General features: G+C 38.0%; 1 protein-coding gene, 1 long non-coding RNA gene and 2 pseudogenes across 2 annotated transcripts in view; 1 reads left to right on the forward strand and 3 right to left on the reverse strand.

Moving 5' to 3' along the window:
* The window catches only part of LOC119790955, a 14450-nt gene extending 11111 nt beyond the window's left edge, over positions 1-3339 (forward strand). The window contains exon 2 of the mRNA XM_038296734.1: positions 1-3339. This exon is cut by the window's left edge and continues 2002 nt beyond it. Within this exon, the coding sequence (XP_038152662.1) occupies positions 1-187 (187 nt within the window). The 3' untranslated portion in view covers positions 188-3339.
* Positions 3340-18842: 15503 nt separating this feature from the next.
* LOC119790969 lies at positions 18843-45965 on the reverse strand. The gene is made up of 4 exons (XR_005281793.1): positions 45636-45965; positions 45421-45476; positions 20382-20507; positions 18843-20006 (listed from the first exon to the last, which is right to left on the reverse strand). It is a non-coding gene; the product is annotated as an uncharacterized LOC119790969 (long non-coding RNA).
* An 11802-nt stretch (positions 45966-57767) lies between these two features.
* Positions 57768-59488, reverse strand: LOC119790953 (annotated as a pseudogene).
* A 2867-nt stretch (positions 59489-62355) lies between these two features.
* Positions 62356-71645, reverse strand: LOC119790960 (annotated as a pseudogene).
* Between the last annotated feature and the right edge of the window lie 444 nt (positions 71646-72089).

A 72089-nucleotide genomic window follows, 5' to 3' on the forward strand; every position in this document is an offset into this window, starting at 1 on the left:
GACCTCTCCGCCATCTGCTACCCCACCTCCTTTGCCTCAGCACCCCTACCTTTCCCTCTCGCCTTTGGAGAACATTAAGCAAGAGCGTCCAAGCGGAGCTTGCAAACTTGTAGCATCAGAAGGGGGGCCAAAGAAGGACAGTGGCAAAAAGGAAAGTGGTGGGAGACGGAACAAGAGGCGAGATTAGGAGGCAAGTTCTCCTCTAAGACTGCTCTGCCATCATGCCTTTGCCCTACCATTAAATGCCCTTCTGAAGCATCTGGGACATGATTCCAGGCTTCCCTATCCCTCGTCCCTCAGATTTGAGAGAAAAAAACGGACACATTGTAGGGCTGTGTATCATATTTGTATATGTTGTACAGATTTTGTCATTTCTTACATCCTCTCCATACTGAAGCATGTTGTCTATAGGGTGAGGAGAAATGAAACTCCCTGTTTTTTCTACTTTCTCATTCAGCAGCATCCAGCAGAATACACCGGCTAAAGCACATTTTTGATAGTATACGAAAAGGAATGTAAAAAGAAAAAAATCCACTTACCACAAATTTGATACATGTTCAGATGTAGATAAACATACAAATGTATGGGGTCTCTGCCTTAACTACAATCAAATGCAAATGAACACCTCCGACCAAAGAAGCACCAATACAACAACTATTAGTTTTCTTACCTCTTCCCTTGCCCTACCTCTGCCAACCCCTCTCCCTCTTAGCCATCTGCATTATTCCACGAAAGGTCACATCACAGTTATTTTTGAAGCACTTGTTTTGTACATAAATTTGATGTAAATGAATACATGTATCTATTTTCTGCATCTATTTAAAAAAATGAATACACATTCAGTAGACATGCAGCAGAAATGATGTATCTGAAAATGACTGTTCTCTGACAAATCACAACTATCGCACAGTGGGGGTGCAACGAGATCTCGTGGCACGAGATTTTTTTAAGGGCCTGATCCAATTGGAAATATAACATGACATTGAAGTGACATTTTTACAGATTCAAACAAGTTGAGACTCTTTATCCGAAGGTTGAAATCTAAAAACTCTTCGGTAATAACATTTTTAAATCATATTGGACACATCTTCCTAAAGCCCACTCTGCCTAGGACGGTTCTGATGCTGTGAGACGATAAACCTGTTAACCGGCCACACCAAATCGCCAAGAACACCTGGGAAAAAAAGCTTAAAATAAATCAGCTGCTTTTCTTTAACCCCTAGGAGTGTCTACCAGCCATATAAAACCACTGCGGTGTGACGGCGGAGAGCCGCCTTATTGCTTATTATATGTTGCTACAAAATTGGAAGGACCACATGACTCATAGATGGGATGTAGTATTTAACAGGTTAGTAGAGAATGGGTAGGGTTGTACTTAGTTTCTTATATCAGCAACATGTGTGACCTAAAACCAGACTTCAATGATTGTAGAGTGAGCATTAGCTTTCAACAAGGCTAAAGTTAGCATCTCCATCGGTGCTTCCAAATACAGAAATAAAAATTAGGTAAAATGATAAATTCTACAACTGGATTATTCTAAGACACATTTTTGAAATTTCAAAAATATTAATGCTATTTTAAGAAAAAACTAGAAGGAAAGAGCGAAACTGAAAGCGTGGACAAATCAAACCTGGACTTAAATGTTATATACAGACTCCAGAGATATATATGTAAAAGAACTGGCAATTTTTTGTATGTTTGCTTAAAAAGAGATAATATGGACCCCCCCTAATTCTTGTTAATGGTAATCCTGTAACCCCAAATGTATCATATTTGATACATGAGGTTTTTAAAAACCTCTACATCATCAGTGTGATTTCCTGATAAACCTGATGAACACAATCAAACACGTGTAGTGAACAGAAATAATACAAATCAAACCTCCTATATGTAGATTGACATTTTACTTGTCAGAAGACCCCAGTAAAAAATAACAACTTTTTTTCTGAAAATGATGTCATGTTTCTATTGTTGAGGATCTTGCCTGATAACTGGATCTATTTCTCGTGTCACGAGTTGCATTGTTACACCCCTACTGCACAGCCGTGCTGTTAATGGTTGCTACAGGATACATTCAGATTAAACATCTCTCTTCTGTAAGCTTTTGGGATTAATCAGTAATAAAATGTCTTGTTTACAGAGAAATGGTCATCCAGTTCGGAGAGCCAGGAGCACTGAAAGGAAAATACGTTTTCTCCCTGAGGGGGTGGCCTCATTAAAACATTAGAATTAATAAACCTTTAACCAGCCTTTAAATATTTGGTGGGAATCACCGGCTGCAGGCTTTAAGCCTTTAGTTTCTTTAAGCTTTATCAACCGTATCTTGTTACCATTCGTTCACTGGCCCCACTGTATTTATTTCCGTCTTCATCAAAATGCCATTCACTGTAAAAAATAATAATAAAAAAAAGAATAAAAAAAAAAAAAACAACAGACAGAGAATGTGTACAGAACCTTTTAGATGCATATCAGCCTAAAAGTAGAACTTTTTGTAGTGGAGAAGGAGGAGAGGCAAAAGGAGTTATGACATGTAAAAAATAAAAAAAAAAAAACACTGCAGTGCACTGAGACTTAACTTCAATCATGAATACCTACTGTTTACTTTTTCTGTCATGGATCACGGTTCTGTAGTGTGACCAAATATGACCACAAAGCCCTATGACACACATTGAAGAAAAAAAAAATAAGGTTGTAGCCGAGTTGCTTAATTCCAAAGCCAAACTCTGCTTATCATCAAACTGGAGTAAATTTCTGATTTAGAGCTTTAATTGAAAGTAGAGTTGGCTCTCCCTTATTTCCTGTTTGCCTCCATTATGCATTTCAGGGGGTTGCAAATCCCCTTTTTTTTCGTGGTAGTTCTGCATCTGGATTGTGACACATTGCCTTCACTGGATTCTAGTTTATTATCTATGTATCTGTTTGGCTTTTTTGGTGCTTGTGTATAAATGTAAAGGTTCACAAACACTGTAATGTTTGTTTTATTGGTTTCCTATCTTCTTTTGAGTCCGGGTGTTGTTTTTTTTTCTCTATGCCGTGTCTTTGCTCCTACTGACTGTGATTACATGTATTTGCCTCATTCCTCTTCGTCCCCCACTTTTTTTTTATTTCTTTTTTTTTTTTGGTGTGTATTAAATGGTAAAGTTTGTGATTTTGATGATGGTTTTTATGAAAATGAAATGGACGAGACAAGGCAAAACTTTGGTGTGGTGTGTAGAGATGGGTGGCAGTTGGTCTGGTTTATCATAACCATGTAAAGACACTAATGTTCATTGTTGAAAGACGGGAGCATTTCAAGAAAAAATAAAAAATAATGTTGCCCTGCCAACATATCAATGAAAATTTCTGTTTCCGAGTCTTTTTTTATCCTTCCTGCTTCATTTACCTCTCAGGTTCTGCTGAATTTCGACACAACAGGCAGGTTAGTTGGTCATCCAATCATTATAAACGCTAAGCTATTAATAATTTACCAGAATCACCAGTTAGGCCATACATTTACAATTGCTTTGCACAAGAAAATTATTCATCATTACTAAGGAAAGAAAATATCTGAGCAATAGTCACAGTTTCTTGGAACTCTGCAAAACTATGCAATTTAATTAACCTGGGTGTTTTCCAGGAAAATATAGACATAACTGTAAAGATGACCACCTTTTATTTATTGTTTTCATTTTACCTTTATTTAATCTGGAGACAGCTCCCCAGCAGCAAGCAAACAGGTTTCAATTTCTAATGTTAAAGCATACAATAAAAGCAGAAACACATCTTATATCCATCTGAAATGAGAGGTCCTAAGAGATTTGGATTCCAGGCAAAAGGAGCCAATTTATAAGCAGGCATCTTCCCCTCATCATTTTGGACATTCTGGGATATTATTCCTACATCTAATGACACTTTACTTTTTATCTCATGCTTGTTTCTTTTTTTTTTCTCTATTTCTTATGTTCTATATTTCTTATTTGCCTTTGTCCTATCTTTTCTTCCTCTCTTTTCCTTATCTCTTTATATGCCCTTACCTTAATCCTGTTTTTCTCTTTTTTGTCCTGCTGTCTTCCTCACTTCCGTTCCTCCTCAGATCACACCTCCCTTCCTAACAACCTTCTTACCTTGCCTCCTTACATTCTTTTCTTCCCACCTATAGTTTATTCTTCCTTCTTTCTTTTACTGTCTTTCCATCCTATTCCTTTTGCATCCTTTTTTCTACTTTCTTCTTTTTCTCTGCTCCCAAATGTAAAATCTAGCCGTCAACACATATCTGGCCCAAATCCATGGTAACTATTTCTATTTTACATCTTGCTGTAGATGAATAAGCAGTCTGGAAAGCAAAGCCTGAAGAAATCTGAAATTCTTTTTACCTTTCTATTCTTTTTTTTTTCATATTAGAGATTTACCAATGAAATGCAGGATACTAGGAGGAGGTGATTTTCCTTTAATTGTCTCTGAATGAACCCTTCTATTTTTATTCATCTGTTAAGTTCTTCAAAGCTAAGAATTCTAACCATTTATTAGTCTAAAATGCATCAGCTAACAGAATTTACCCTGAAGCACTTTTTCAGCTTGATAAACATCAGGCACATGTGCTTTAGTGTATAAAAATAATAATCTAATTCCTGCATTTAATATGTTGTTCTTGGGATCCAAATTACTCACTTCTATGTAAAAACCTGAAGAACTTCTTTTCCTCTTTCTTTGTTTCAATTGTTTAGGGAAGAAAAATCCTAATAATATCAGAAATGACCTTCGGTCAGGGAAAGTACAATCGGTGAATTTCTTTGTAGAGGTTTGCTGGTTTTTTTGTTATTCCCACTGGAATTACTTAGAAATTAACAAGAAAACAGATTTTTGGCTAACAGTGTTCCATTAATACAGTCTTTTTTTTCTTCCTAGTTTCTCTACTTTACATCTCTACGATAATTCTCAGGGAAAACGGTTCAACGTTTAACCGGAGGAGGGTCAATAATTAATCGGCTCTATCATTAACAGTTGGCAGCTTTCTCTAATAGGCAACTTTAACCAGTCTGCAATGAGAAAAGTGCAGCGGCGACATACTGACACACTTTGCCAGAAAACACAAAGTAGAGCTTGTGTGATGTAACACTGGCCTACTTCTACCAGCTCACTGTATGAGGATGTCATTAAATCCAGCACTGGCATTAACACTGAAAATCCATAAAAGATGAGCTTTCATTGTTTCAGCCTCAGCATTTAACTCTCCAGAATAACTTAGAGACTAAGTAAAGATGGGACAAGAAAAAACTAGTGCGGTCCAGACGTGAAGCACAAAGTTGATTCATGGACATTCATAATACATGGAATGTAACATTACAGCAGGTCTGAAATGCAATGTTTCTCCCATGGCTTCATTTTTGTCACTTTGGCTTTTCACAAAAAAATCTCTGAATGTATCTTTGTAAAATATTTGTGTAAAATTTCAAACAAAGTAACTTAAAGTAGTCTAATAAACCAAACTAAATGTGAGATTAAATGTGTAATTTAGTCTGGCCCCGATGATTGAGACATCGGAAGATCGTTGATGAGAACAACCCGTTGTTTTTCATACCATGTCTGTGCCTATTGGCCAACGCTCTGACCAATGAGCGCAACTGACTGTAAGCGCAAAAAGCTCGTGGAGGAGTGCAAACAAACAGCCTGATTCCAAAGCTGAGTCAAATGAGAAATGTTCAATAGTTGTTTCCATCTTCCTTGTTGTGCTTTCTCAGGCGTCGCGCAGCTTTGTCGTCACACCCTCAAAACCCCACCTTCTTTGCATCCAGAAATTCAAAACACATCTCCGCGTTGTGATTGGCCCGCCAGTTCTAGGGCCTGGGGCATTGATCGAGGCTAGACCTAGTCGCAGGCAAAAAGGATTTGGGCCGCTGTTGGGTGGGGCTAGATTACTTGGCTAAACTTAAAGTTCTTCAAAAGACACAGTGCTTATTGATGCAGCGTCTCTAGCAGCTCTTTACACCTTAGACTTAGACAACTTTCGTTTTGTACAGCTTTCATGACATTCCATTTCTTAAAGTGCAGCAGTGCTCAAATGTAAATAGTGTGGGAGAAAAAATACGGTGCAAAAGAACACAATGATATGGAAGTTCAAAGCATTAATATATATGATGCATTTATGCAGTATGTTGGTTTGGTGTTATCAGTGTGATGCAGAGTCTGGGAAATGATTTAGAGTTTTTTTCCACAGTTCAGCTGTCTGATGGCAGTGGGGATGAAGTTGTTTCGGAATTTGCTGTACCTGAATTGAATGCTTCGAAGCTTCTTTCCAGAGGGCAGCAGGGAGAACAGTCCATGGTGGGGGTGTGAGGGGTCACTGATAATGTTACAGGCTGGGGACACGCAGCACTAGGATGAAATACCTTTTATGGAGGGAAGAGGAGCCCCGAATATGTTTTCTGCAGTTCTGGGCTCTCCTCATCTTTTGCAGGAAGTACATACGCTTTTCTGTCCTTGAGACCAATGAGGTGGTGTTTACAGTCCAGTCTAGATTGGATTGACCTTTTTTACCTTTGCACAAAGCTCAAGTTCAGTCAGAATGGGGAACAACTAATAATTTGTTCCTTTGACTAGACAAGGGGTTCCCTAACAAAATAATTAACAATGATCAGACTGTATACCCCGTGAATACATATATATATATATATATACTTCATTCTGATTATAAACATTAAAGGCATAGTGGAGGATTTTCTTTTTTCGGGTGGATCATTAAAATAAGTTGTTCTCCCAATTGTCAATCATTCTGGTGATATGTTTACGTAAGGCCGTCCTACGTGCTCGTCCCCATTTTCACTTAACGGTGGTAAGTTCGTAAGGTGGTAAGTTTTTCCTACTATGTTGGACATTTTCACTTACCAGTGGTAAATGAAAATGTCCAACATAGTAGGAAAAATGAAAATCTTCTTTTGGACAGTAAGCTTTTATGAGTGCTGCAAAAGCAACTTTTAAACAAAGCGTGCACGAGGAGAAATGGGCTATGAGCCCATCCCTCTTGGGTACAAGGTTCTGCATGTGCATGTGGAGAGGGTGAGTTGAGAAAATCCTCCACTACACCTTTAAATGAACAAATTTTATTAATTGTAAATAAATTTACGTTTATCTAATGACATTTATACATTTTAAATGATTAATTTGAGCTTTTTTATAATTTAGCAGCTTATTTAATATTTAACTTAATGTATAAGATAAAAAAATGTAATTAAACAAATATGTTTTACAACTTCTTACAGCATGGCATATTTATTTGGTTTAACTGGCTACAAATTTTTTTTTACTTCACAATATTTTTTGACTCTCCCTGCACCTGAGGGGTCACAGAACAAATGTGAAAACCATCTTGCGATCCCCATTTGGTGTCACTTTGGCAACACCTGGATTAGGGCATTCTAACACATAAAAATTTACTTCTGCTTGAAATCACCTTCCATTCACGGTGACCGGGTCGTGGGGGGCAGCAGTGTCTTAGACTTCCATCTCCCGGACCCCTCCTCCAGCTCCTCTGGGGGAAGCCTGAGGTGCTCCAAGGCCAGCCTCCAGTGTGTCTTTGCCTGTCCTCTGGATCTTCTTAGAAAATGATCTGACATAAATAAATGTCTCTCTGGCTTTATGAAGTGTTCTGCCCTCTATTTAGATACATCCAAATTTTGGCTGCTGAAGACCTGATGGTGTGTTCATGGTTATGATCATAATCTAATAATCTAATCTGAAAATAATCTATGATTAAAATGATTGAAAAAAAATAACTTCACCATCTTAATTCAAGTGCTTCATATCTAATCCTCTTGTTTTTAGGCCAAATTACACTTTCCATTGTCAGAGCAGTTCATTTACCTATTTACATTGAGGGTAAATGCACTTATTTTAAGAAATTATTTGATTTAAGAAATCAATTATTATTTTCAAATCCATTTTTGCAGCACAGGGGTTAAATACATCTAAATGCATGCCACACTATGCTGTATTCTGTTTCACAGTTATGTAAAACTCTGTGTTGGTTAAACACCCAATATCCCAAATCTTCTAATTGATGTTCTAATGTGAACTAAATTTTATACAGTTGAAAGAAGATAAGGTTTGTGAGTTCCTATACATCTCTGCATGTTCAGTATGGCCTTTCTGTTTACAGGGGCCAAAAGGGGCAAATGCTGGATCAGGGCCTCAACAGTAGTACTGTAGGTTGCTTTATGGTTCTCTTTATGTATTGGATGATAAACGTTTGCTCTGTGTTTATTTTTTGGGAGGGTTTGTTTTACTATCCTTTTTGCTCTGTGCCCCCATGAAAAAAACCACTGGCCCCACCCTGGTGAAATCCATCTAGAACCACCACTGTTCACTTCTGTCACCTGATGCAGACAAATAGCTAAAATGCAAGGGAGGAGAAAAGAAAGGGCATAAATCGGCTTTAGAGTTATGCTGGTCAAAGCCTGTCTGAGCCTTTGGTTTTAATAAGTTTTTCTCCTGTTATAAATCTTACATTTACTATCTTTCTACCTTTTCATCCATAATCAAATCTCAACTTAACATAAGCACGTTGTATGCACTTTGACAAAACATTGTTGCAGAGTAGAAAATTGCATTTAGTCTCTTTATATTAAATTGGACATGATGGATATAACGTATATCTGTTTAATTAGATTTTTAATGTTTTATTTAGCTGTCTTTTAAATTTAGTTTCCATGGGCATTAAGAGCTAGTGAATACAATACAAGAGTGGTAGGTGAGTGTGAGTTTAGTACTCCTTCCCTTAGGTAAACAAATAAGACAATCTAGTTAAAAATCTTAAAATACATAGAAGTCAGTTTAGTTAGACTGCTCCACCTATTCCACATAAGGAATTCTTTGCAGCATAGGAGATTTTTGTGAATAAAAAAAAAATATAGAGTATATATTTATTTTTTGCTTCAAATCCATAGAAACTTAGATTAAAGCAAGCAATTATTTTAATCTAGAGTACAAAAAAAAAATAGTTAAGATCTTTTCCCTTATTTCTCGGAAGATCAGGGTTTCTGCCAAAAGAACACAAAGAATAATTTCAGTGATCCTGGTTGGATGCACAACAATCACATTTTTCCCTAATATTTTACACAATGGTGACATTAGACATCTATTAGCTGTATTATAGAGCACAGCAATGCAGTGAACTTGGAAAATGTTTTTTTCTTTGCCTCATGTCCACCAAAAAACAGAAGGAAGTCATTTTCATAACAGCATAAAGGGCAAAAGGAGGGGCGGGGTGGAGGATATGAGAGGGGGCGGAAGTTAACCCAGCACACTAACTTCATCTTAGCCTGCAAACAAATGCCTTCTTTGAGATGGACACATCAGTGCCCTTTACAATGCTCTCACTGACACACATGCATTTGCAAACACATCCACATTCCCACATGGATGCAAGCGGAGCAAGAAAATAAAACAAAGCAAACTGTTATAGAGGCTTTGCTCATTTAGTGTTGCTTCTTTCTGGTTATAAGAACAAGGTGACACCAAGTGAAATCACAGCCGACCTCAGGCCACAGTTTTGCTGCGCTCCTTGTTTTCCTGATTTGACTTACTGCTGCGGCGGCGCTTGCATAAACAGGTCATGAGGAAAGTAGGTCACTGTGCGCGAGACTGGAGCAGAGGCTGAAAGGAGAACTAATATGAGGCAGAGAGGCAGGGAGGGGACCGACGAAGGCCTTGATTTGATTTGTCTTTGGCAAATAGCGATCCTCTGTACAGAGGAGACAGTCAGTTCTCACATTACCTGGTTCCACCTCATAGACAGGGTAAGGGGTAGGAGGTAGGAATTTAAGGAGCACAAAGCAGGTGAGGCAAATCCTGTTGTTTTCCAGGATCAAACATAAGGCATCTGACAGATGTTTTGTTTTTGTAGCTATCTGATCAGATTCAGGTAAAAAGATGAGAAAGATTCTCATCTGAACTTTAACGCTCATCTGCAAACACAATGAAAAACACATAACCTGCAGTCTGGCAATGTGAGAAAATAATGATGCGTATGAATAAAAATAGTTGATCTATCGTTTTGATGAAGTCACTGTCTCTGCCAAGAACATCAACACAAAGTACTGGTTATTAAATTCCCTTGCCTGTCAAGCTGACACGCTTTGGTTTTTAAAGATCATCAAGTTTACGCCACAGCTGCTAGAACATGCAATCACCTGATGTTGATCCAAAACCCTTCTGAAGAAAAAAAAGACATAAATCAAATCCTTCCTGCCATGAAGACATTTTCCTCCAATGATAACGCTTAAGTTATGTATATATACATATAAATAAAATTAGTTTTCTATATTTTAATGCCTATAACAATTAAAGGCACTAAAGGCATCAAAATATGTACATATATCAGACAGCCATTATTCAAGGAACGCTGTTTGTTTTACTGATGAAAGGAAAGTTTACTTTTTATATTTGGACAATATAATAATACCTACTAGCTGACATTAAAACAAAAAGGGAGGGAGTAAAGAGACTAAAAAGATCTGCCCTGGTCTTTTGATCCACTCTTTGCCTACATGTCGGGCACAGAGCCATGCAGCTAACAGATGCAAAATAGAGAAGAAAATCTGAAAAATGTGGTCGATCAATGGAACATACTGGCAACCCTCTGAAAATACATATAATTACTTTACTCTATATTTATCAATATTCATTCACAAATATTAAGTGAACCACTTTATTTATTGAATAAAAATAGTTGATCTAAACTATCGTTTTTGATTAAGTCACTGCCTCGGCCAAGAACATCAACACAAAGTGCTGGTTATTAAATTCCTTTGCCTGTCAAGCGGACATGCTTTGGTTTTTAAGGATCAATGTTACACCACAGCTGCTAGAACATGCAATCACCTGATGTTGATCCAAAATCCTTCTGAAGAAAAAATGACTTAAATCAAAGGATATAAATCCTAACCAGAATCCTGTCCTTTCTACGATATCCATCTTTCACGATTGAAGAAGTTTGGGACCACCAGGACTAGTTGTAGAATGGCTTCAGTCAAGGTGGGGACCAAGAACTCTGCAGTCCCTCTTTCAGAGCATCAGCATTCCTCTGTGAAGACAGAACGTTCAAGAACGGCAACCATCTCTGCATAGATCCACCGGCAGCCCTGTTTGGTAAAGTGAGCTGATGAAAGCCACTATTTAAAATGGAACACAAACCCCAGAAGGACTCTCACAGACTTAGACAAACTTTACTGTCATGTTTTATACACAGAGTATGCAAAAAGAAACTTCGATGCATTCAGCTTTTCAACAATAAAATAAGTAGCTTAAAACCAGAGATGGGAAGTAACGAAGTACAAATACTTCGTTACTGTACTCAAGTAGATTTTTCTGATATTTTTACTTTACTTTACTACTTATTTTTATGGCGACTTTTTAATTCAACTCCTTACATTTTTACACAAATATCTGTACTTTCTACTCCTTACATTTTAAAAAATTGGCTCATTACTTTAGTTTTGAATCATTTCAATGGAGTTACCGTGATTATTTTTCACGTCATCAATACCAAATTTAATCTAATTGGATGGGAATCTACGTTGCATTTGACGCACCACTACAAGATGAATCGACAGATTCAGCGGTATTCATTCGCGGCAAATCATTGCAGCTTGGTGGCGGTGGCGTTAGCATAGTAGTATGGATGACGAGATGATTGAAAATGAACACAACGGAGATCTAGTCTTATTGGCAGACATCCATTTAAAATGTAGGCAACGGCATGAAAAACGTGGTTTCTACTTTTACTTTTATACTTTAAGTAAATTTACAAGCCTGTACTTTGTTACTTTTACTTGAGTAAAGAAGTTTAATCAGTACTTCCACTTTTACCAGAGTATTTTTTAACACAAGTACCTGTACTTTTACTCAAGTACGGAAAGTGAGTACTTTTGCAATCTCTGCTTAAAACCCTGAAATGAACCTTTCCTTTTATAAAGTGAAGCAGTGATAAAAAATGTAGACAATGACACCAATAACACCAATAAAGACATGGTGCAAATGCATTGATATAGAAAGGTTCAGTGCAGTCCAAAATAAATAAAAATGGTGCAAAATGCAGTAGAACATTGAGTTGTGTTCTATGTAAGGGGATGAAGATCAAAAGACCATAAAGATCAAAATAATCTTGTCTGATTAGATAAAGACTAAATTCTGGTGGAAACCAGGCAGCGCTTATAACCAGGCCAATGCTATCGCAACAGTAGAGCATGGTAGTGGAGGCATCATGCTGTAGAGATGTAGGAACAGGAAGATAAGCAAAGATAGAAGGAAAATTTTATGTACAAACAATCTGGATGAAACCTGCTTCAGAGCTCTTGACATCAGAAAAGAGGAACAACCCAACGCCGAGATCTCAAAGGAGTGACATCAGAACCACTGCGGATGTTCTGGATTGGTAAAGTCAGAGTCCAGACTTGAATCTGATTGGACATCTCTGGAGAGATCAGGAAATGTTGGTTCAAATAGGGTTACTAGGAAGGAGATCAATTGAAAACCATTTGGAATTAGGGTGAAAATCACCAAAATATGAAAAGAAGTGCAGGGAATACTTTCCAGATGAACTTAAAGTAGTAGTGAAGCAATTGGAAAAATAAAGCAAGGATTCCTATTACATCCCAAAAGGCATATACAAAAAATGCTGTGTTTAAATCCTTGGACTGTCAAAGAGGTTTATAACTGTTTTTTAAACAACACAGCAGCACATAAAGAGGAGATTAAATTATATCGATAGAGATGAAGGATTTTAAACAGCAGTGAAGCAAACAGAAACTTAGAAATCCCACCGTTTATCAATTCATCCAGCTGCCATGAGAGAAGTCTCTGTGGCGCAATGCTTAACTCGAGCAAATGCAAACAAATTAGAGTCTAATCACATCAACAGAACCTAAAACATTTTTATAAGGCCAAGACAATAAATCAAAGAATGCTGCAAGAAGCAGAAGAGACAGATTTCACAATCGCACAACAAACCTTCAAACCTTTTATTAAATAGTTTGGAACTCCAATATATCCAAACAGTAATGTTGTGCAATATGTTGCAAACAACTTCAATATTTTGTGATTTTATGAGCAGAGACATTGCCAGAGCCAAACAATTCAACCACTTAATATGTTTTATTGGGATTTCATGTGATGAACTGATACACAATACCGCAACATCGTGGAAGAACGGAAATGAAGATCTTCAAAGTGTGGAGGGTATTGGTTTTAGATTCATCTGCACTAGAAAGAGAAGTTGGCAGAACTCTAAATTTTAAGGTGAAAAACTTCTATCAAATTTTGATTTTAAGGATTCATTTTAGCCACTCAAGTTTTGCTCTTTCGTTTTGCCAAACTTTGAATTCCATGTGACTGTAACCTTAGTTTTTCTAATTTCTGGAAAACTATCTGTGACTTAGAAAATGTTCAAACAACAAATCATAAGTTTCTTAGTAAAAAAGAAATAAATAAAAACAAGAAAGAAAACAGTTTTTTTTCTTTAGAACATACTCCCTATCAGTGGGGAAATTCAAAACATCAAGCATCCATCCTGACAATGTTTAGACTTTAGGTTTTTTTCTAAAGTCGGGCATACATTGTGTGATTTTTTCAATTGTTGCACACAGCTACACACTGTGCGTCCTGACGCTCTGATGCACTCTACCTGCTCACACTGCACGTCCAAAATCCACTTCGGACACAGCTCCACAGTGAGATGGCGTCATCTGACTCGAATAGAAGAGGAATAGGAAGCTCACTAGAGTAAAACTTGGCAATTTGTGCAATTTTGTGTGCTAAAAACCCTAAAAAGAAAAGTCGACAATGTATTTGGACAAGACATGCCCGAGCAAATGTGGCTACTATGGTCTGTCAATGTCACAGAAAGAACTCTATTTTACTCATACCCTTGCCATGCTTCTGTGCTTTAGTTTGAGAGGAAGAAGAGGAATCCTTGTTTGTGCACTGAGCGACCGCAGACTGAATTTCAAACATGTTTGATTTTCTCCCGACCTTACGATTCCTGATTGGGAGGTGGTCATTTGAGGCTGATCGACCTTCGTTACACCCTATACACTATGCGATGCATGATGCACGATCAGGCGGAAAGTCGGCCCAATCAAAAAATTCTTGCACGACTGGAAAGTCGGCCTGAAAAGGGGATAAAATCGTACGGTGTATGCCCGGCTTAATCCTAAATAGAATTCCAGCATCTGGCGCAAAGAGCAGACATAAACAGACACGACACCACCTGTTGGCACTACCACACAACCAGATGGTGATCATTTAGGCAGCTACTAAATAGAGCCTGACTGTTATGCAATCCGTAAAGTGGCAGCTCATTTTGGTCGAAGATCAACCAAATTGAATCATGGCTAATTATCATAATTTATCTAAGCAACTTTAAGAGTTAGTGAATTTTCCCCAAAGCCTCCTGTCAGAACATCAATGGAAAACAATATTCCCGTTCCCACAAAAAAGCAAAAAGGGAAACAGCATCAAGGTTAGGACCAATCAAACTACATGTTCATAATGTTGTTTGTATTTAGACTGAAGAAACTAAGCATAGCATTGCTATCATTAGTATCAAATGGTAAATGGCATCTACTTGTATAGCACTTTTTTATTTCATGTCAGAAGACTTGACCAAAGCGCTTTATATTACTTTGATTCATTCACCCACACTGATGGTGACAAACTACATTGTAGTAACAGCTGCCCTGGGGCTAAATGACAGAAGAAAGCCTGCCGTATACTGGAGCCACAAGTATTACTAAGGACATTTACTCATGCATCCAACATCAATTTAGCCTCTACTTATGAACGCCACAGTAGCTTTAGTTTGTGCCACTAAGATTTACACAGTGTTCCCAGCATTCCTCAAGTCTTATCCAGTTTGGAACTGTTTTTTTCTTTTTGCATTTGGTTCTTGGACTTTTCTTCTGTATTTTCGCACTTTCTTGTTGACTCACTGTGAAATGTGCATTTATGTACCTCCATTGTTGTGTAAATAAACACAAATGACTTTATTTGCTTACAAAGTGAGCAAAAACAAACCATGAAACACAAAAAAATGCTGGCAGGACATTTTAATCTTTTGAATGAGTTACTGTTGTACACATTTTAAAAAATATAAAATAATGTGGCTATGCACCTTTAGGAAGCTGATGCTCTGCTCTCTAGCCAGCAGGCAAACCCCCTGCAGTTACAACCCCTGGGTAGCTACTGATGACTTAACCATGATCAAATCATTATTTAGATTTATTTAGACTTTAAATAAATAATTTATTTTCAGTGAGCGAAAAACCATACTATTTTTATGACTGTCTTTATAGTCCAAATTGAATACTGATAAAACACTGAGCCTCTAACTGAACTCAACTCAAAAAGCTGTTTTTCAGAACAAAAATACAAAATTTAGCAGAACTTTAACCACTTGAACTAACCTCTGACCAAAATACACTGTCAACTCATTCAATAATGCACTGATTTGAATTATTTTCCCTTTATTTAACATGTTTATTTAAGAAGTGTGAGTCCATACGTGGTTCAATCAACTTTTGCTGCAGTTGAGGCTAGAAATTTCTTTGGGACGTAGAACTGTAGCATTTTCATTTATTCAACATGGCATGAAAGAGCACTAATGGAGCCCTGCTCCTGCAGCATATTTGTATCACACCTTCTCCTGCACTTACTTTTCACACAATTGTCAGACATCATACAAGAAAATCTGTTGAGTCTAGATGATGCTTTGTGAAGAACTGTGAAAGCCTGATTGCAGGAAGAGAAAAATGTTTCTATTTTCTCTCATTACAGCAATTGTCTCAGTCCAAGTAAAATACCAGAGGGATTATGTCTCTTTTAGTGTCTGCAGCAAAGGTTTGTCTAACTTTTTCTTAGAAGTATAGCTCAGGTTTGGTCAGCAGGAATGCAGAGCATCTGAACAGCAGGTGATGCCACCTGTCAACCAATTCTAGATGCCCACCACTAATAATCTGGACGCAGGGCTCCCCATGTCTTCTTTAAACATTTGCCATCTTCTTTCTTCTCTCCTATAATGTTAGAAAAGCAGAGTGCATGACCATTTGACCTGCCAACAGTTTCTCATCCCTAATCTGTTGAGGCACCATGAGCCGTTCAAATCCTAAGTTTTTTTTAAATCCTTATTTTTCTTTCAAAGTTTTATATAAAATGTTCTCAAGCCTTCCAAACTCAATATCATGAAATATTGAAATATTATCTTTTTCACAACCCATGCAACACCAAAACATGCTCATTTATGGCAGCTGAAAACTTTTTTTTCATAACATAGAGAATATCTAAATAAAAAATAACAGTTGCTGTCAATGTAAAGATTAGCTGCTAAAAGAGCAACTTGGTCTCAACTGATAGCATCTCTGCCTCGTATCATGGCTGACTGACTGGAGAAAGTGGAAGTATTGTTTACTGTGCAGATGCAGCATAGTTAAGGTAGGTGCTCGCTAGGGTGGTCAGGTAAAGGCAGCTCTATGTAAACTGGTCTTGGCCACTCATTTTCCAGAAACTATAAATAGATTAAAAACTATCAATAGACTCTGTAGACTCTGTTATTTGACTCCATGTTTTCTAAAAAATATAGTTTGATTCTGTATTTTCTGAGAGAAAATTCAGGCTAAATTCCCAAGTTTTTTTGTTTTACCTCCTGGATATTTAAGTGGAGCATCCTGCTCAGTTTTATCTCTATGCTCCACAAATCATGGCTTAAGGTGGCCTCGGATTAAATAGTTGTTTGTTTTAATTTTTGGTTGGAAAACCAGCTGAGTGAAGTTATCCCACCTTTTCCAATCAAACAAAAATGGTGTAGAACTTTTGTGCTGCATTTATGCAGCAAATTTTGGATGATTCTCAATTCACAAGAAAGCAAGCACCGACTCGTGTCCTCACCTAGTATGTTCTTGACATGAACACAGGAAAATCTGGACTCTGGGAGAACGGGAGCACGCAGCATTAATCTGGGTCAATTGGAAAAGAAACGTACTTGTGACGTCACCACACACTCAAATCATAGGGAGTGGCATTTCACCTCCTGTTATTAATAGTCTCTAAATAATAGTAAATTCTTACCTTTTTCATTTAGTGGGGGAATAATAAACACAAATAAACATAGATAAACACAAATCAAAAGAACATTTTCCAAATCAAACACAAAAAAAAATCGCCATCAGAGCCAGCGGTACTTCACATACTTGCTGAGAGAGGGCTACTGCAGACAGGCTAAGGTTAGCCCGCTCTCTTAGATGTCCGCTAGTTGCCATGGTCCTCTCAACATTGGAATTTTCTTTTAAATTTTGCATTAAACTGGTAAATGGACCATATAGTGATGCATAAAAGTATAATATTCTCAACACAAATTATCTTAAAATTAACTTATAACTTAATACTTTGAGCTCTATGAGCTCTCCATTTAAAATTGCTGCTGCCGCAGTGCATGCTGGGACAGCTTTCAATCTCATGAACGGACAAATCTGCTCTGATGTATGCTGGGTAAAGAGGGAGGGGTGAGAACAGACTTTGTCTGTTCTCGGTCTGCTGTTGTTGTGATTTGAAACAGTACTAGGGCTGAGGCTGAGGCTGATGACGTTTCACGAGCACATAAGAACGCACAAGTACACATATTGAGAAACGGGCTTTCTCTGTTCTCGGTCTTAAGTTCTTGTGAACTGGATCAGTGCTAGGGCTGAGCCTGATGACGTTTCATGAGCACACAAGAATGCACATGTACACATATTGAGAAACAGCCTTTCTCCGTTCTCGGTCTTAAGTTCTTGTGAACTGGATCAGTTCTAGGGCTGAGGATGATGACGTTCCATGAGCACACAAGAACGCACAAGTACACATATTGAGAAACGGCCTTTGTTTTAATGTTGTTCACCAAAGTTCAAAAGAGAAAAGGTCAACCAGCCCCGATTCCAAAAGTTTGTGCTATGATTGTGCAGCAACAATTGTATTACTGAAAGCTTACATAGGTCACCATAGGTCAACTGCCCCACCACCACCATCATCAATTCAGTTAAATCTTAGTAATCTTAGTAATCTACATTTATGCTGCAATTACTATTTTTCATAAAATGTCAAAAGTTCAATAAATAGATTTGATGGAATCAGTCCCAGATTAATAATCTGTAAAACTGAACTCATGGTGCTCCACATCATCAATGGCTAACGTTTTATTGCACCTCTTAGAGAGCTTTACTGGATTTTATTTTATGGATCAAAGTGAAGGGGATGTCATACAGCACTTTAAAACTATTTGTCATAAATATTCTGAAATCCAGTGTCAAATTTTCCATCCATCTCACCGATATCTCATGTTTATGCTCTTTCACATAAATCGTAAAATCACAAAGAGTTGCATGTGAATATCATCAATATTCTTAACATATTTTGTACCAATTTAATGACACAAAGCAGATATTGCTGAAAAATCTTTGGGTGTTAACGTGGAGCCTCACATGCTGCTAGATGTGGCCTGATCTATAAAACATGCGTCATAAAGTGTTGCAGCAGACCTCATCCAAATATTGACACAACTGCTGTCAAGGGTTTTACGGCGTCCTCCTTTTTTAACGAGACGTGCAACAGCACAAGTGTATGGGTCTGACAGCAAAACAAGTTTGGAGTTTCGTTTCATTATTAATGCAATAGATGCATGTTTTCTAAATTGAAGTTTAAAGAAATGCAATCCAGAAATGTGTATTTTTACTTTGTATTTAAACTTTACTTTTAAAACTTTTTTTGATTTAGTTTTCTTTTGATTACCATATTAAAATTTGCAACTTTCTTATTTTAAGATTAAGTTTTACCAATTGCTTTCTTTTGAAAATGCATTTAAAAAATGACATTAACCTTTACAATGTTGTTACTAATGTCCGTGCAGACCAATAAAAATGCATCTTCACTTCAAAGGAAAGTCTGAAAACGTAACTTGAAAAGAATGCAATTTGGAAAACTCTATCTGAAAGGACGAAATTTGAAAAAATTAAATAAATTAGGAATTTTTTTTATGAAAGGTGAAAAAGAAGAAAATATGATACTAATATCAATAAAATTCAGTAAAAAATCATTTTTAGTTAACAAGTTACATTTCTAGGATCAAACTTTGTTCTTTGCTTGCAACAGTAATGGAATAAAATTCTCTCCATACTACGCAGCATTTAATAAATTTGAAACTTTTGATGTTATGTCCTCTTTCCCAAACTGCCCCTGAGTTCATAGAGTGTGTAGGTCAAAGAGGCTGGAGTAATGTGTTACACAACACTGGAGTTATAAACAGCTGCCAGTGTTTCTTTCAGACCAGGCAGGGTGAGCGTGGTTGTTTTGATTCCACAGGGCTCAGTCAAAGGTAGTTGTGTGTGTGCCGATATACGTGTGGGTTGTGCACGCCTCCTCTGTGTGCACGCCTGCAAGTCACTAATGGGAGGGCTCAATTGCACCAAATTACCCTCAGTAACTTTGCCTCTGTTTTTGTTTTCTGCACCTGTCCAGGGCTGAGAATTAGGTCAACAGTCACATGCAGCAAAGTAGCAGTGACCTATAAAAAAAAATTATTCTTAAGCTCGTTTAGCTCGGTGTAACAACTCAAGCATTTCAAGACTCATAGGCAAATTTTTCCATGATTAGCTCAAACGCGCGGTTGGGGAAAGGGTCGTCTGTGTTGACGGAGCTCCCTGGAAATGGCAGTTGTCTGCATCTTATTGCTCAGTGTTGACTTTGGAGGAGTTCCAGCCATTTTGACCTTCAGGAGAGTCACAGACGCAGGTGCTGCAGTTAGTGTGTCCTCTGGGTCAAATGAGTGTTTACAAGGAGTTGCAGGAACCAGGAAACTAAGAGGGGAAAAAATGTGGCACAGATATGTTCTCCTGCTGAGGGATAGGCTGCTGTTTGAGTTCAGCTCGGCTTTGATGCTCAGACTTGAACTGAAGTGCTTGACAGCCATCAGAACGCCGCATATTTGAAATAAGTCGGAGTTCACACCTTTCCTGAAAAGAACATGAAAGAACAAAGGTGCATAAATTCCATACTACACACTGCTGTATAGTAATAACAGAAAATCTTTGCAGAAAAACATGTTCTTTTTGACAGACTGCATATCTGTCTGCAGACTGGAAACAGCAGGCACAATGTAGGTCAGCCCCTCCCACTTTTTATAATTCAGCCCCACCTTGAAATTACTCTCCCATGCAAGCAGAGCAGCCTCAAATAAACTCGTGGCAAAGCAGATAAAGATGTGAGGAGAAGTGAGAGTTCTGATTGGGAAGCAAAGCCTGCTTCTAAGTCCCACCCCCGCATTTTATGACATTCTTCTAAGGGGTTATCTTTCAGGCCTCCAAAGGAACAAAACTGAAGTCACGTACCTGCTCTGAGTTCTGCTTCACCGACCAACACCAGGAATCTCAGGTTCCTCCTGAGACCCATCTTCAGGTCTCAATAAACTTCTCCAAAACTGTGACCAGTTAGTTTCCCAGGACAGAAAGACAAACCTTTTAAGGAAGAAATAGTTCCAATGTCATATCTGCATGGATGTGGGATGTTGTTCAAAAAGAAGAAAGAAAAAAAGAGGGGGGTTAACTTTATTTCTCAGGAGACAGGAATGCAACATGGACTCACTATGGGGGCCCCTTTGCAGCAGCTGACGGCACGGCTGTGGACTGGTGACCATTACGTTCCTTAATGAGTCTGCTGTTAGGGGCACTGCGTCATATACCGGGAATAGTGCATTCTTTCCTCTTCTTACCATAGAAGTAGAGCTCTGGCACTTTTAAACTGTCAGACTCAGAGGGAGATTCCACATTACAGAGAAGTTAACTCATAGGTTAAGATTTAATGGATTAAAAAGCACCATGAGAGAAGGGTATTTTCCTAGAGTTACAAGAAGAAGAATGTGACTCTGAAATGGGTTGTCCAATTAAATGAATGGCACAAGTTCAAACCTATGGCCATCCACCAAACTGGACGTGGTAGGAAGAGGGCAGCAGGAATCACCTGCCAAGAGGTCAATTGTAACTCTAGAGGAGCTGCAGAGATTCCCATCAAAGTAGGGACATCTGAGGTATACTTATTACTGACACACTCCCTTTATCAGGCATCTTTGGATGAGCTGTAAAAGAAAAGTCAGAGCCAACATGTGGAACAAGGTCTGATATAAGCACCATCGACACAGCAGACATGTTAGGGCTGCACAATATCTCCCAGGTTTGTTGTTATCCCAGTATCACTGTAGGTAATATGGATATCATGAAAAACTACTAACTACTTGGGCTACTTAGTGGCTAATTATTTAAATACCTTTTAATAAGGTTCAGTTTGCCTGAAAAGAATAAGACTCCTACAATTTTGCTGAACCCACAGTTGTTGACAAGAGTATGCCATTACCAATGTCAGTACTTTCACAAATACATATATATACATATATCATCTTCTTATTACAGCATAGGACTCCGCATGGTGGTGGCAGTATTATGCTGTGGGGATGTTTTTGTTTTCGCAGTGGAGAAAAAAAATTCAAGGCTGAAGATAGGAAAATAACAGCATGACAACAGTTCAGAATATTTTCTTGTCCTTCAATGAATTTGTCAAAGTCCAGACTAGGGATGCATCAAGACAAACACTGGTCTCAGGTCTGATACCAAATGCAAGTTCTTACACTATCCTTAGATGTCCTCCGGTACTGAAAGATCGGAGACTAGCATAATTTTTCCTCATACAGCCATACTGAGTTTACTTGTAAGTGGCATTAATGTATCATAAAGTGAAGATGAACCACAAGAAGAAGCAGCTAGAGCAGCAGCATGGTAGCTAGACAATGGGATTGACTTTAAGCAGTTTTGTCAGCGGTGATGGGGTAATGCCAAAGCTTGTTTCCCACTAAAATATAGAAATATAGTCCTCCTGCTGGAAAGCTTCGTGCCACTGCCCCCCACCATTGCTTGTCTGATGACAGCATAACGCTGTGTGAGCGTTGCTGATGTCAACAGTACAATGGAAATCAGGGAAGTAAATAATGAAGAGCAACATGGACGGGAACCAGAGCGTAGTCAGAATTCTTTATTATTTTGCTCTTTTCTCTCTCCGAAACCCTTGCACCGGCAACGAATCATGTCAATCGAATCTAAACAGACATGTTTTGGCTTGTTAGATTAGAGGCGACTGGTGCGGTGAGTTGACATCCGTACATTGAGTTCAATGGTGCAACCTAATTTTGCGGGTCATCCCCAGTCTGGTGTTCCCACAGCATGCCAATCAGAGCCGATGCGATTTAAACATGGATCGCTTCCCGAGTCGTTTGACCTGGGTAGACATGGGTCAGCAGTGAGCTGCTCCCACCGCCACTAAAAGCTGATTGTTCCCGGGTTTAAATTGGTTTTTCAGCAAGCGGGAATGGGGTATAAGTGAACAAAGAAGCAGCCATTACTTTAACAGGAAATTAGCTTAGCAGGTAGGCTGGGCTCTAAGCAGAGCTTTGCTGCTCTGAAAACTGCTAAAGCACAGCAAAAAGGAGCGCCATTCTTCATAAAGACAGACTTTAGTTCATGTTCATCAAAGCTTATAAGAGGTATAAAAATAAGATGCATCCTAACAGTAAGGGATTCAAGGTAGAGGAGCTGGTTTAGTCTGCTCAGTGTATCAGAACATAAGATGAAAACTTTTGTTATGACCAGGCTTTTGTTTTGTATTTAGATCGATTTTCATATCAGCAAAAACGAAAATCTTAGTATTAGTACTCTCACCTGGATTGAAGAAAATCTTGTATGAATGCATCCTCAGATTGGAACACATCTATTTGAAAATAAACTTAAAGTACAAGGATTCTCTCTGACCAATCTGACTTAATTTGAGCTGCTTTGCAACAAAGGATTGGCATAAACAGCAGTCTCTAAAGTTGATGAAGACATAACCCAGAAGATTTGAGAATGTAAATCTAGATAATCCTGATAGGTATTTATTAAAAAGACTAAACTTAAATGTATGCCTCACTTTTAGACTTTATTTGTATCATGTCTAAATCCATATAAAACATTTTTAGGTTGTATTCAAGGGTTTCAATACTTTTGCATTATAGAAGAAACAGTTGAAAAAACAGCTATTTATAGTTCATAGAATCTTCTCTGACCCTCACAGGCACTTGATATGAGACTTCAGCAAGTAACCACAGAGCTTCAGCTAGCAGCAGCATATCTGCATCAGCACAGTTTATGCAGGAAAGCAGATAAGGTGAGATAACCAACATATGATCTGAAAACAGAAAAAGCTGAATGCACTGTGGCCTGTTACACAACTCAGCACAAAGGGGGCCTTTCATATTGGACTGACAGCACAATGACCTTTTGCATAAAAGGTCACAGAAACAAGCAAAAGTAGGAACTGAAAGAGGCTGTGTTAATTCTAGGATTGTGGTTGAACGGCACAAACAAGCCAAACAATAAAGCCTGAGGTTTTTTTCTCAGAGGCTCACGGGTTTGTGGTGGGTAGGTAACAATGGAGCCTCAATCCAGTTCCATCACATTCCTTTGACTTATATTTCTTGCTCATCTCGCCTGTTTGCCGTCTGTAGTAATGTATCTGCTCATGATTTGCACATGTAATCACATTAGGCAGAACTTAAACTCTTATCCAGGTAGATCTAGTTTGTCAGAAAGATGTGGATTATAGGTGGAGGAGGCTTGGTGTTATGAGATCAGGTGTCAGAAAAAGAAGTCAAAAAGGTTCAGAAGGAAAGAATACACTAAACAGACCAGAAGGACTTTTTAAAATGAAGAGGCTTTGCTGAATAGACATAATTCAGTGTTGCACAAAAAATCAATAGAGTGAACATACTGATTAAGAAATATGCAGAAAATTCTTCAAATAACTATATCTGCCCTTACTTTAAAAGGATTACTACAATGATCTATCTATGCATTGAGTATTTTTGCCTTTAATATAAGACAATTTTAATTTTTTTTTTTACCTGCAACTCATTTGGCTCTGTGAAAGAAAACTTTTCTCCCTTTAATACACACATAAAGTGCTGCATTCAAATGTGTTTCAAACAAAAAGATAATTTAACTTCAGCTCTGGCATTTTTTGAATTTGTTTTATTTCCTTATGTTCTGACCTGAAAACAGCCGAGCGTCCAAAAGAATCTGTGGGTGGCAGAATGGGAAGCTGCAGTCGTGTCGTCCTCAAACATGTTCAGATAAGCAGGATAATGAGAGGCTTGAACTCTTTTTCTGGAAAGTTTAAAACTTGATAAACTTCTCCTTTTTTTTTTTTTTTTTTTACATAACAGGCCCAGTGTGAGCAAAGTTCCCCCACGGCAACACTAAAGAGCGTTCTGTCGGCACTAAACCGCAGTAAAAACTCCAAACATTTCCCCTCGCAGGCGACAGCTTGGTGATGAATAATGCATGGATAATGTATGCTTCCACCCTCGTTAATGCCAAGCTGAATAATTCAAGATGTCATAATACATTGATTTTAAAGTGTTATTTGAATTAAAGAATTGACAAATGGATCTGTTTGTCATGATGGGTTCACTAAAAGCGACCCAAGTATGCAGAACACCACTGACGGACACAGGGATGAAAGTTTAACAAGTTTATTTTGCTCAAGCACACAGAATGTACTGGTTCGGGTTCGGGGCCTGGATACTGGTTCACCGGAGTCTGCGTGAGAGACAGTTCAGTTAGCGTTGCCAACAGAGGTTTGATTTCCTGAAGCCTACTGATTGTACCTTGAGGGTTCTTGAGGGTTAGCTTTGGGAGAGTCTCTGTTGGATCTGGAGAGGGGTTCATCAGCAGAGTCTGCTAGCTGCTTCAGCGTCTCACTTCTACAAATGAACAGACCTTGGCTTTAGGTTTTCCAGCTCTTAGCCCTGAGCTGCTTGGAGGTTCTCTAGGATTCTTCAGGTTTGGCTCAGAGGGTCGGCTCGGCAGGTTAGCTCTTCCTGAGCTTCTCAGAGGAGACACTGGTTTCCTGGAAGACAGAGACAATGGTTAGAATCCAGGCTGGATTCAAAGTCATAAGTTTCACTGAGGATCTACGCTTAAGCGCTGACCAACTGGAACAACACTGCGGCGTTGAGGCAAGGTCTGAAGACAGCTTAAGTAGTGGATCCTCTGATGATCTTGATGAACTGCAGCTGTGCAGGAGGCTCCCTCAGAGGATCCACGGCGGACTCTGCTGGAGAAAGGTGGAACTTCTCCAGCTCCCAACACTGTTAAAGTGAGTTAACCCATATATATATGTATATATATATATATATATTTATAAATGTGTATATACTGCTCTCTCAGCCACTTCTCATGCTCCTGGGTACGATGGTTGGTTCTTTCAGCTTAAAGTCGTAGGGAAATCATATTTCAATGTCAAATCATTCTGGCTTAAACATGTATATAAATGTACTCTTTATCAAACTATATTGTCCGGAAATGTAGAAAATTTCTATTTAAAAAAAAATCCTGTCTTAAAATCTGTGGGGGGGGTTTTCGTAAGCTTATGCAGGCCAGTTAGTTATACGTCAGCCTGTAAATCTAAATTCGGCCAATCATATATCAACGCTCATCTGTCAATCAATTTTTTTCAGCCATAGCATCTTGATTCATATGTCGCAGCTAATATACGCAATGGTTTGAAATACGAATCATAGTTTCCTTTCCCATTGAGTTCTGTCCCAGTGTTCACAGGGATGGACGTCTGTGTCTTCAGCAGGCGTAGAGCTAACAGAACTGGCAGCGTTGCGAGGCAAGGGCTCAAACATGTACGGCTGTAAGCCTTCTATACCAAACCAAGCTTCTGCCGCCCTGGCGTCCTCTTCAACAACAACTTCAACCCGCTTTCCTTCTCCAAATAAAAGATGTATGACAGAGGAGACTCATCCACAACCTCTGACACAAAACTCTCCTCCTCTTGCATGTTTCCTCTGTCCATAGCGTTCCTTGACAGAGTTGTTTCTAAGTCACCAATTTAGCGCTACTTGGTCCCAATGGAATTTCCCATTGGGAACCTACTAGCGCTAAGATGCTAACTGGTTAGCAAGATGCTGCCGACAAACCGGCCACAATCAAACTTCCTTGCGAACCTTACGCCACAACAATCTCTTGATTAACGACCAATGACATTCACTTTATTCACTCGTGTAAAGTCAAGTACCACTTGGGAGAATTTGGAAATGCAACGGTTGGAACAGCCGTTTCCTTACGACTTTAAGCTCAGGTCCTATACCAGAGGCCTGGTTGTGGGTTCTTCTTAGTATCTTAGATGTCTCTATAACTGCGAATTTCTGGACTGAGATCTGGGATGTTTCTCCAGGGATCTGTTGGAGCAGCTCCTCCAATATTGGACTTACTGCAACCTGTCCTCCAATGATCGCGGTACTACAGTTGCCTTCACCTTCCAGGCTCTTTCTAGTTTTTTTTTAGCTTTTGGTGTTTCTCTAATTTCTGATGATATTTTTTTCATTTATGATGGCCAACTTTGATCACTACTTTAAACAAGGGCAGTACCAAAAGAATTTATTGGAATGTGACTGAATGGGTTTGCAAAGGATTTTACTACTCTGACACGTTCACCTTTGAAGTGAAACCTTTGAGTTAGAAAATGTAAACAAGAAAACATCATTAAGCAATGACCTATTTGGGAGTAAGAAAAAGCTTTTAAATGAAAAAAATACTTTAAAAAACGAGCAAATAAAAAAAAAAAAAGACAATGTTTTTGTCCAGATTCAGGGAAGTAGTTTAAATAGTCACTAATTAAATCTCACCACGCTTCACATTGTATAATAACATTCCTCCCTAATAAAAGTCTGCCTTAGTTTCTTTGCACTGTTCTGCAGGTTAGATGCTGACTTCTCAGAAGGATTTATCATCACCCTCCTTCAAAACATAAAACATAAACAAATTAACATCTCTCTTTAGGGGGCAATCAAATTATAAAAGAATTAAGGTTCCTTTTATCGTCAAACTCTAAAATGGTGACTCACAGAGCCATCAGGTTCATTTTACAGAGTTTCCTCAAATGTGTCCATGTGTCTCTAATGAACAAAGGTGGATCTATGGAGCCGTTCTAACCAACATGTTACAGGATATGTTGCTTTCTTCCTGTCTGACACAAAGGACTTGACCATGAGCCTGGATTCCCCAGAGGCCCGGTTACTACGCTAACCCGTCGCATGCTCTCAGTCAATGGCAGGCCTTGTGTCTCATTTTGCAGATAGCCCCCACGTCTTCCCCCCACTGACTGCAGCACATGTGAGATGCAGCAGCATGCGAGTCGACAAAGCACAGATAAGGGAGGAAATTAAAAGGGTATTAACTGAAACCCCGGCTTGAGGACATGAATTACACACCGAGGAGCAATCAGTTTACTCAGCGGAGCTGTAACTCCAACCGTGGCAGCGCGGAAGAGAAAATTAGTTTTGCTTCATTGTTTTACAGACACTGAGACGTTGAGCTTTACAGCGTTGAAGGGCTAAAGGTTGACGAAGTTTAGCTTTAATGTAAAGTTATTTTGACATGCATCATATATTCCTTTGTATTCTGTCTAATGAAAAAATATTTTTAAATGATAATCATCATATGAAGATGGACCAACCAGGCTTCTCCTGGCCACGTGTGACTAATGATTTTCCTTAGAAAAAGTCTGAGATGTAGAAAATAATCCATTTATGCAATTAAGGTTACGCTTGGATTTATATAAAACCTTAAAAAAATTCCCCAAGGTGAACGCTGCTAGTTTCTTGGCTCATCTTCTTAGCAACATAAGCCTCCATGGGGCCAGAAGGAAATGTTGATTTCTAGGCCTTCTGTGACTTCCAATATCATTTACTGCTGCAATCATTTAACAGTTAAATAATCAGGTTACAGCCACTATAATAAAGTAATTGCAGCTCTGGCAGTTCTATTTACAGGCTCCTGTTTGTATAAATCATCTATTGCTGCTACAAGTATTAAAATAAACTTGTAATAAGATTATTTACTATAAAAGTGTTAATGGTTTGTTTCGTTTTTGGTTCCTATTGCAACAGAAATATAAAAAAAGTAAACATTTTGTAAAAATAATAAATTAGATTGAACGCAAAAAAAACAATTAAATTAAACAATAAGATTTAAATTGAAAAGTTACCTGAAACCATGTAGAAAAATAAATACCATTTAAAGTTAAATAGTTATGTGTAAAGAAAAACTACTTTTAGCCACATGTGATTTTTCTCTATGTCACGTTTTATATAAAATAACACAGTTCTTCCTCAGTAATCTAATCACTCTGTGCTTCTCAGTTTTTCTGTTTGCAAATTCACTGCTTTCATCACTGTAAGAGATCTGAATGAAAACGTCATTGTTTATACTAATTAGTGCCAGACCACTGATCATTCTTCTACCATGAAAGATCCCAGGTAGGTCTTTATTCATTTGAGTTTGGAGATCTGCTCTGCAGATGTAACATTCCCAGGGAGAGTCCAGGCCATCATCAGAGCTACACAAAGATGTGGTTCTGATTTTGAAAGAGGTGAGTGAATAAATGGGCTTCTCTGTTCTTTAGGATGTCTGAACCTGAATCCAGTTCCCTTTCATCAACATCAGACTGTTCTCCAAATATATATTTGTCTCAAAGAAGTTTCCTTGTCTTTGTGCCAAAAGAGATCTAAGACCATTCTTTTTATGCTTAATTTGGGGCTGAAAAGCAGTGTTGGGCACGTTACTTTGAAAAAGTAATTAGTTATAGTTACTAGTTACTTCTCCAAAAAAGTAACTGAGTTACTAACTGAGTTACTCCACAATAAAAGTAACTAGTTACTAGTAAAAGTAACTATTGCGTTACTTTTGTGTTTCTCGCCCCCGTAACCCTCAACACCCGGCCCCCACCTTCTCGCCTTGTGTTTCCAAAGCCAGCTGAATAGAGCGAACGACAAAGACAAGAACCTGCAGAGAGTTTTGCAGTTATTGCAACTCAACATAGATGACATCAGGGGGGAACGCCATGTGAGGTTTTTTAACAGGGCATTCAGATATGGTGAGTATATGAAATTAATAACTGGGGATATCTAATTCTGAAATCCTGTGTGTTTGGGTTGTTATCTATCTATCTATCTATCCATCTATCCATCGATCCATCTATCCATCTCTCTCTCTCTCTCTCTCTCTCTCTCTCTATCTCTCTCTATCTAGATCTCTCTATCTAGATCTATACTCTGTGTGTGACATAAAATATGGATCTCCATCCCTGCCACAAAGGCCCTCAAATAATGTTTAAAATAAAAAATACAGTAGGTTGAAAAGGCAGAGTATCCATCCATCCATCCATCCATCCATCCATCCATCCATCTTTCTCCCTTTCTCCATAAAGGCTATCATTTGATCGTTCGCGCTCTCCATAGTTCTCCTGTGGCGCAAGCACAGGGCGACTGTTGCGCGTCTTTAGCGAGCATACGCGTTTCCTGTCGCTTGCGCGGTGAATCGTGCCGCCTGCGCTGTGCGGAGATGCAGGGGAAACTGTATCTGATGGGGAAACGCAGCTCGACGTAACACCAGTATTACCATGTTGAAAACGCTGTTTTGCTGCTGGGGTCATCCTCACTCTCCATCTCTCTGTGTGCTGTACGTTAACACCCACCAGCAGAAACACCCACCTACCCAACTGACAGACGGAATCTCACTAAACATCAGCCATTCTCATCCTCCCCTCTCTCACGACAAGGCGCGCACGAGTCTATCATGAAAAAAGGTTAGTTGTGCGACCTGAGTAACGTGCAGTAACGGGGTGTCTGCAATGGTAACTGTGTTATAGTTACAGTCAAAGTAATTAGTTACATTACTCGTTACTCAAACAAGGTAACTGCGTAAGTAGCGCCGTTTCTTTGAACGGCGTTAGTCCCATCACTGCTGAAAAGAGATAAGCTGATGTGAAAATGCACAATCAGATTCCAAACAGTGAAAAATAAAATGAACTAAAAGTAAGTGTTCCAAAAAAAAAAAAGAAAATGGAAAACAAGCCACAGGACTTTGTTTCCAAATTGAGGACATTTCGCTTCCCATCCTGGAAGCTTTTTAATTCTAAATGTCAGGAATAGAGTTTGAGATTTTATACAGTAGTCCATTAAAACCTTGTTTTTGTTTTGAAATCATGCAAATTGAAACGGACGAAGGGGTCCGCCCCGTTGGAGTCGTTTTGGCTACTGTATAAAACCTTGAACTCAACTCTATTCCTGACATTTTGAATCAAAAAAGCTTCCTGGATGGGAAGCGAAACGTCTTCAAACTTGGTAACAAAGTCCAGTGGATTGTTTTTAATTTTCTTATTTTGGAATGACTAAGACCTGGATGACTGAGAATCTTTAAGGTATACAATGCAACCGGTGTTGATTTTCCAGTGAGGCTCCCCCCAGAGGGCGAAAGTAAAAGTGCACTGTCGTAAATATGCTCAGCTGTTCTCCTGGTTTCTCCGTCAAGCCAGGCGCGGTTGTTTTGAGCTTAGCAGACAGGCGAACGCAACGAATCACCATGTCTACTGCAGTAGAGAGCCCTTTTCCTCTTTCTTGCCTGCTCCGACATGGGCTTTCACTGTTTTCTCACTGGTTTCGCCATGATAACTGCACAAATATCGCCACTGCGCTAGCAACGAGCATGCCTTTCACTGGGGGCGTGTAGCAGTTCTCGCCGTAAAGCAAGACCGACTCTCGCGATGCACGAGACTTCTGAGCCTGTGGGTGCGGGCCGAGGGCCCCTGCAATTGCAAGTACGGTATTTCCCCTACAGACCACCAGGGCGGCCGAAAAAACCTTTGTTCGACCTAAAATGACTCATTTAATCATCCAAAACATTATGGAACACAATAATTAACTGAAAAATGTTGCATAGTATGCCTTTAAACCAGCATAAAAGTGAGTGGAATTTTCTTTCAATGAGTGTATTTGCACTAGATTTAGTTTGGTAACAAAGCTGATCTAAAATCCAAATATTTATTTTCGCACTTACATTCTTTTTCCATTATCTTATTTCAGTTGGGGTAAAATATACCCCATTTACACTACCCTTGAAAAATCGATCCATGCCGAGACCGGTCCGAGTTTTGATCAGTTAACCAGGCCGAGCTCGGTTCTGACGACCGTTTACACATCACGCTATCTCGGTTCCTCGACTACTCGCCTCCTAGTGACGATCTGCGGTATTACTGCCAGTATTGAAGAAGGAAATCCAGCAGTTGGTGGCGGTAATGCACCAAAAGTTGTCCATAAAACACAAGAAGATGAAGAAGGAGGGAATCAAGCAAATCGAAATGGCGGCCCCGTCACATTCAGAAAGTTAAAATGTTGCATGGAGAAGATTTCGATTGTTGTTTATAGTTGTTCTTCTTCTTCTGTTTTGTGTTGGTTGGCAAGCAACTACCGGAGGGGCATTACCGGCAAATACTGGAATGGAGTTTGAATCGGGATGTGCAGCCAGACGGAGATGAGGCGTTCTGCTCATGCGCTCTTGTTATCAGAGAACCGAGCCAGGGAAAAACTGAGCCGAGCCCTCCTCTGGAACTGGTCTGCAGTTAGCTCGGTCCGGTTGTGTCTAGCTCGGTTCAGTTCAGTTTGGTTTCCATTTACACACGACAAGTTATCTCAGTTACTGAGCTCGGACCGGTCTCGGCACGGTTTTTCAAGGGTAGTGTAAATGGGGTATTAGATAGTGAAAACTGAAAACTGAAAACTAAAAACTCAAAGTCCCAAAAGGGGAGAACTAGTAAAGGTTGAGGTAAACCGTATAGCTCCTAAGCACCACTTAAAAACCTCAAAGGATCCTTTAGCTTAATGAACTAAAAACTAAAAAACATCCAGGTTTCTCTTCAAACCTCCTTCCTTACTTCCAGCAATATTCATAAAGCACTTATCATGGCGACAGCTAACGCACTTCCAGTCTGGCTCACTGGCTCACCTGCACGTGACGGGCAAAAACAATTACTGCAATAAACCTTTTAGTTATTATAACAAGACTTTAATCTTTTCTGTTTTTTATTAGTTTAGACATTTTTTAACAGGATATTTTTTTTTTGCTTCTTACTAAATTTTATTGAAGAAACTTCTTTATTGAAATAGTTCCACCTCTAAGCTAATATCAAGCACATCAAACCCAACAATAACAAGCTTTATTCTTCATTTTGATGTATTCCACACAGGTCAGGCATCGTTGCTTTATTATTCAAGCTGGTGAGTAATTGACATATTGACCTTTTCTAAATGGCAGTCGTCATAGAGACTTGTTTAATCAGCCGTATTCAGATAGGGCAACAAAAATGAGCTCCATCTCAGGCACTCACCTTCTAAATCTATCCCTGAGGCCACTTCCACATTACGCTCCTTAATCTTGATAAAAGTTTGACAAAGAGAGAGTATTAATGATGCTAAAAGCATTTTTACTAACATATAGAACCTTGACACTATCATCTATGAAGAGTTGATTTCGTGCCAAAGAAATTTTGTTGAACTAAGTTGTGCAATCATCCTGGCGAAGCTCCAAAGAGTATGAGACTTTTCCGAGGATTACAGCGGCTGCACGTGATCCTCTGGCACGTGCTGACAGACAACATCTTACCAAGTCTATTTATATTGGCTTCATCTGTCTGTTTATTTGGTCAAATGTTTAGACAATAGTCCTGATAGATGGACCTGGTGCTATGAAAAGATTCATCCGCCTTCTGTGTTGTTTTTTTCTGCACCACATACAGTAAGCAACATTCAGAAGATCATTCCTATTATTTCTCCACCGTGTGGGTCTAGATGAAAGTTATGTGTCACTGTCTAATTTAAAACCAGCTTTAAGATTAAACAAATTAGTTATATTTTCTGTAACATTAAAAAGAGATCAAATCAGAGAAAAGAGCTCTGAGAGCCCCCCCACACAGAATGACTCACTTACCACCGGGAACTGAATCACTGTCTCCTTTTACACCAAGGTCTTTAAGACATGTGTGCAAATCGTGCACATGTTTCAGCTCGGTAGCAGCACAAAGACCTTGATGTTCTGACGCAGTGAGTCATTGTTTTAAGTAATTCTGAGCTCAAGAAGTTGATAAATGTTACTGCAAACTTGGGTGACGTTTAAAAACGGGGGGTCATTGTAGAGTGAACTATGTACAGAATTAAGATAACAATATCAGTATGAATGACATAAAAAACTTTTAGGTATACCTAAATGGCAACATTGACGCAATTCACACTAAGACACAAGAAATGCCAACAGAGCAGAGCTTATTCTTCTCCTAACACATTCATCATTGCTGGAGAATACAGAGAACTCTGCTAATTCTAATTCTGCTAATAGTTGTAGATAATTATATCACTGAAATGAACAATCGGTGAACCTTGAATGTCTTGAGGTTTTAAAGATTTCTCTGTCATTCTTTTTGATATGAAAACTTGTTCGTAACTCATCTGCTTAACTGTGTCTTTCCTAGACAGATGTCAGGGTCCCAAATGCAGAGGCGAGGAGGCAGAGGTGAGTTCTTGAAGATTTAAATGAATAACTGAGGCAGAAAAGTCAAAAACCAAGATACAAAATGGAAATAAAAACCACACAACTTCATGGGAAAACTCACATGGGGAGCCGGGAAAAGACAAGGAACCAGCACTGCACAGGGAGAGTATATAAGCGAGACTGAACAAAGACATGACTAATGAGCTGATTGGGAGCAGGTTTGAACAGAGGATTCTAGAAGGGAGCTCGGGAAAATCAGACCAACACAAGAGAGCAACAGATGTAAATCAAGAAAATCCTAAAAACTCAAATATATCCAGAAAAAACAACAAAATAGTAATTAAACCAATAAATCTAGAAAACAAAGAAAAACATGAATCAAAGTGAAAAAGAATACTCAAAAGAAAACTTAACAGAACAAAGACCGTGACAACAGATCCTGCTATGGAGTTAGTTTACTTTCACCTTTTCTAACACAGAAAGTTTATAGATCAGTGCTTCCTTTTGTATGTCTGCTTCTGTCTTCTCAAACCCCCAGTCGGCCTCTGCAGCTGGCCGCTCAAACTGAGCCTGGTTCTGCGGGACGTTTCTTCCTGTTAAAAGGGATTTTTTTTCCTCTCCACTGTCGCTGCATGCATGTTCTATGTGGGGGATTGCTGTATCTACTGTTTCCACATGCTCATCCAGAAGTGAGTCCTGCAAACCAATGACTAGATGCAATCAGTTGATTTTTGTCAGATCTGTCTGTATTAGATCTAACCAATTAGTCTGTACGACCTGATTCCAGTGTTCTATAAAGTGCCTTGAAGATGACATGTGTTGTGAATTCACACTTTATAAATAAACCGAAATGTCCTTTGCACAGTAACGAAGCTCTGAGAACCTTCTCAATACTTAACAATAGGAATGTTGCTTTTTCACACTTTTTATTGTTGTTTACCTCAAACCCAAGTGAAGTGTTTGTGTCTGAAAGCCTTGTCTGACCAAAGCACAGCGCTCCATCTCAAGCTGTTGTTAACTTGAGAAAAAAGTTATCTTAGCATAAAATAATCAGACTGCTTGTAGAAAGCAAATAATGGTTCTTATTAACATTTTCTATTTTAATAGGAGTCTTTGTCCACACTTTTTTATAGTTACTGAAAGAAATTTGTTCCTACTCAGGTCCTATTTGTACCCAACAGAAAGTTAAGGACTTTAAATTAAAGGTTTCTCATATCTTTCCTTGCAACAGCCTGTTTAACTATCCAGGGTTTACCAGGGTGACTCCAATGAATAAGGAATGGATGGATGGATGGATGGATGGATGGATGGATGGATGGATGGATGGATGGATGGATGGATGGATGGATGGATGGATGGATGGATGGATGGATGGATGGATGGATGGATGGATGGATGGATGGATGGATGGATGGATGGATGGATGGATCCTGATAAAGAATGATAGCTCTAATGTGTCTGTTCATTTTGGTTTAAAAAAAGTCATTTGATTAAAAAATAAATGTTCTCAGTGATTTTTTTAATCCTGAAATCAAAAAAGAATATTTCCTTATATAATGATCTCATGATTATAAATGTTCATTTTTATTCTCTTTTATTAATTGCATTCATTAATCATTGCACTACCTTTATGCCACTGTAATGTGATTTTCCTATTGTGTTTCTTTTTTTTTCAAGTTCAGCACTTTGAATTGTCTCACTACTGAAAGGTGCTACATAAATAAACTTGCCTTTAACGGCTTCAAAGATGCACATCTTCACAAGGAGGGAGGAATGTATTAGGCCCTTTATGGATCCGCTTTCGCGACCCTGTTTAGCCAAAGCCCAATCAGATGAGAGCGGTTGAGCAGCTAAAGATAACTTAGAGCTGTGGGAACATGGAGATGACAGATGAGATGCTGCATATAACTTTTTCCATCCCACTGATAAACCAAAATATTTAAATCATTTTTTTTTCTGATACAAAATGCAATAAAATAAAGAAGATAAGATGAAGATAAAGAAGAAGAGAGTGAACTTAGTTGACCTTTTCAAACCCTAATTAAATTGAAGGACTGATTGCACAAAATCAGCAGATGTTATAAACTGAAAAATAGTTCTGTTCTGCCTTTTTTAGAGTCTCTGTACTGCATGTGTACAGTAGCAGCATCATCTCCCAAGTTTCTACATCAGCTATCGATCATTCATTCACTAATTAATCTCTCAATCTGTAAGAGGTTCGGGAACTCATTTCTTGACAACCAACACCAACTGAAGGGCGGGTTATGCTCCCGCAGCAGTGTCGCAGTGAGCTTGTCGCAGATATTTTTTGATTTATGCCCAATATTGAAGCTGGACTGCGATATGTTATTCCACGCCACAGCGCTAGAGAGACAATCAGGAACTAGCTGTGGGTCTAAATACGGCCGAGGCGGTGAGGGAGTGAGGGCAAGTTTTTACAACAATAGAGGGACATGAGGGCCAAAAAGAGTGGGGATCCAGGTGGAAAAATGGCCCCAGTGTTCCCGTGCACCTCGCTCTTCTAGCTGGTCCATCTTCATGTGTCGTTTTCCACAATGGCGGTCATCCAAACAAAACAAGTAGGTAAGGTACCAAACAGGAAATACAGATGTTGTAGAGCAGATGTAGATTTGACCAATCAGAGGCCTTCTGTCTGCGGCACTGTCTGCGGTCACCTAAAATTGTGGGGAGGTGCTGCAGACTGTCTGTGGAAGGTGCAGGGGCATATCCGCATTAACTGCAACACACACGCAGTCAACATGGTTTCTGAGCATAAAGCAGCCTTAAAATAAGAGATACAGCATCTGAAGAATTGCTTTGAATTCCGTTGTTCAGTTCAAAACAGCCCAAGTTTACCACAAACTGGCAACACATGGTTTCATGATGATCCAATTCAAATTAATTATGCAGAAAACATTCACCATACAGCCAGAGGTAAGAGATCAGAGTATGTGCCGTGGTGATAATCATTGTAAATTAGAAAAACACTTTACAAAATACTTAAGGTGGATAATCAAGTTATTTGACATTTCCTAAATGTATTCATGTGTAGCACATGAGAGATTGTCACGTCCTGATAATCCTGGGGTATTGCTTGTTATCTCTGTGTTTTACACTTTGTTTTGGTGCTCATGGGTAAACAAGGAAGTAGCCTCCTGCGGCTAAGCCAGTAGCATCTCAATGTGGAGAGTGGAAGTAATAAAGAAGACCCCTCTTTCAGACACTTAGACTGTCATGGGGCATTGCAGGCTAACAAAAGAAGCCAAACGACCCCCATTCCAAAGGGGTGGACCCCTTCATCGATTTCAATTTGCATGTTTTCAAAACAAAAAAAAAAATTTTTTATGGGCTACTGTATAAAACCTCGAATTAAACGCTATTCCTGACATTTTGAATTGAAAAAGCTTCTTGGATGGGAAGCGAAACGTCTTTAAACTTGGAAACAAAGTCCAGTGGATTGTTTTGAATTTTCGTTACTATGGCCTAGATGACTGACGTTCTTCACCAGCAATAAAGAAAAGTTCAAGGCTGTTTTCAAAAGTGTGCCCTAACCCCAATATAGAGCATTAAATAGATTTTTGTAAAGAATTTTGGGATATAATTGCTCGTCTATTTCTCTTATATGAGTGTCCAATAGTGGATGAAAAAGTAGTGAACTCAAAATTTCATGCAATGCACCTTGAAAAGTACAGTAGAGTATATCGGTGGTTACTAGACGAGCAGACATATCCCAGAAGTCTTTAAAAGAGCCTTCCTCCTAAGGTGTCACAGACGAGAGAGAAAAAAGATGGCGCAGGTACCATATGAGGGAGTCAGAGTCAATGGCAATGTGTTTGGATCAGTCATATATATGTGTGTATATATATATATATATATATATATATATATATATATATATATATATATATATATATATATATATATATATATATATATATACACTCACCGGCCACTTTATTAGGTACACCTGTCCAACTGCTTGTTAACACTTAATTTCTAAGCAGCCAATCGCATGGCGGCAACTCAGTGCATTTAGGCATGTAGACATGGTCAAGACAATCTCCTGCAGTTCAAACCGAGCATCAGTATGGGGAAGAAATGTGATTTGAGTGACTTTGAACGTGGCATGATTGTTGGTGCCAGAAGGGCTGGTCTGAGTATTTCAGAAACTGCTGATCTACTGGGATTTTCACGTACAACCATCTCTAGGGTTTACAGAGAATGGTCCGAAAAAGAAAAAACATCCATTGAGCGGCAGTTCTGTGGGCGGAAATGCCTTGTTGATGCCAGAGGTCAGAGGAGAATGGCCAGACTGGTTCGAGCTGATAGAAGGGCAACAGTGACTCAAATAACCACCCGTTACAACCAAGGTGGGCAGAAGAGCATCTCTGAACGCACAGTACGTCGAACTTTGAGGCAGATGGGCTACAGCAGCAGAAGACCACACCGGGTGCCACTCCTTTCAGCTAAGAACAAGAAACTGAGGCTACAATTTGCACAAGCTCATCGAAATTGGACAATAGAAGATTAGAAAAACGTTGCCTGGTCTGATGAGTCTAGATTTCTGCTGCGACATTCGGATGGTAGGGTCAGAATTTGGCGTCTACAACATGAAAGCATGGATCCATCCTGCCTTGTATCAACGGTTCAGACTGGTGGTGGTGGTGTCATGGTGTGGGGAATATTTTCTTGGCACTCTTTGGGCCCCTTGGTACCAATTGAGCATCGTTGCAACGCCACAGCCTACCTGAGTATTGTTGCTGACCATGTCCATCCCTTTATGACCACAATGTACCCAACTTCTGTTGGCTACTTTCAGCAGGATAATGCACCATGTCATAAAGCTGGAATCATCTCAGACTGGTTTCTTGAACATGACAATGAGTTCACTGTACTCAAATGGCCTCCACAGTCACCAGATCTCAATCCAATAGAGCATCTTTGGGATGTGGTGGAATGGGAGATTCGCATTATGGATGTGCAGCCGACAAATCTGCAGCAACTGTGTGATGCCATCATGTCAATATGGACCAAACTCCCTGAGGAATGCTTCCAGCACCTTGTTGAATCTATGCCACGAAGAATTGAGGCAGTTCTGAAGGCAAAAGAGGGTCCAACCTGTTACTAGCATGGGGTACCTAATAAAGTGGCCGGTGAGTGTATATATATATATATAAAGATGTTGCTTTACTGTGACACATTGCAGGACAGTTGGGCTCTATTTACTGTAGTAGCTGCCATTTGGCTGTCTGATAGTTCTGTGGTACTACCTGCAGATTGCACCACTACTGTTACTGCTATTTTCTCTTATTTTCTCCATATCCCACGCATTGCTGGATTATTATTAATGCTTGAATACCTTATTTTATCAAAATGAAAGTTTTTTTTTATAGGCATATAACATCAATATGCTCCTTGAACTGTGAAGTTCTTTTAAATCACACTTTTTATTAAGCTAATGTTTGTGTATTAATATGTTTTTTAATGCTCTGATGTAATATTCCAATTGTAAATGTCAGGCTGTTATTTGTTTTAAGCATAAAATTATAACTAATTAAAATGAAGCTTTAAAACCAGTCTGAGTGTCATTTATCTATATCATGAGTTCTACTTTCTAAATAGAATTACACAAGAAACATTTTCTTTTCAGTTCTAATTTATTAAATGTGGCTTTGTGAGGTATATTATTAGATTTTAATCAAGTTTTTTATGAGTGTAGTTAGTTGTTGTTGTTAGAGGAGGATTTTAGTTTTACTTTCTGAGTCGTGTTCCTTTTGAACAAATGAATGCTCATCTGTCCACTCCCACACACATGAATGCACGCACAAACAGAAAAAAAGGGGGAAAAAGTACAGTAACACTGACATTATTGATGTTCAGTTTAGTTTCTTATCTCTACATAAATCTTTATTATCAGCGGCACTTTATCCAACTATATCGTTTTTTTTACATCCCACAAGCTTCTGGAATACTTTATTCAGTGCCACGTGAATTGCTTGTTAAGTAGGTCAGTCAGTAAGTCAGGAGTGGCAGGAAGGAGTGCACAAACACCGGCTAACTCCATTACCTCACAGGGGATTAATGTCAACAAGTCCTTCCATCTGGCTGCAGCTATCCTGGTTCAAATGACCCCCCGACAAGAGCAGCAGAGAGTGTGTTCCGGTTTAACCGTTGCGCTCTGTGAAACTACACAAACACATAAATAACCTGGAAGCACTGGTGGACATATACCTGTTGATCCCCATGCAAAACAGTGGCTCAACGGTACGCCAACGGACCACTATGGGCATTAGGAGGGAGCAGACAAAGGGGAAGCTTCCTGCTCCAGGATTTGTTGGTTAAAGGAGGAAATGAAGTTGGAGACACAGCAGGCTTCCATGTGATAAATACTTTTAACCAAATGTTAAGGGGGATCTTTATGTTTTAGTTTAAATAACCTTTTACTGAATCTGTATTCCTGTGATTTTAAATTAAATGCATTATTTTTTTCAAATCCAGGTCACTAAATTGAAAATATTTTATTGGTTTGAAACTAAATTAATTTGCTTAAAAAGTGTATTTTATTTGATGAATAATTCAGTCATTGTTTTTCTGTGGTTCTCCATATGTTTCACCAGCCTCGTGAGACCATCCTGATCTCGCGAGCTTTCAAGATTTCACTCGCTAATCAGTCTGGAGACTCTCCGTTGAAGAAAATTTGGAGCCGTTCACCAAACGAACGTCCAATCAGCGTTGGCTTTGAGGCGGGTTGAGGTGTGACGCAACGAGAAGCGCGACAGTTTAGTCTAAAGAACATGGCGGCTTCAGCCGATGAAACTAGCGTTAGCGTGGCTATCGAGCAAGTTTTATTGGAATTACAGAGTATTTCTTCACTAAAAGAAGAGCAAAACACTGCTCTGGAGGCTTTTCTCAGAGGAAAAGATGTTTTTGCTCTTCTCCCGACTGGTTTCGGCAAGAGTTTGATCTATCAGTTGGCTCCTCTTCGTCGTCGCTCTGTTACGTCATATGCTTCGTTGATCTGATAGGTTTGTTTGGCCTGTCTATCACCAACATAGGCCAATCAGCTAACCAGTATTTTTGCCCCTTCCCAAAATTACTTCTACGGAAGGTTTCCAGATGGATATGCGGAGCAAATCTATCTTGCGGAGTCAGGTTAAAGGTACACTATGCAACCGGTGTTGATTTTCCAGCGAGGCTCCCCCCAGAGGGCGAAAGTAAAAGTGCACTGTCGTAAATATGCACAGCTGTTCTCCTGGTTTCTCCGTCAAGCCAGGCGCGGTTGTTTTGAGCTTAGCAGCGAATGACTAACGCTGCGTTCACACTGGACGTAGCTGGCGCGACAGAAGCAGCGAGTTTACATGCAAAGTCAATGGTTGACGCGCGTCAAAGCGCAGCAAAAGGTCCCGCGGCGCGTTTTGAGCACCAGGCGCACCACGTCTAAGCAGCTGAAGCAGCGCGTCGGGTGCGTTTAACGCAGGGAGAGAGACACAGCGCTGATGATCTCTCCTCTTAAACAGTTTATTGACGCCTAAATTAACTTAAAATGCAGAAATCTGCCGGCAGAATATGCAGTTTGGATTATTTAGATGAAAAACACCTACCAGCTGCCGCGGTGAACCGCTGCTGATGAAGGGATCCATACTGTTGGCGCCCCGCTGGTATGTGGGGGTCTGAGCGGCTCCGACAGAAAAAATATTGAAGGCAGGATAATAATCTGAATGAACTGACTGCACTGATTACGTTTTCAGGTGTATTTTCTCACTTAAACACATATTAAAACTACTTTATTCCCACTGATCACAGCAAATATAGCTGCAAGGCAGAGAGAGGATAGTGAAGCTCCGCCCAACACGCCTCAGACACAGCCGGAGCAGCAAAGCTGCTTCAGCCACGAGTCAGAACTAACTGGTACAAGCAGCAAAAATGAAGCAGCAGACCCGATTTTGCTGCTTTTGCTGCGTGAACGTAGCATAACTGCACAAAGATCGCCACTGTGCTAGCAACGAGAATGCTTTTAACTGGGGGCGTGTAGCAGTTCTCGCCGTAAAGCAAGACTGACTCTAACGAGACTTCTGAGCCTGTGGGTGCGGGTCGGTGCTCCTGCAGTTGCAAGTGCAGTATTTCCCCCACAGACCACCAGGGCGGCCGAGAATACCTTTGTTCAACCTGAAATGACTCATTTAATCATCCATAACGTTATGGAACACATTAATTAACTGAAAAATGTTGCATAGTGTCCCTTTAATGTTTCACCTGGTGAATTACAAAATACTTTTTCTAAGGAAATGCACTCAGTTTCAGACCTTTTGTGAAATTCATTTTTTTATGCCAATGCTTTTAAATTCCAATTACATGAATAAAAAGTGAGGACAACACTAATTCAGCTTTTATAGTGCAAATTTGAGAGCAAAAAAAAAAAAAAATCAAAATGAAAGTGACCCAACAGCAAATCTCAAGTTAAAGGAGGGCTAAGATGTTGTCTGCCAAGGAAGCAGAGGCGGCCATGCGGAACGTGATCGACTTTTAGAACACTATTCAATAACTGGTTGAAACTGACAGGACATTTTTTTCATTCTTAACTTATGCAAATACAGTTTCCAATAAATAACACACTAATGCTACAATGACTGTCACTGACCCATCGCCTCAGGGTTTGGTCTAATTAAGCCTTTATATGGAACATCAACTGAGAACATCAACAAAAAACATAAGTTGCAAAACAGAAAGTAAGTGACAGAACCAGCTGAGTGACTATACTGTACCTCCTACCTACATGTACTCACAGATAATTCCTTAGAGGCATGTCATTTCAACAACTCCCTTTACATTCCTGCTTCAAAGGAAGATGCGCAGTGAAGAGGCTTTAGCACACTTTGAACATGCAGCGTGAAAAGGGCAAATGACTAGCTCTGTCTTCAACTCAGAGACACATAGTTACACATTTAATGAGGCCTTCGTTTCCTGGAGGTAATCAGAGAAAAAAAGGGGAATCAGTCCAACTGTCTCTGCAGTTTGATAATGTGCATGTTAAATGCATTTCCTCCCCTCTGTAACAGCAGTCTTCTGAGTTAGAAAGGACAAATCAAGGTGATTACAGTGGGGAAAAAAACTATAACCATTAAACAATGCATGCGGGAACAAATATCTAACATCATGTATTTTTTATTATCCATAAAAAGCTGATTATATTCCAAAAACATCACCTATTATTCTGCAATATCTGAAAAAATGCAACATGTTAAACTATTAGCAGAATTTCCCCATTATTCAATGAAAGAGACATTTTTAAACCTATAAAGATGTGCATCAACTTTAAAAAAAACCAAACAATAATAATAAAAAAGTTTTTTTCTCCCCTTTGCTGCCATTTATAATGGTTCTTTAACTATGACACCAGTGGTAAACAGTTCATGGTAAATAAATTTGGGTAGATAAGAAGTACGAGAGGAAACCTTGCGCAATCAGTTACAGTAAGCTGCTTGATGATCCGGTCGTAAAGTTTATCCGTTGGGTGTTTAATTGTTTTATGTTGAAATGTGGACGTGCTAAGGAAGAAACATCATAGTTGTAAAAAAAAATTGTCTTTCTTATTTAGGATTTATTAATCATTGAACAAATAGATTGTTATTAATACGGTGCTGCAGTACAGCTACAGCAGACAAACACAAAGTAAAGTATGAAAAAAAAAAGTTTAACCTGCACAGTGCATTTTGATTAAAACCTCACTTTTTCATGTTTTACCGCTTTTTCGGATAGATTTCAGTCTAAACTTTGACTTAGCCTTTTAACGCATACGTATGCTTTAGCCTGTACTGGATGTTGCTGGAAGAAGAACCTCAGATTTCACAGAATGACTGTATTTACTTCCTACTCTGACCATTTTCTCTGCCTTTGTTGAGGCGAAGAATCACCACAGCATGATGCTGCCATCACTGTGTTGGTGTTTTCACAGAGCTTTGTAGAGTTAGGTTTTCTCTTCAACATGTTAGTTTGCATTTTGCTCTGGTAAGAGCACATCCTTCCACAGTCTTTCACATGTTTGCAGTGTCCACTGTGTGACTTTGGGCAAGCTACAAACAGCACTTTTTATTTTAAAAATGTCCTTTTTCTTCCCCCCTTTTTTATTTAGGTCGGAGTTGTGGAAACCAAGACTGTGCTTTTCCCTGTATGGATTGAATGATATTATTATGTTGTTGCAAGCAACAACAAACAACAACAAAAGAAAGAAATTTTTGTAAATGAAAATAAAAAAAAGAAAAGGCAATCCTGAAAGGAAAGGAAAATAACTTTTAAAAATGTCTTATTCCAAATAAGGTTTTGGGAGAAGCTTTGCAGTTTTGTTAAGCCCAATTTTATCTTTTTTGTCTTTTTATCTAATATTTTCATCAATCCATCCATTTTACAGGCGAGAGGCGGGGTTCACTCTGGACAGTTCGCCAGTCCATCGCAGGGCAACACAGAGGCAACAAGGACAGCAACCATTCACACACACACACTCACACCTAAGGAGAATTTAGAGAAACCAATAAACCTAACAGTTATGTTTTTGGACTGTGGGAGGAAGCAGGAGTACCCGGAGAGAACCCACCCATACTCAGGGAGAACATGCAAACACTATGCAGGAAGATCCCGGACTGGGAATCAAACTGGAACCTTCTGCGCCAATGAGCAGCCCTGTTTAATATTTATATTAGATAAAATATTATAATATTTCTTTCTTTATTTTGTTTTTTCAAAATGTCTTTTTTAGATTGAGTTTTACAGATTTCATTTGTTTTTTAATTTCCTTTTAGAAATCAGATTCTGAAATGAAGAAAACCAGAAGACCGGTTTCTATTGGTCTGCATTGATGTTAGAAACACTTAATAAGACGTTCTTTTTTAAGTTTTATTTTTGGTTTACATGTTGTTTTTATAATTTCCATTTACAAAACATTTTTCTTTTCCCAAAAAAAACAATAATGGAATAAAATTCACTCCATCTCTGCAGCTCCTCAAAAGTCAAAACTTCTCTTTTTCCATGAATCTTCACTGTGGTCATTTATTGGGACACTTAGTCCTGATTTAAACTATTACACCTCATTCTGTCTGACCTGTTTCCCAGTCATCATAATGCAGCTTCTCTTTGTCCACTTTTTTTCCCCATGCAACAAACCTCTGAAGGCCTTCGTGAAACAATTCAATTTACGCTAAGATTAATTTACACTGGAAAAACCATCTAGAAATAAGTAAAAATTTCTGAAATTAAGTGTATTTGTCCTTAATTTGAGTAGGTAAATGAGATAGTTTGCCAAGGGAATAAGTATTTTTACTCTTAAAATAAGATTATTATATAAAATGCACTTGAATTAAGACAATCCAATTGTGTTTTCTTATTTTAAATGTTTTAAAATGTTCCATTGGGAAAATGTCTCTTTTACCTCCGCAATCAGGAACAAATGCACTTATTTTAAGGAAAAAATTACTTATCTAGATTTCGATTATTTTTTTTCAATGTTTTAACACAGACTGACTCTATTCATCAGGTATGTGTTTTCTAAAAGGAAGTCTGGTGAGGAATTGTAAAAGATTTTTTGAGACAGACATTAACAGAGGCTGTAATGTAGCAGACGTTGATTGGTGACAGAAAAGGAGTAGGTTTACAGTAAGGGCCTCCCTGCTCCTCCCCGCCACTCACTCCTTCCTCTTTCTAATCCAAACACCTGGAGGGAGGGAGAGAGAACGGTGGGGCCCATGTGAGTGGCTGCTCACATGTAGCCAGGACTCAACGTGTTACAGTAACACCTTTTCCTCAGAACAAGCCGAGCTGTTACGTAAAAGCGGATCCGCGCAGAAAACACAGACACGTACAAGATTCCACGCTGCCAAGGGCCGTAGAGAGAGAAAACAGGGTTCTCAGGGCTGGAAATGGGACGCTAGGGAGTCAAAACATCAGCTGTTGTTTGTGTTTCACTGCTTACATGGCATGTTCCAGCGGGCCGCCATAAGCTGCAGAAAAGCTTCCAAGCTCAGGTTCCTGCCAATGGAACACAAAGATTGTTTACATTCAGCAGGTTTAATGGGGGACAAAAAAAGAGAAGGGGACAAATCTCAAACCGGAGACTTAAATATGCGCTGACCCACGATAAAAAAGTTGGGAGCAAATTTTAATGAAGCAGGTTTTAATTTCCCTTACATTTTGTCTGTTCATGACAGACGTGTCTGGAGCTGCGGAGTTCATGGAGTCAGACAAACAGGAAAGAGAGCACGCCAAATTTAAACACGCACACTCACACAAGCTGCACTTCCATGAAGCTTCAGCAAGAAAGACAGGGCGGGTTAAGCTGGGATTTCTCTCCCTGTATGTGGGTCACTGAACCTGTAGCATCAGGTTTTATTGACCGGATTGCAACGCTGGAAATAACTGTTAAAAGTACAGCTGTGTTGGTTCAAATGCTCTCATTGTGAGCTGACCTTCTGTCTCAGCTATGTGCAAATAAATGCCAGAAACGCAAATCCAGACACGGCTTTGTTTGAGCCCCGGATCTCTGTTGGGAGAAAAGAAAGAGGCGCCAGCAAAGGAGCTACCAAAGTCCCATTGGAAGAGAGAGATTTTATTTTTGACCCACAGTCACGTCCTCGCTCAGCCCTCTTTTCTTAGAAACTTATAGGGAAACATGTCTGTTTTGCCAACTCCTGAGCACCTCCCGCATTCAGAACGAAAAGATGTTCAGTTTGAAAAATAATAGAGATTATTCCCGGAAAAGAAATAGATGTTAAATGGGAAAGTGAAAGTTTGCTCTCTGTTCTGTTTCTCCAGATAAACTGGGTTAGTGGCATGCACCTCAATCATGGACCAATAATGCCTGCCATTGTCTGCAAAGGAACAGATGTACCCACAGTGGAAAATTGGTGGATTCTGTGAAAAAGAAGAGAAATAACGGAAATGAAGGAGAGGAATGGGGGGGTGGAGAAAAAGACAGCACATGAAGGCAGGCAGTGTGTTTTCTGAGAGCCATGTGCTTGGGCCAGGCGTGTGAGTGACTGAAGCCGTTCACGTCAATGCATGAGTCACTCCAGAGGAGACTATATGTACACACCGCCTGGCACGTAGACACACACATACACACTGTGAGGTTAACGCACAGGAGCGTGCTTAATGTCTGAAAAGAACACAGCAACTCAAGGAGCAACACTTGCAAACACACTTGACACCATAAACTCAAAAAGCACGGAGAAGGCAAAGCCCTTCTGCTCAGAGAAGAACGAGCGAATAATGAAAGGAAGCAGGCGGCAGTCAGAGGCCACCTTGGAGACACTGCAGCTCAAAAGTGGAAAACTTTCCTATTCACACAACATTATAATCTGAAATACTCATACCCCTCGGATTCTTCACTGTTGTGTCAAGCAGCAAGAAGCAACATATGCAGCACTTCAGCTGAGAATCCGAGGTGTCAAAAGAATTCACATGCTTTATTTAAAAGTACAGATACCTGTGTGATAAAAGCAAGAGTACAAACTGAACTCCCTTATTGGAGTTAAAGTAATAAAGTTTTTACTTTGTGCTTCCACTATAAAAGTACAAAAAAGTAGTTTTGCCTTAAATGATGCAACATAACTTTTAAAGACTAGTCTTTAAAAATGATTCTATGCCCAGAAAATTGACTAATTTTCCTGTTTTTTTTTTTTCCACTGGTTTTGAATAATTATTATAAAACTATTTTTATTCTAAATACAAATTTCAGAAGGAAAAATATGAATTGAAATTAACAGAAATTCAACATGAGCAGCTGAAGATGTCTTGAAGATCTGATATTCACAGCATCAAAATTGAAACAAAAATGGAAACATAATGAAATGTTCTGTCTGTAACAAGGTTGCTATTTGTATGCTTTCATAAAATTAATTTTATGAAACTACAGGCCGTCGTCAGAAATAACACCAAGATTTTACACTTTATCTGAGATCAATTTAATCCCATCCAAATGAAGCGACTGACTTATCAGCTTCTTTTTAACAATTCTGATCCAAAGACTATAACTTCTGTTTTGTCTGCATCCAGGAGCAAAAACTTAAAGGTCATCTAGGCTTTTATGTCTACAAGACATTCCTATAATCTATATAATGGGTTAGCTTTATCTGGATTCATAGACAGATATACGTAGCTGAGTATCATCAGCATAACAGTGGAAATTAATCCCATGCTGTCTAATAACTCTACCGATTGAGAGCATATATATACCGGTATATATATATATATATATATATATATAGTAAAGAGAATTGGTCCTAACACTGATCCCTGTGGTACTCCACAGGTAATCCTGGAGAATGAGCAAGGTTTATCATTAACAAGAACAAACTAAAATCTGTCAGACAAATAAGATTTTAACCTGCTAGTGCTGTTCCCTTATTTCCTAAAAAATATCCAGAGATGGCAAAAGTACTCACTTTCCGTACTTGAGTAAAAGTACAGATACTTGTGTTAAAAAATACTCTGGTAAAAGTGGAAGTACTGATTAAACTTCTTCACTCAAGTAAAAGTAACAAAGTACAGGCTTGTAAATTTACTTAAAGTATAAAAGTAAAAGTAGAAACCACTTTTTTCATGCCGTTGCCTACATTTTAAATGGATGTCTGCCAATAGGACTAGATCTCCGTTGTGTTCATTTTCAATCATCTCGTCGTCCATGCTACTATGCTAACGCCACCGCCACCAAGCTGCAATGATTTGCCGCGAATGAATACCGCCGAATCTGTCGATTCATCTTGTAGTGGTGCGTCAAATGCAAGATAGATTCCCATCCAATTAGATTGAATTTGGTATTGATGACGTGAAAAATAATAACGGTAACTCCATTGAAATGATTCAAAACTAAAGTAACGAGCCAATTTTTAAAAATGTAAGGAGTAGAAAGTACAGATATTTGTGTAAAAATGTAAGGAGTAAAAGTAAAAAGTCGCCATAAAAATAAGTAGTAAAGTAAAGTAAAAATATCAGAAAAATCTACTTGAGTACAGTAACGAAGTATTTGTACTTCATTACTTCCCATCTCTGAAAATATCCAAACCTTTGCATAAGAATATTATGATGGCAGAATAAATGTTTTTTGTCTATTTTTTCATACAGGAAAAGCACAGCTACTTTCCCTATTTAGACCTGAGGCAGAAACATGATAGCAAAAGCAAAAATACGCACCCCCCTATGAGGAAGCACGTCTGCTGTTACCGCTTATAAATTCAGAAAAGATATCTTTAGGTGAAATCTAACCTGACGTATTCTGGTCTTTCATTCTAAATGACCATTGAGATACTAGAGATAACTCAAATAATTTGAAACAATGTTTTTTGTTTGTTTTTCTTTTTTGCTGACTATCACCATGACTTTGCAGAAAACACAATTCTTTGAACAGAGCAAGCTCCAAAAAATATTTACAGCAGGGGTCTAATAGCTGTTTGAAAAGTTAGATCATCATCCGTGTTGGAACCATAATATCTGGAACTGTGAGCGTATAAGATTACAAAAAAAAAGTCCCACAAAGCAAACTGCTGCCAAAGAGGATTAGAAATATCCCATCGATGGTTGGTCACTTCTAATTTAAGCCATGCTCACATTTTGGTAAAATGTCAACACAACTCAAATGGAGCTTGACAAGCTTCTGAAAAGGACACGACCTCCTTGGTGAAATTACTAACTGTCCAAACAACTTAGCTGAAAGTTTAGGATGCCTTTTTTTAATCAATAGCTGGCACTTAAGGGACAACAATGTGTTTAGGATTTTAGGATGAAAAGTTCATACAGCTGCAGGTTCACTCAAGCTAGAACAAAAAAATTAATAAAAAAATCCCTGTAACAACCCATTTCAACACTTTTTTGAATTATTTTTGTTTGCAACCTTAAAAGTTTTAAGTTTTTACTGTACCTGGTATTATTTTCTTAAAGGTGTGGATGATTACGAAGGTAAAGCAAAAGGGATATGAGATCTCAAGATATTTACAATAATTAAAAATCTCAAAAGTGTAGCATGCATTTGTTTTGAGCCCCCTTCTTTATTTGAATGGATGAGATTTTTTATTATTTTTTTTGCCTCATTTATTTATTGGCAAAGTACTTCTAATGTATTTACTTTTGGTAACTAGACCTTTCTTACAGATGAATATGCTTTCATCTAAATAAAGAATAGAAACAAACCTGTAGTATCCCCACAGCATGATGCTACTACCGCAACTCACTTTTGAGGTGGTGTGTTCATTATGATGTGCAGCCTTAGTTTCTTCGCCAATTTAAAGGTCAGTTTCAATAACTTTTTTTCATCAAAAAGGTTTCTTTTTCAAAAATAATACATCCATAGATCATCTGTAATGGTGCAGAAAAAAAAAACATTCATTTTATTGTGGGAAAATAATAGATAAATAATGGTTTTATACATTTTTGATGGGTCCAAAATGTATGTATATTTGGTTCCAAATCGACATTGACCTGAAATGATTCTGGATCAATATTAGATTATTAGCTTATTGGTAGTAGCTTCAGGCTGACTTCCTTTAAGACATGCAAATTAAACATTTCCTAATGCTAACTATTGCTAATTAATATAAGCAGACCCTGCCACTAACTGTCAAGCATTACAATTGAAGGTAGGAGCAAGAGTGGGCAAGTGTGCCACCTACTGGCCAGGAGGAGTTAAGCTTGTATTGATCTCTGTTAATGATTTTCCTTTTTTGTGAAGTTGCAAAATGTAGAAACGATGTGAATCCTTTTTAAAGACAATATAGATTTCCCTTCTAGGTTTTGTTGTCCTGCTTTTCTCACTCAGCCTCAAATCCTCTGCAGCCTCTGAGTAATTTTCTTTCAGAATAGCTTTGAATGTTGCTCTGTAAGTGATATGCTACGTCCCCCCCTCGATCACTACACACTAACTACTTCTTCATGCCTGCTTGTCCCCATAAATGACTCGCTGAAAACTGTAAAGAGAAATTCATAAAAATGCAGAATTTCTCACCCCTGAGTTGTGGATCTATGCAGCTCCTCCGAAAGTTTTACGTTTTTCTGATTATTGCTGTCCTTGCTTCTGTGTCCTGATAGGTTCACTGTTGTGCTACACTCATTGTATTTTTCATTATGGAGCAAAAGTTACTTTAAAGTTATCTGAATGTATATGTCTGAGCCATCTGCTCTTCTCGGTCTTCATGATGCTGATTATTTCCCAAATTTGGTCCAAATAATAAATAAAAAACCTGCCCCCTTTCCAAACAGCTTCAGTATTTCTATTCATATTAAATAAATGATTACAAATAGGCACAAAACTTTTGTAAAACCTTAAAAAAAACACTCCTTACACTAAAAAAAAAAAAAAATGCTGAGTTTTTTCACATTCAATTCCCAAAATATACTGTTTCTAACTTGTAAGTTGACAAAATGCCGAGAACTTCAAGCCGTATGAATACTTGGCAGGGCGCTGCACACCACACAGAAATGACGCAGAATCAAGAAACGTGATTAAATTGTTCTCAAAATAGAGCAGTGTAACTATACCAACTAAGTCCCCAAGCGCCATGGGAGTAGGACTGTGGCAACAGTAGCCTTAGTGAAGGAAATGTTAAAGATACTGAGCGATGCGCCACATTCATTTAAGAGTAAAAGTAGAACTGTACTGTGGGTGGAAATAACATCAGGAGAAAATGATATGCAACCATCCACATGGAGGGATCATATTCAGTCCTTCTATAAATAAAGACTACAAATGTATTATACAGAACCACAAATATCTCCCAGCATGTGTGGGTTGTCAACACCTTCAACCTGCTCTTCCCCTACAGAGAAAATAGGAAGAGACGTTGCCAGCTGTATGCAAACGCATGCAAACTTTCCAGATGGTACCACTTAGAATAAAACACCTTATAGTTAAGAGTTAATTAGATGCAACTAACTTTTCAGCACATGAGGATAAATTTGTGTGTTTTGTTTCAGAGAATCAGGATGACTGATTGTATTTCTCTAAAAATACGGTAGAATCAGTTGGGTAAGACCAAGAGGGGATGTCTGTCGAGGAAATATTAGATAAAACATTTAAACGGCTTCCACATTTCCATAAAATCTGCTACAATGAGTGTTTTGCTATAACAAAAGTGGGCAAAGCAATGTTCTAAAGGTGTACAGTAGTATGGAGAGAACTTTGCTCCATTGTTTTTGCTAATAACATCTTTGGTAAATGGAATATTGATTAAAAGAAAATGCAATCAAGTAATAAAGCTTTGAAAAACCTCTTGAACAAAAGAAGTTTTTAAGTGTAACATTACATCTTCCTTCCAACTGGTTCAGTTTGTTTTGAGTTTTTATGTTGTTTCCAGTTACATTTTTTTAAATTAACTTTTACAATTTTATATTTTCAAATTTCAGATTTCATTTTATGAATTGCAGCCATTTAAATTTTCATATAACAGTCCACCTTCTCCCCTCTTCTGGGGCGGTTTTCCTCCTGAGGGAAGAGCAAAGACTGATTTCTATAGGTCTGCATGAATGTTGGTAAAATTTCTACTGGTCAATAGCAATTTGTATTGTGCTGAAAGGGAAGGGAGTGGGATTTATGAAATAGAATTTAAAACAAGGTTAAAAAATATTAAGATCATTTGATTAAGATGTTTTACAGTTTCATCTCTGGGTTGCATTTTTATTTTTATTTTATTGACATAATAACACCTGTTCAGTTCCTTCAACAGCAATGGAAAAAAAAAAATCACCCCACACAATACTATACTGGTTGTTCCACTACCAATCCACTTCCAAGTAAAAACAAGGCCAGTGCCACAAACACCAATATCCATACTGAGACTTTTTCAAATTTAAGTTTGTAATATCATCAATTTTCTTACTTTTTAGACATTTCGTTGTTTATTTCTTTTTAGTTAAAACCAGGACGGAATTTTAACATGAAATTATATGAAAAACAGAACTAACATGCAAAACAAAAACAGTTTTCTATGGAATTTGCTTTAAAGGAAAAGTCAGTCAACAAGGAATAATAAATGGATCATTATCTATAAACTAAAACTATTACGTGATTTAATGAATTTAGCATTAATCAATAAAAAAAATTTCAAAATAATTTTTGTCGTGATCACTTCCTGCAGTGACGTCACGGTGCAGTAAGCCTAGCGCCATTCTCCCCGCTTTACAAGCAAAACAATGGGAACTACTAGACACATCTGCAATCAACAACAATTATTTAAGATTTCCAAGACTTCACCATTGATATTCATCAGAGCTATAGTGAAACTGACAATGCCCACGTGAATGGCAGTTGGATGTTGTAATACATCGGGAAAAAGTGAAAACAAAATTAGTTATTTCACCTTTTTGATTCATGATCCTCGTCGTTCGATTGCCAACTTGAAGAGGGAGGATTTGCCATCGAACTTCTGGGCAGAGAAAAAACTCGTAATATGTAGCCAACATTTGGAAGAAGAATGTTTTCAAGATGACTTGGATAATAGCGCGTTGTGACAAACACCAGATACAGCACTGGGACTTGATCAACAGCCGATACCGCACCGTGACGTCACAAACCAGTAGGTGGCAGTGGTGTTCTTTGACAAACATGGATGCCTGCAGTAAAGCACATTCAAGTTTACTCTTAATTAAAAACATTTAAAAACAAATTTATTGAACAGTATGTAATAATTTCATATTTAAAGTACTTTCAGAAAATTTTATTCTGACTATGACCAGACTTTTCCTTTAACTGCAAAAAATATTTATTTTAAGGGCAAATGATAGCAGTAAATCTGACAGTAGCGTTTGCCTTTTTGGAGCAAACAGCAACAATTTAACAATCTCTTTCTCATCTGATCAGAATGGTGAAAAAATAAATCAACTAAGACCAAATATGTGAGTTTTTAATAATGAGCATAAATCTTCCTCTATCCGTTTTGATTCAACATTTGAATAGCTGTCCTACCAAATAAACAGGATGTTAGGTCATTGCTTTACGCTGATTTGAATGTGATTGTTGGTTGTCGAATCTTAAGAGGAAGCAGTGAAGCTCTCAAAACAAGGGAAGCAAGTTTTGTATCATGACTGTTTGTTAAACAAGTTTACTGAAAAGCAGAAGAGTAATACTGGCCCTAAATGGTATAAATATCCTCACAGCAGACCTCTCTTCATGAAGCAAAGCTTCACATCATTCTTTTCTCTAAAATCAATTCAATTAAAGTTGGTCACACATTTCATGTGGTCTAATCAATTTGTTCTGAAGGTAAAATATACAGACTTCACCTGTTTAAGTGTGTTAATTTGTATTTGTCTTTGATTATTTATTTTTTTGCTTTTATTTTCTCCTAAGTTTTCTGTCTACATTTATTTTCTCCTTCTAGGGCATGGATTTCAGGACAATTCGTTAACATTACAAAACATAGAAGATAACCAAGACTGGAATGAAACTTAAATACTAAAATCTTCCAAATCAAACTCTACCGCACCAGATTGCATCCTTTCCAGTTTCCACTTTCTACCCTTAGAATCATTTGGTCCCCAGCTACTTAAGCTTATTTCTTTACTTTTTTTGTATTCACATAATCTCCTGGATTTTAGAGATTAATCATCCTAACAAATGTTTATATCTTTTGCAATTTTGTACGAAAAATATAACTTAACTGAATCCTTTAAACAGAGTTGGTCCGAGGCATAATCAAACTAAGCAGCTACTTATGGGTCCAGAGCAACTAGGGGGCCCCTAGGGTCCCCAAGACAAATGTATTGTTTGCTGTTTTAGAGTTAGAAAAACTTTATTGTACTTTTTTATACACAGAGTGTATTCAAAACGAAATTTCAATGCATACAGCTTTTCAAAAGTGCATGGGTATCTCACAGCAGTGAAATTAACATTTCCATTTATAAAGTGCAGCAGTGTTCAGAAGAATATGGTGCAAATGCAGCAGAAATATTGAGTTGAGTTCTGTTTAAAAGATTTGAAAATTCACCATGTAGTGCAAATATGATGTTTACAACTGTGATGCAGAGTCTTGATTTGTGACGGGATCAGAGTTTTCAACAGTTTAATAGTTTGATGGCAGCGGGGAAAAAGCTGTTTCAGAATCTGCTAGGCTAGACCTGCAGCAGCGGATTGGAAGTCTCTTCCCAGATGGCAGCAGAGAGAAACATGGTGGAGGTGTGAGGGGTCATTGGTGATGGTACAGGCTCAGGACAAGCAGCGCTGGGATGAAATTTTTTTAATGGAGGGGAGCGGAGCACTGATGATCCTCTCTGCTGTTCTCACCACTCTTCTCACCTTTTTCCAGTCCGAGACGTTGCAACCCTGTGGTTGTGAGGATGGGTGGGGGCAGGTGGGCTCTCCTCATCCTCCACAAGAAGTAAAATGCTCTCCTGTGCCCTTTTGACCAGTGAGGTGGTGTTTACAGTCCAGGTGAGGGTGTCTGTGATGTGTACCCCCAGGAATTTGGTGCTGCAGACCACCTCTACAGCTGACTTGTTGATGACCAGTCGAGCGTGGTTAGGTTTTTTGCTTATATACTGATTCAATCATGTGGAAATCATTACTTATACATTAAGTAATGTCATTACTTGACAAGTTGTGTGTCAGATCTCCTACAGTGAAGTCACAATTGATTTTGCAAAGACAAAAGCTGAAAAGGACAGATTTTAAGGAGTGATTGCATTACTGAGACAGAAATGTAACATAAAAATATTACATGTTCCCATATGATTTTCATAAATATATATTTTACATACATTTACATATGTTTAAATTGTTTTAACAGCTATTTCTTCATCCTAAAATGTCATTTCGTTCTCAACCTGGTTTCAGCTAGCTTTTAAATCCATTATTTAAAATCATATTTGATGGTTTATCATTTGATTTAATGATATCTGACACCTAAAAAGAATGAAGCATGTGATACTTTTATTGTAACTTAACTTAGTACTATTTTATTTGATTAGTTTTAGTAACATTAGGTAATGTATACAAACAGGAGACTGGCTTGGCACTGGCAGAGCTGTGATGCGTTCATAGTAGGTGTGTAAATTATCTGATTATTGAACTGTTGATTTAAATCAATAAATATCATGGGCAGAAACAATGGGCCCTAGGGCCCCATGGAGGCTTTGGCTGAACCTGTCTTTCAATTTGTCTTACACCCAATTCATTTATAATTTGGTTCTCATCTCTATTTAGGCCATGTATCTTTAAAATTCCTGAAACAACAGAATTAAATCCCGCAAACATTTGATCAAAACTATAACCAAATTTCCTCACAGTAGACAAGCAGAAAGTTTAAACCTATATTAGGTTTCTGTGCCATTAAAGCTCATACACTAACAGATCAAAAATTTAAAAGCATGAGATGGGAACGACACAAATGATCAAAGTTCTAGTTTTTATTTTTGTGTCTTTTGTGATTTAACCATTGGACCCAAATGCACACTGAACATAATAAGCAAACTTTATACCCAGTTCACTCCTGGAGATCTATGGTTTATTATTTATTTGCATACATGTGTAAGTAAAATACAAACAGTAATAAATAGTATATTTACTAGACATTTATTATTATTGAAATGTGTCAGGGTTTTTTTTATTATTATGGCTACTTACAGCCTGAAAACTGAGAGCCAGAGCTTGCAGGCATGCATAATACATGAGATAGTAAGAGATGAAGGGCAATGTCCTGATTCTCCTCTGCAACTGCTGACCTATGCAACAAACCTCTAACACACAATGTGAGGCAAATCCTCATCTAATGCATCACAACCCATATCCCCTTTGCTGAGTGTGCATGTGCTGCAGCCAAGTGCTTGGCTGCGCCAGCAGGACACATCACACACATTTCAGTTCAGTCACAAAAATCCACAACCATGAAAAACAACCAAGATAGAGATTTAATGAGATATAATTTTATTTAGAGAACTACTAAACTCTTTCAAAACTCTTTTTTCAGGTTTAATCACCCATGTTTTTTATTTATGTCCATTCATCTATTGTCAGCTCTGCAGAAATACTGACCCCATCCGGTGCATCAATGTCATTACAGCCTATGAATTAATCCTTTTTCATCAAAGGGACATTAGCGCCATTTATTGGAACTATGAAGAACTGATTTTACTGATACAAAAGCCTCATTAGAACTTATTCAGTAAAGTTGATGTAAAACTTTTAGTAGTAAACTTTTTCTTATCAAATAACAATAGTTCAATTACATTTAATTATATATCTTTAATCTGATGTTCCCTCCCATATCATTAGAAGGGTAAAGAAAATAAAAACTTTAAAGAAGCATATTCACCTGTTCTCTGACAGCTAGAGCTAAAATATGCTGTTACTAAGCAACCACTGCTAAGAAGTTTGACTTGAGAATTAGAGCTGCATTAATTAAAGCTGGAAATTAATATAAAATGCTTTTGAACTTAAACTTTCTCAAGTCGTATGTTATGATGAACGAGCAAAACCAGCATATGACAAATGCAGCAATTAGTCAAAGTTTTTGTTGATAAATACTCGGTATTTTTATCTAAACAAAATTATGATTATTACTTTTTTTTTTTTTTTTTTTTTTAGAAGTCAAAATGACTTTGGGGGCCAAAGTGGGGCCAGTGGTTTTTCATAGGATCTAAGCATGAAAGCTGTGATCTCATGTCATGATGGAAACTGATATTATGTATTCAGACTAGGGGCCATAGCAGGGGCCAAGGCCAATTTAATAGAGGCACTGGCTCCTGCTGGACCTTGTCTAGAACCGCACATCCATTGTACCATTTGTTATAGTCCTGACAGCTCCTCTGAAGAAGCAAAATGTGTTATTATAAGTTTTTGATGTATATGAGCATTTGTCAAAGTTTATTTTGAATAAATTCAAGTCAGCAATTAAAGTAGAACGTTTGAAATAACAAGCTACACCCGTTATGTATTTCAGCTCTTATAGTGGTGATTTGTGGATATGAATGCATAAAATCATCAGTCAAATCCCCTTAAACAAAATTGTAAACGGTTCATAGAAATTATGAAAAAGATTTATAGAATCAAATATTTAATCTGAATAAAACCAATTTCACTTGAATTATTAACCACATATCAGCAAAAAAATATCTTAATACATTTTCAACATGTTCAATCAAATCTATTTATCTCATAAGTTACCTTTATTTAATTTCCATCAGTATAAGAGTTTATATTTAATATTTTCTGAGAATTAATTCAGTAGCAAAGCATATTGTGAAAAACTTTAAAGATTCAAACTGATTTAAAATAATCATCAGACTGAAATAAAAAAAATCCTTGAAAAAGAACTGATGATTGTAATATAAAAAGCAATAAAGCAGTTAAGAAAATAAAACATAAGATTAAGAATCAGGGTACAATGTGACTAACCAACAAGAAAAATGATGGCCTCATATTTTAGTTTTAATCCATCTAATTTCTAACAATCTTAAAATCATTATCTTACCTGAAATTAAATAAATAGTATTTTTCCAAATAACTTTCATCACTTTAAAGCTAACTTGTCAGAAAATAATAAAGAAACCTCAGATTTACTGATTTTGATGTCAGATGTTTTAGCATCAGCAGATTTTCCAACACCAAAATAAGGAAAAGGTTTCTCAGTGAAAGTGTCTCTGTGAGTGTAGATGTGAGACATGTCTTCAGGGTCGTAGAAGGACACCTCCCCCCTGTCATAGTCCAGCTGGACTCTGATCCTCTGGAGACTCTTCTTCACTGTGAGAGTCTGACCAACAACATTATTGTATTTTCCATCACAATGCCACAAACACCAAATTCCATATTCTGGTGAAGCCTTTATCTCTCCCTTCCTGTCAACAGACTCTTTAGCCAATCCAACAATCCAGTCAGGATGATCTCCAACCTCCACCTCCCAGCTGTGTTTCCCTGAGCTGAAGCCCTCAGAACCAAAAACATTGTAGTAATTAGTGTTTCTCTCTGGATTATCAGGAAGCTGCTGCCATGTGTCTCCACATCTCACACTGGTCAGATCATCAGACAGATGCAGGTATCCACTAGCAGTGTTTGGGTCCAGAATGACAGGACTGAAGTGGACCTTGTCCTTCATCTTCTCCCAGACTCTGAAGGACAGGTTGCCCAGGTGTTTGGCCACATCTATCAAAGCTCCTGAGACCAGCTATGGATCTGACAGTGAGCTCTGGGCTCTGGCTCTGCTCTGAGTGGCTTTATAACTGCTGAGGAACGACACCTGGTCTTTCTGCAGGTCTTCTTCAACAGCAGAGATACTGTCTGACAGAGAGGAGATCTGCTCCTGAATCCTCTTCATCTCTCTGCTGATAGTCTTCCCCTTCTGCTCCTCTTCCTCCCTCAGAGCTGCCAGTCTGGACTCCTCTTCCTCTCTCAGGAACTGGTGGAGCTTGTTGAACTCTGCTCTGATCTGTCTCTCTGTGGACAACAGCTGCTTCTTAGAGTGTTCAATCACATCATTGTATGTTTTCTCCACCTGTTTGTGTTTGTTCCTCTTGTCCTGCAGAGACTTTAAGTCAGATTCCAGCTGCTCCTTCAGCTCACTGACTGCTTGTTCTATAGGAACCACTTTGTGACTCTGGTGGAGAGAAAACTCACAGACAGGACACACAGCTCTCTGCTCGTCTTCACAGAACCAATAAGGAACCTCTGGGTGTTTTTCACACACCACCTCCTTCTCCGGCTTCTGTTCCCTTGTTATCCCATTTAATGAATCAGCAAGTTGTTTGAGTGAAAAGTTTATAGATGGAGTTTCTTTTGCCAGTATTTTGCAGATGGGACAGTTCTTGTTTCCAGTTTGTTCCCAGAATTTCTTCAGGCAGCTTGAACAGAAGCTGTGGTTGCAGCTCAGAGACACAGGATCTCTGAAAGTCTCTGAACACACATGGCAGCTTAGGTAACTTTCCAAAAGTCTCTCTGCCATTTTTTGTGAATTATTTCAACAGCAGGACTCACCAAAGTTTCTGCTTCTTCTTCTTAAAATCCTCCAGATATTTCTCTCGTTTTCCAGCAGAGATCTAACACCCAGTAATGGCGTCTCAGCTCAGTTCAATGACGCCTGAAAATACTTTCAGTTTCTATAACCTGTAATTCAATGTTTTTAATCTGCTGTGGCAGATTTCGTCCAGCTGGTGGTGCTGTTGGACTATTCTGATTGGTTATAACTTGTAGTAAAAGCGTAAATAAGTGTTTGATAATTATTCATATTATTTTTTAGTATTTCTCTATTTGAAAAAGGTATTTGCCAATGAGCATAATTATATGGCCAATTTCATCAATTTCATTAGCAGAATGTCATCAGAGTGAATTATTTCCTTCAAGTTAAACGAAGAAATGTAATCCATTTAAATTTTCGGCCATTTTTATAATTCTTTCAAAAATAATTGTATCCCTTGGTAAGAAAGGATAAAGAAAACATTGTTTATTCTTTGAAAGAGCAAAAATTTAACATTATGAATCTTTTTTAAAAAGGGTTTTTTTTTTACACGAGTTATAAATGTATATATATGTTTTTTTTTTTTTTCATTTCTTGTAAGTTACGGTGTGGGGAAAAGTGGGTAGAGTTTTGGTACTTTTCTTGTAGGTCTTTTTTTTTTTTTTTTTTAGCTTGTTAGTCTTGGTCCTCACTACCTACTGGTTGGAGGATGTAATGCACGTCCTTTTAACATACAGGTCAATCAAATAGTCAACATTGGAACTCGGCAGTCCGATAACAACATCCGAATAATAAAGGCATCTTGTACTGGGTGTAAATCTGAACCCAGAGTATTTCACTAAAAGATCCTTTCTTAATAAAGCCTCAGCATCTTCTAGAATATCCAGAGCTGCTCCTCCTCCATTTCTGTCTCTTCTATACAAGGTGTAGCCACCAACATTTGATAAAGAATTATCAAAGCACTCATCCAATGGGTTTCTGTCAGTGCCAGAATATGAACACCATTGCTTCAGCATCTATTATTCATTTCCTCCACTTTATTCCTAAGTCTGCAAATATTTAGGTGGGATAAAAACAAAACATTTTTAGAAAAAAATAAAAATTAAAGTCAGTTATATTGTTAAAACTTACATTCATAAATAAAATAATTTATGAAATCATTCACTGACCAAACTAAAAAATGAAATCCAAATTACCATCCTTGGTTTGATTATCATTTGGCCACATAATCCGCTAATCAAACCTCAATGTGGATTTTTCTCCCCTTTCCTTTGCAACCTTTAGTTTGAGCCAGAATTCCTTTAACCTCTGCAGCACAGCCTCTGAGAAATCCTGACCATCTTTTAATCCATGATGGCATCAATGATAATGTTTTTCCTCCTGAGTTTATTCTCAGTATGGTCCAGTTTTATGAACACATGTCCTTCACTTCCTGTTTGTAACCAGTTTATTCTCCCAATGTTTTAATTTAGCTTCAGATTCAGCCTGTTGAATTCATCTCCTCCATTTCCTCCTGTGTGAACTTCAGGCCTTGTCCTTCTTTAATCACAATACAGAAGAAGAAGAAAATCTCCTCTTGCTGAGTCAGGATATCTGTAAAGATTTTTTTTTTTATCAATCAAACATCTTTGTGAGGAAGGATCTAGAGACAAAACACTAATTTTCACAAGCTGCAGCTTTTTAGGAGGTATCATACCAGGATGAACCAGCAGATGTTAAATGAATCCCCTTTTCAGTCGAGGCCTATCACGCCTTGCAGTCTGGGTGTTTCCTAGATCAGATTCCTGGTTTGACTCTGATGTATTTCACAGAATATGAAGAAATAATAGAGACCAATATCACTTTGTTACAGAGAGTGCATAATGTGATAAAGGTGTGACTGGATCAATGTGATGTTTGGTAGATTCAGACCAGCAACTCACTCAGAGGTATAGTATGGCAGCCATTTTCAGCTGTCCTACCATACCTGCTAAGTTTGAATTCAACAAGAAACAAACAGAATAATCAGAGTCTAAAATGAAGTGACTGATCAAATCTGTGTCTCCATCCAATCACATTCAGAGTAGAACTGTACAGACAGCAGAGTCCAAGACATGATACAGATGTGAGAACTGCTGTCTGGAAACAAGTCAAACTGAGACGGTTCCTCACCTCTATGCTCTATTAATCACCTGTCTCTATGGAGATATGCAGATATTTGAAACATAGATGTTCATAATAATCAGTCCTATTTATTAGGACCTGTCAGTTTGAATAGTTTGAATTCATTTATCTACTTTAATTTGAATTATTTCCAAAGAAAAACAGCAGTTCTGTTGTTTTACTTTAATGTTGAACAGCTGATTGGAGCATCTACAATCAGAGATTCAACATTTTCATCTTAAGGTTTGATTTATGATTTATTCTGACTTTACCAACATAAACAGATCCATGTGATGATCAATATTCTGGATTATAGAATCTATTATATCTTTGCAGCTCCCAAAGTTTTCATTAAGTTTAACTTAAATGCGAACATATAAGATAAATAAAGAAAAGAATAAAACAACCTGATTTATTGTAGAGTTTATAACATCAATAACAGAACAAACAAGTATTTAACAATTCACAAAACATTTGTTATGACAAAAATATTCCAAATTAAATCAATGGCTTGTTTTCTTGATAGTGATACTAACAAAAATATTCCATTTATTTCAGGACTAAATGTTAGATTTTCTATTTTTCAGTACAAAGTATATTGTGACAAAATAGCACTGAACTGAAATACTCAACAGATTAAGAGAAAAAAAAACATGAAAATGGGCCAAACATTGTAAAAATTAAATAAAGGAGTCAAAAAAATAAAAAATAAAATAAATGATCTCATGGCTCAGAGGTTGCTAACAAAATAAATATATAATGTCTTTTGACTTTATATTTAGGTTTATAATCAAATCCATTTAAATAGAAATTTACACCTTTATCATTTTCTGACATAAAAAACAAAAAGTATTTTTCCAAATAACTGTCATTGTTTTAAAGTTAGGTTGTCCTAAAATAATAAAGAAACCTCAGATTTACTGATTTTGATGTCAGATGTTTTAGCATCAGCAGATTTTCCAACACCAAAATAAGGAAAAGGTTTCTCAGTGAAAGTGTCTCTGTGAGTGTAGATGTGAGACATGTCTTCAGGGTCGTAGAAGGACACCTCCCCCCTGTCATAGTCCAGCTGGACTCTGATCCTCTGGAGACTCTTCTTCACTGTGAGAGTCTGACCAACACCATTAGTGTATTTTCCATCACCATGCCACAAACACCAGAATCCATATTCCGGTAAAGCCTTTATCTCTCCCTTCCTGTCAACAGACTCTTTAACCAAACCAACATTCCAGGTAGGATGATCTCCAACCTCCACCTCCCAGCTGTGTTTCCCTGAGCTGAAGCCCTCAGAACCAAAAACATCGTAGTAATTAGTGTTTCTCTCTGGATTATCAGGAAGCTGCTGCCATGTGTCTCCACATCTCACACTGGTCAGATCATCAGACAGATGCAGGTATCCACTAGCAGTGTTTGGGTCCAGAATGACAGGACTGAAGTGGACCTTGTCCTTCATCTTCTTCCAGACTCTGAAGGACAGGTTGCCCAGGTGTTTGGCCACATCTATCAGAGCTCCTGAGACCAGCTGTGGATCTGACAGTGAGCTCTGGGCTCTGGCTCTGCTCTGAGTGGCTTTATAACTGCTGAGGAACGACACCTGGTCTTTCTGCAGGTCTTCTTCAACAGCAGAGATACTGTCTGACAGAGAGGAGATCTGCTCCTGAATCCTCTTCATCTCTCTGCTGATAGTCTTCCCCTTCTGCTCCTCTTCCTCCCTCAGAGCTGCCAGTCTGGACTCCTCTTCCTCTCTCAGGAACTGGTGGAGCTTGTTGAACTCTGCTCTGATCTGTCTCTCTGTGGACAACAGCTGCTTCTTAGAGTGTTGAATCACATCATTGTATGTTTTCTCCACCTGTTTGTGTTTTTTCCTCTTGTCCTGCAGAGACTTTAAGTCAGATTTCAGCTGCTCCTTCAGCTCACTGACTGCTTGTTCTACAGGAACCACTTTGTGACTCTGGTGGAGAGAAAACTCACAGACAGGACACACAGCTCTCTGCTCGTCTTTACAGAACAGTTTAGGGTCTTCTTGGTGTTTACTGCAGACCACCATCAGCTGCTTTTCTCCTCTTTCTGTCTCAGATGATCCAGATTTCTTTCTTCCAGTAAAAGAATCAGCCAGTTCCTTTAGAGTGAAGTTCACTCTAAAGGAACTGGCTGAATTTCTTCAGGCAGTTTGAACAGAAGCTGTGGTTGCAGCTCAGAGACACAGGATCTCTGAAAGTCTCTGAACACACATGGCAGCTCAAAACTTTCCAAAAGTCTCTCTGCCATTTTCTAAAGAATTATTTCAACAGCAGGGCTCACCAAAGTTTCAGCGTCTTCTTAAAATCCTCCAAATATTTCTCTCCTTTTTCAGCAGAGATCTAACACCCAGTAATGGCGTCTCAGCTCAGTTCAATAACGTGTGAAATTACTTTCTGTACTTTAACCTGTTAGTCATAAAATAAGGTGCTGTATCAGGGTAAATTACGTATCTTTTATAGATTTACTTCTTTTCCTCAAACAATCTGCAGTGTCAGTTTGCCTCCAGCAGATGATGCTGTTGGAGCATCTTTTGCAGCTGAACGATGGGCTTCTGGAAGGTTTTTGGGTTTTTTTGCCTTTTTTATCCTTGCAAAAAAACTAAATTAAATAATAATTTTCTGACTATTTTAACTTAATTTTAAACATTCAACCTGACACTAATTAAATTCATTTATGAAAACAAAACATCTTTAACTACTGGATTTTACATCAGTTCTGGTGTCTGTTGATAAATAATTCTTCTTATGTCAGTCTTTTCAACATTTTTGATTTTTATTTCCCTATTAAAACAGAAGACTCATCAGGTGACCAGCAACATATTTATTTAAAAGTTCTTTAACCAACATTTTGGACCAATACATGATTTTAGTCATTATCAGTTGTTTTTGTTTTCTCATATTGATAACAAACATTGAGGAACAACAAAGAATAGCTCCTAAATATATTAATCCCAAAATAAATCTATACATTTTTGGTTTGATTTTATTAGGGCTTAATGATTACAAAGGTTGCCCTTAATCAGGTGATATAGGAGATTAACACTGTCCTTACTTGGGCCACAAAATTAATTATAATCCAAAAAATAATATCTTAAAAGTTTGAAAAAAAAAATAAATACAAAAAGGATCAACTTTATTTACTGATTTTCTTTCTTTTTTTTCTGAAGTAAAGCCAAAATAAATAATCTAAAATTTTAATAACCTTCTCAATAATCGGATATAATATTAATTTACAGTAATCAAATTCTTCTAAATAATAGTTAGTAGATTTGTGCAGTTTTCCATGGTGTTATTTTTATCTGATGAACTCCACGTTTCAGAGGTAAATCCTCCATGATATCCCCCTAATCTATAGCCAGTCAGATTTAGGTCAGGACTTTGTCTGGGCTACTAAGATTTTCAGCACAGATGATTATATTAAAGATAAAAGAAAGAAAGTCTATAAATTAGGGCTGCAACTAATTCTTATTTTGCTAATCAGTTAATCCGTCTATTATTTTTCAATTAATTGATTTCTAAATTAGTTGATGATTATTTCAATAATTGATCGATCATGATTAATCACATAGTTTCATCCCTCGTATAAATGTTTAAATTTATAATAGAAATAATAGAATAGTAGAAATAATGTAAAGCTGCACTGCTTGAGATCACTGCCATAAACGAAGCTGGGTATAAGTAATGCACAGCATAGTTTAAACTGTTAGGTAATATTTGTAATATTAAAAGGTCATTTCAAAAGGCAGGTTGGAAAACTGTGACTTTATCATAAGGTTTTTTTTAATACATTGTGGTAATGGAAATAGATTTCTTGATTTAAAACTGTTCAAATGAAGTCTTCAGCAGAGTTTCCTACCTAAATGATTGAATCAAACAAGCCTGCTCTGCAACATTGATTGGCTTTATTGATAACTTTAATATCTTCTAAGAAGGGAGACACCTCTTCAAGAGAGATGGATTTCACTTTAATAGATCAGGTGCAAAACTTTTGAATTCCAACATTTTCTATAGCCAGATTAAATTGCATGATGTGAATGAAAAACAGAAAAAGAGTCTCCATGATGATAATCATCACCCTGAGGAGGCCTATGCATGAAAGTTCTTGGGAAGGGAAAAAGAACAGAATGAACAAATAACAAAGAAGCAGATAGTTGATGAGGTGATGGATAAATACAGCACACCTTAATCATTGCTTTGGAGCATAGTGTCCGCTCCTAAAACGCCAAAAAACAGGTGTGAGACCCCAACACAAGCATCTACCCTCCAAAAAGACCCCTGCAAGCCATCCAGAGCAAAATCTCCCATTTCCCACCCAACTTTAAAGCTGAATGTGTCCATTCAACATGATAATTCGACCTGTAACTGCATTTAAAACTAAAACATGCAAGAGAATCTTTCTTTGAGATTATCAACAAAAACAACAATGCTTGCACGTTATTTGCCACAGTCGACAGATAAACCCTCCTATCCAGTGGCAGCTGGTGGAGTTTTATCGACGGCAGGCTATAAATTCAAAATACACGTATACCATAAACCAATTAAATGCATACCAAGTTATCACACCAGTATATTTATTTGAACAGCATGAACAAAACAAAACATAAAAACACTTTATAAAAACAAACTATGATTTCATGTACAGGTTTGCTTTTTGTACATAGATTGTGCCCTTCTGTCCTTGACAGAAGCAAATTTCTGAATGACTCTATGGTTCAACTCAGGGATGTTATTTATTAGCTTCTTCTCATTAGAGAGCATGGCCAGGGAAATGAGACAGTCCTGTGACATCATGTTCCTGAGGAAGGTCTTGATCATCTTGTGTGTTGAGAAGTACCTCTCAGATTCAGCTGTGGTCATGGTAGTTGTGATGAGAAACTTCAGCAGAGCCACAGTCTCTGAGAAGGTGTCCTGAAGATTGTTTCCCATGAAGAGCTTGTACAGACCCACAGCAGTACTGCAGCTCTTGAACTCTTCATTGCTGTAGATTAGACCCAGCTCAGTTCTCAGCTTGTTCTTGATGAGCAGTGGGAAATGAAGAGTTCTTCCTTACTTGTAGCCCTTTAAAGGGACCTTTGCACTTGATTAAAAACAACATTGGTTAGCACTAGGATATTTTATTTAGCACTGCACTTTAAGCATAGATTTGCACATAAAGAACAGTTTGCATATACGGTTTTTAAAACATTAATTTAATATTTATTGTGTATTTTAATAGTTAGCATGTAGCCTTTTGTTTCGGGCTCTCCACAGCTGCTGTCTATTAACAATTGGGGTGGTTGTCTGTTGAAAAGAGAATTGATGTTTAGAACAAGCAAAGGTTACTGTTTAGAAACTTTAGCAAATTTTAGTGAAAAGTCTGTTGGAAGGTAGTGCAAAAGAAGTGTTGTGGTGCTAGGAAGCTGACAAGGTGTTTGGGGGTCCAGACACCAATTATATATTATGGGAGAGACCATGGAAAACATAGGGGGATTTGTGCACATTGTTTGTGGGATCTCTAAGGTGTTTGGGTGTAAGTTTAAAGGGCTCATAGAATGGTTCTATAGGGTATTTGGTGCTGTTCCTTAAAAGCTAGAAACCCTTTATGTCAGTATCCACTAAAGCTGCTGGCAGAAAATCCAAAACTCTGGTCATTCTGCTCTTTCAGACTGTACAAACCAAACATCTCTGACAGTGTGAATGTGTTATACACTGGAGATGACGTAAGGTCTTGGAGTTTTCAATTTAGGTCTGTGCCCATAGGCAGGCACTGTCGATTACATCTTAATTACCATTTCACACAAATTGCTTTGCCCTCATCTGGACTTGTTTCATTAAAAATGTTTAAAATTGAGTCTAACACCACAATGTAATTGAGAATAGGTTTGCCACATGCTTCACATTTAGAGAATTCCTTATAATGTAGCTGATATAGCAAACTCCAAATTCGGAAGGTTTAAACCATTCTGAAAGGAGTAAAGCGTTAAAACACAAACACGCATCTTACCTGTAGCATATCAGCACCAGCGACTACTTTTAAAGCACATTAACCACAGCACCAAGTGTGTGGAATGGGCCGCGTTAAGAGCCACTCTCCGATGCTGCTGATAATGTGGTCCTGTATCGCTGAAAGAGGACAGAAGCTGGAGGAATTTAAGAGGTTGATTCCCACTGGGGTCACTAAAACCAAAAGTATAACAACTACTCCATGGCTATTTAGATAAAAGCACCCAGTGAATGCCGAATATTATACTTTAAGAGAATATGAGTGGGTTGAATGTGTAACAACTCACATATTCAAGACTTTTTGAACCACAATAAACTTTGCACTTCAGTGTGTGCAAAAATAAAGGTGGAAACACAATATTTCACTTTTTAAAGTCACTTTTGAAAGACTAGAAAACAGAATTTTTCTGTGACTTTGAGTATATTGACTGTTTACAAATCAATTTTATAGATATGGTGATTACAGATTAAAAATCCTTCAGTATTACCATTTATGGAGCTGCTACCCCAATCTTAAGCTACAAAGAGTGACTTTACTCATTTCTTTCTATTTGTTCAGCCATTAGAATTTTATTTCTCAATACTCTATAATGTAGTTTAGCCACTAAAGCCTAATATTTATCAGTAAAGCCAGAGGTCAGCCCTTTTATTTGGTGTGTATCCTATGAGTCCGACATGTTACTTCTCTTGTAAATCAGAGACTGGAAGCAGCTCTAACTGTCAAGGGAGAAGTATTGTTCCTCAGATGCTCATCCTCAGCTTCCTTCCATTTTTTTTTTTCAATTAAATCTGTTTGCCTGTATATATGAGTCCCAGGGTATGATTTATGAAAGGCTGAGGAGAAAGGTACGTTATGCACTATGGAATGTGTATGAGGGATTATATCAGTGGTTAAATAAAAACTATATTGAGACTCAATAAAATGAACAGGTCAGGTGAATAATCATAAATAATAAATTTCATTTGAAACCAAATTGTGTTTATAATGTAATGTCTAACTGTAAACTGTAAAAATATTGTGAATAAAAGTATTTATTTTCCCAGAAAATATTTTACTGCGGGAAAGAAAATACCAGAGCCATAACGTACCAACCGTATAGAATTATCAAAGAAAAAAAACAGACTTTAGTTATTAAATGCCTTAAAGGTAAAATGGAGGATGTTCTTATTCCAGGTGGATCATAAAAAATAAGTGTTCCTTCTAATTTTCAATGATTTTGGTGATATGTTTACATAAAGTTGTCCTACTTGCTCGTCCACAGGTAGCTAGTGGCGAGTCTGACATAGTGCGAAACTTGCAAATCTTTTGGAAAGTTAGCCTGTATGAGCGATGCAAATGGAACTTTTAAACGGCGTTCCCTCTGAGGAGTGGGTACAGGGTTCTGCTGGAGGTTTCTTCCTGTTAAAAGGGAGTTTTTCCTCTCCACTGTCGCTACAAGTATGCTTAGTGTGAGGGATTGTATTTGAGTCAATGAGTCAGTGCAATCAACTGGTTTTCCTTAGATAGAAAATTTTGAATCAATTTGACTGTATGATCTGGTTGAACTATAAAGTGCCTTGAAATGACTTGTGTTGTGGATTGGCACTATATAAATAAACTGAACTGAATTGAATGCGGTTTTTGAGCAAATATTCTGGGATGGTGTTTTTAGCTCTTTCCTTTGAGATTCAGTCGTATATACTGAATCCCAAAGGAAAGAACTACAGCATACCCATCAGGTAGCAATCCCAAACTATCTCAGTGCCACTGTATATTAATGGCAGAAGCAGCTTTAAAAGATAAACACTGTTTGATGTCCTGAAATCAGACTCTTAAAAAAAAGGAATTGTTTTTTGCTCCACCTTTTTACTTCAATCCTTCTCCCGTTCTCTTTAACCTTGAAAATGGCTTCCCAAAGCGCAGTCACTGGTAAATATCAAATAGGCAATATCATTAAGGAGCTTTGGCAGTAATAAACAAAGAGCCTTTCACGCCCTTGCAGTGTAGTGGTGCCATCATACATATTGATCAACAGTGGTGCAAACCCATTTTAACTTCATTTTCAGGGCTATATAAAGACTGGCATGTCTTAATTTGGTGCACTGATGAATCATTCATCTCTGCGTACATGAGGGACTCCGTGAGATCATTGCCGGACTGAAAGCCATCACACAAAAATTACTTCAATGAGCAAAGCAAAAGGCAGGAGCAGAAGCTGTTTGGCTGTTCAGCAGAAAGTCAGAAACCACCGCTCACCTTAAAAAGAAATGCTTAACAATGGGAGATGATAGTTCAGTGTCTTCATTTACAAAACAACTAATCAAAGTAACAATAACTATTTTAAATCCACTCAGGCTTTTTATTGAAACAAATTCAAATTCAATTTAGACATCTGTAAAGGTTGTTAAAGCTAAAACTGTACCATAGTAAACCTGATTCAGGTTGCTTGATGCAACCAATGGCTTGTCAGCTGTACAAAAATAACTCCTTAAAGAGCTTAAACAGCATCTAACAGCATCATTATTGAAGATCAACTGGAAATCCACCACAAAAAAGTTGTCGTAAACTGACCAGCCAGACACTGGTATTTATCGGAGCAGCAACCAACAGGTTTCTGGTTACTCTGGAGGAGCTACCATGATTTAGATCTCAGGAGGGAGAATCTGTCAGAATGACAGGATTTAATCAGGCACTATAGTTTCCAAAGAAATGTGGAACATCTCCTGCAAAAATGTGAAAAAAGGAGTTCAAGTCAAACTGATTAAAATACAAACATGTTTTGGCCATAGATAATATGTAGGGTGAGACAGGAAACCTGGAACACACAATCGTTTTTAAAGGCTGAAAAAACAAAACAAAAGAACCCTAAAACTTAAGAGTGGGATGAGATTCCTTCTCTCTGCAGAACAAAAACACTTAACACACACTCTGAACTGCAGTGAAATAGCTTATGTCAACATATATTCATATGTTAAAACGGTCCACTCAAAGCCCAGACATAATATTAACCACAGTAAATAGGTGGTATTCAAAGGTCTTAAAACCTATTTCTCAAACTGCCTGGGATTAAGATAAATTGCAAAGAGAAACGGTCAAACATCTGAGTTTTAAAATGTATAAACCTAGTACAGAGATATTGTAGTAGAAGGATTGCTGTGAATGATGGTTCTACAAAGGATTCAACAGGAGGATTGAATACTAATTAATTGCACATTCAGAGTTTTCCTTATTATCTCTTTTTTTTACCAATCAACACATTTATATTTCTAAAGTCTCCTTTAACTGTGTTTTTAAAGTCTCTTTATTCAGGTTGATCTTATTAATTTTTTGTCTTGTAGTTTTATGCCTGCCCATCTGTTTTAAACCTTAACACCAAGAGTTACACTGGGCTGTATGAGAAGTACTCTTTAGATAACGTTTTCCTGATTGATTCATTGTATGATCTTCAAAAAACATTAAACCCCATTTTGATTTGTGCTGATTTATACCGCAGTGAACGAAATAACATATTGGTTCTGTTTTGACAACAGCAAAAAAACATAGTATAATAATATCGTATAGTGTATAAGTGGGTGTTTTTTCTATGGATAAAACAGATTTCTCTGTCCTGGCAGGTGACTATTATTTTTTTTTTTTTCCAAAACTAATATGAGCTTTACTTTTCTTTCTCAACAGACCCCAAAAGCAACCAGGAAGCATGGATACATTAGGGCTTTCAATTATAAGAACCCAGGGAACCCTGGGGCTGAATTCCCCATTCAGGCCTCTTACCACCCAACTATTGCACTAACATGCCTTCTAATAGCAGAGCCCTGATGCTGCACTTCTCAACACTCACTTAACCTACTGTATTGCCTGCAGTCAAGATGTGCCTTGTTCCAGTCAGGTATTGGAATAATACAGTTTCAGAAAGAGGAGAGAATAAGACAAGGCAGTGCTATCTAACGGATCTTCATGTTTAGATATGAGAGGCTGCAGTTCAGTCCTTCTGGTGATTAATAAAACAATTATCAATTTCTGTGCACTTTGTAGGTTTTTACTTACTTTCCCAGAGCAAAGCACTCCAGCCTGACAGTCACTCCTTTGGCAGCCATTACAGATGTGGGGAAATGCACTTCAATTTTGGGCTCGTATTCACCCATGACACCTGGAAAAGGTTAAGAAAGAAGGATTCAAGATATTAGAACCCAGCATATATCCTCCATCTTTTCTTTCATTCCAGATGACAATCTTCCTTCCTTTTTTATTTTAAAGAATTAAACAAACCTATTAAGCAATGACATATTTTTTTTTGTTAAAAACATAAAGAGCAGTTATGCAAAACCTGCAGAATAAAAATGTATTTCGAGTAAAAGCAGCTTATCAATAAGTCTCTACAAATCTCCATGGTACGTCAAATCCTACATTATGAAAAGCACACACTGCACACCATATGGCCTGGTTTGCATAGTGTTCTTTTCGAGACTTCATCTTAAATTCATTAACTTGTGCTGCACTTGTTACAAATATAGAACAACTTCTTAAAACTTAAAAGCAGGTTTTATCTAAAGGCGCTTCAACAACCAACATGATTCTAGGCTTATTATGCATT

The sequence above is a fragment of the Cyprinodon tularosa genome, unplaced genomic scaffold (assembly GCF_016077235.1).
Source record: "Cyprinodon tularosa strain WSP-4 unplaced genomic scaffold, ASM1607723v1 ctg376, whole genome shotgun sequence".
In the NCBI taxonomy this organism is placed as follows: Eukaryota; Metazoa; Chordata; class Actinopteri; order Cyprinodontiformes; family Cyprinodontidae; genus Cyprinodon; species Cyprinodon tularosa.